General features: G+C 39.6%; 1 protein-coding gene across 2 annotated transcripts; it reads right to left on the bottom strand.

The window, feature by feature from the left end:
- Positions 1-1,231: 1,231 nt before the first annotated feature.
- ECI2 (enoyl-CoA delta isomerase 2) lies at positions 1,232-25,114 on the bottom strand. 2 transcript variants are annotated; one of them, XM_059470866.1, is made up of 11 exons: positions 25,041-25,091; positions 15,952-16,139; positions 12,061-12,223; positions 10,700-10,798; positions 8,832-9,023; positions 7,948-8,017; positions 6,499-6,601; positions 5,662-5,782; positions 3,518-3,607; positions 2,546-2,689; positions 1,232-1,771 (listed from the first exon to the last, which is right to left on the bottom strand). In XM_059470866.1, the coding sequence occupies exons 3-11, from the start codon at positions 12,181-12,183 to the stop codon at positions 1,616-1,618; spliced, it is 1,098 nt and encodes a 365-aa protein (XP_059326849.1). In that variant the 5' UTR covers positions 12,184-12,223; positions 15,952-16,139; positions 25,041-25,091; the 3' UTR covers positions 1,232-1,615. The 2 variants fall into 2 exon arrangements, with proteins under 2 accessions (XP_059326849.1, XP_059326840.1); XM_059470857.1 differs by lacking the exon at positions 15,952-16,139 and having other exon boundaries at positions 25,041-25,114.
- Positions 25,115-60,948: the final 35,834 nt, after the last annotated feature.

Below are 60,948 nucleotides of genomic sequence, written 5' to 3'. Positions count from 1 at the left end.
AAACCTTTTATGACCTTGTTCAGCTCAGAGATCTATGACATTTACCTTCATGGAAGTGCTCACATCCAGCTGGAACAATGGAGAGGCACTTCAACACAGCACACTTGTTATGGATATTCACTGTAAATTCAATGTTAGAAACACAAAAACTGGCTTCATAATGCAGCCTGAAGATACTGAGTGTATCACTTATAGGCAGAGTTTTATGGGTTCTGACAGACTTTGGATTTCTAATTGCTGGTCTCAAATGTGCTTTTAGTCAAACAGGTGATGTATTAGCATTAACTATAAAGAATATAATCAATGAATATTGCAGGTCTAATCAGTGTAATCTTAGAACACCCTATTTTCTGAAGCTTGGTGCTGGTATCTTGCCTCTGGTATTCATGTGGTCCATTTGATTATTTACCTGTGATTCTATACAAACATAGAGGCAGATAATAGGTGTGTGTATCACTGTGCCAAGCAGGACCCAAATCCTATTGTATATTGCAATTTTCCTAATTTCCCCAAATGGGAAAATGGGCACCATTCAACAGTAATGTCTTAGAATTATATAAATGTTCCTGAATGTTCCCTTCCAACAGTCTAATTATAATAGATATAATTAATACGTGACTGCATTTCAGAAGAAATTATCCCAAGTTGCTGCTTTGTTGTATGGAGTAAATAAAGAGATTCATCAGACTTCATTGTTCTTAATACCAGACACCCATAAAATGTGTATAAATTACTAAAGATGCTAATTTGAAACAAACATTTTGTGAACATAGAAGTTATGAACTTTCCAAGTGATCTGAGACACTAATTTAACTTTTCCAAAAGTTAACCAAAACCACACAGGAGTTCCATTCCCTAGAAGTAATGTTGATTTATTCTTATTACTCACAGAGAACAGTGGTTTATCTTCCATTGCTGTAAGAGGTATGCTGGCATCTACTGATCAAGGCATCCCTGTTTCTGCTGTTTCATCCAACAACAGGTTATCACAGGCTGCATTTTCCCATGAGGAAAGCAAACACATCACACTTTTCCACAGAAAAGGAGTTAAATGAAGCAAGTAATGGAAAAATATATTGGGGATTAGACCCACAAAGCTCAAAACAAACATCTTTTGAGTTGAATGTAAAGTCAAGTGAATTTTTGTAAGATTATTACATTAACAGGGCTCCCAGGAACTAGTTACCCTCTCACTCAGGATGTTTCACAGAAAGAATAAGAATCACCACAATGGTAATTAAATATTTCTATTTATTTTTTCATTAATACAGTATTTCCTTTGCCCCAGACAAATAAAAAGAATCATTCATAAGATATTTATTGAAGAGCTATCAAAACAGAGTGCTACAGAATCTCTTGCTTCCTTTAGAAGACAACCTGCTTTAGTATTATTCAGAAACATCACTGATGCCTACAGAATAATGAACTTTTTTCCCCAACCTAAACATCCATCATGGATCCAAGGCACATAACAGTGTATTAATTTTGGGAACCAGGTTTGACCTGGTACTCAGAACAGATATACCACATGGAAAGGTATAAGAATTACTATTTGAAGAGGAAGTTTATCAATGATGAGGTGATGCCAGATGGTGAATTACTCTACTGGTGAAGGTCAGAGTTTTGATTTCTTCTGGAAGAAGCTGACAATAGCATTTACACATTCATCAGACAACCACCTCTCTGTCAGCACTTCACACTCTCTACTGTTGACTGCATGGAGCTTCTCCTTTTCCAAACTTCGTAACAGCTGCTTGGACACTGCCAAGGACTGGAGGAGAAAGAGAGGAACATTGGGAAGGTAAGTTTTCTTTTTATACTTTAATGCTTCAGCAAATACAAAACCCACACTGGAATCCTAACCCAAATGCATTAACATCAGATCTCTTAGCTTTTAGTCAACCTTTTTGCTGGAAATATTTGCTGTTTTTAATTCCCCAGACTGCTAATAAGGTGGAGAAGGCTCATGGGAAGCAAACTAGCAGTTTGTTCACAAGTGCTCATAATCAGGGTAGATGGGCCAAAGAAACAAAACCCACTGAACTGTCTGCAGTGCCAAATGCCACTCACATTACCAGTCTCCTCCTGTCCAAGGAAACACAAGAACTAGGGAGCAGGAACACTGAGTTCAGCAAAAAATTAAAGCCACTCAGTGTCATCTTGAGTACCCAGAGTGCACACTCTATAATAATATTGCAGAACCAGTGGTAAGATTCTTAAATATAAAATACTGCCAAAATAAAAACCTAAAAGAAGCCACCTAAGGCACTCACAGAGGCACTGCACAGGTGGATTAATCAGTACATTTTTAAAGTTTTTCAGCCACTGCATCTCTGTGGACAGTGCACTGTGTTAGATGCCGACAGAGTAGAAGAGAAGGATCTGATTCTCAGCAGCAGAGGGACCAATCTGTGCTTGAAGGAAAATATATTGAGGCTCATTATTTCCATTAAGGATGAAGTGAAACCAAGCGACAAGATAGGTTTGGCAGAAGAAATGGGAATGCTACAGGCTTACAAGGTGGAGAAAAATTAAAAATACTGACATTTTTGGGGAGGCTTGCAAAATCTTCTAATCTTGCCCAAACTTCCTTCTGAAAACTGCTGTCAGGGAAGACTTCAGTCACAAGTCCCTGGGCACAGGCTTCTGCTGCAGTCAGCTTTTTGTTGAAAAGCAACATCTCACTTGCCTATACAAAAAAAATAAAGTGTGATTCAACAAGACACAAGGCTTGAGTTATCTGACAGAGAAGCTGCATGCTTCCACATCACATTCATTTTACTCTCTTGCCTGTTAATATCTGCCCTCTGAAAAGAACATAGAATAGGTGGTTATTATTATTATTGTAATTATTAAGGAACCTCCAGACACTGTCTACTTCAAAGGCCCTGCTTGAGCAGGGTACTCAGTCCCATCCTCCAGGCCATAAGGAAGAGGTTATGCAAGTTTCACACACAGAATCAACCCCTGGGCTCCATCACTAGGGACTGGCCTACAGCTTCTACTGTTCACTAGGACTGTGCATGTCTTTTTGAGCAGAGCTCCAAGGTTGCAATCTGAAATTACCTCATCATAAATGTGTTTGTTCACTTTTGCAGTGATTCCAAAATTTCTAGAACATGTACTGGCAGGCTGTGTCTCACTGAACAGACTATTCTTGGTACTTGGATGTCTATGAAGCACTTGCTCTGCTCTTTAGAGATTTAAACCCTGCTCAAAAAAATAAATTATATTAATGCATTAAATATAAGTATTTAAAACTACCCAGATTTTTTTCTGTTGGATATCAAAAGAAGCAAAAAGGATTTATGCTGTTCTGAGGAAAAAAAAAAGATTCTGCTGTCTCTTCTTTTTTCAGGGTTTTTTCCCTTTTTTTTTTAAATTTTTTTTTCTTTTTACTATAAATTAGTTTCCTTATTTCTAGAATAGACAGAGAAATTAGGAGTATGGACAGAAGACCACAAGATACCAACACACAAAGGTCAGATGATCCCACAGGCTGTGCAGACATTCTTACCTTGGCTGAGCCCATAATTTTTGGAAACAGGTAAGAGGAACATCCTTCTGGGCTCTGCCCAAGTTGGCTAAATGGGGTGTGAAATGTAGCCTGGAGAAAAAAACAGAAGAAAATAAAGGAAACCTTAGATCAAAGCATGGAATTGACATACTAGGACTTCATTTTCATTTTAAATCTTCTACTGAGACAGAGTTCACCAAACACAGCTGAACTATTGCCATAATAGCCTTCAAATACCATCTGGTAACATTGCTTCATCCTCTCAGTGCACCCCAGAGGCAACTTTGTGTAACTCCATTTCCACATCCAACAACCCAATTGATGGAGCTACATTAATTCAATACAGCACTTAGAGAAACTAATGTGTAGGTGCAAAATCTTTACAGAAAGGATGTTCATGCACATTTGCCTTAAATGTTATTAAATACATATTCCAAATAATTTATGAGGCAAAAAGCATTTTTGCCTTTCTGAAGCACACCAAGTTTATTCTTCTGAAAAATTCTAGTCATTGAATCTTCCTCACCAAATGTTAAGCAAATCTACAAAGAGCCTGTGCCAGAAATGCAGCAAGGAGTCATACAAAATAATACCATAATTGCAAGTCAGAACTGAACAGTGAACAATCTGTTAGAACAGACAACAATCAACTTTGAGAAGGCTTCAATAAATTTGAAGGCAATAGGAAAACTGTCATGAAAGATAATCTAAGTGAAAGGCTAGGTTAGATCTTACAGAAATCCTCCAAGAACTGTTACCAAGGGTTCAAGCAAAAGCTGTCCCAGTGCTGGTAGGAAGGTACCAGCAGACTCTAAATAATGAGCTTGCCATGGACTTTAAACACAAATATACAGAAAGTGAAAACTATGTCAGATAAGTATGCAACTAATATAATTAGCTTTAAAACTAATTAGAGATTTTAGAAAAATACAAAGGAAAAATAAGATGCATTTATCAATGATTATGTACACAAAGTAAAAGGAAGTTCAAGTATGAACTTCAAGCCATTCAAGAAAGAAGGACAATACATTTCATGTGTATTTGGATTAAACTTCAACTAAATCCATACTAACTTATGGCTATAAGGAGATGATATGTTCAGGGCAAGTGACTAGACTTCCAAATAGTGTTGATAAAATTGAGAGGTATGAGTAAGAAGATACTACTGATGGACAAATTATAGTTTGTTGGGAACAACTTGGTATGTAGCATGTGATACACAATAGGGAAACCTGCTTTACTGGCAACTTTGCAATAAGGGATCTAGGTGTTTGATCAGATCACAAGTATGTAAATCAAGTAACACAGTGGGATGTCAAATCAGAAATACAGCCTGCAGAATGTGGAGAAGTTCTTCTGCTCCATTTCACGTCAGTAAGACACAAGTTGGAGTGATGTGTCCAGCTTGTACCACTATGTTTAAAGAGACTCAGAGCAATTGGAAAGAGTCCTGAGGAACATGACTGCAGGCCACATGAGGAAAAGCTGAACAACTGGCAACTGTTCAGCTCAAAAAAAGGAAAGGACTGAGAAGAGAAGGTAAACCTGAGATATATTTAATAGGCTAAGTATACTGATGGCTAAGGCCATCCAAGGGAGACTTCTTTAAACTGAGAAACAGGGAAAAATAGGTTCACCCTGTAGAAAAAAAAGATCAGATGAGAGGGCTGAAAGAGGAAGAAGCCAACATTGCTCTAGTAAAAAAAGAGATCTATGGGCTATAACTGACTGAATAAATCATGCACATTATACAAGCATATGTCAGGAGTGACACAGTCATCAGTGATCTGTAATTAATTACTTCAGCCAGTTACTGAACTTCCATTACAGAATAAACTTTTGCTCCCCCTTTCAAACATCATTTCACACCATCTTAGAAGAGGGGCTCTTAGAAAAGAATCTCTGAACTGGAGTTGTTAACTTGATAAGCATAACTATAGCATGGGAGATTCCATGTATGTAATCAGTGGCTGATACACCCCTGTGCTGTTTATTAATACAGGTAGGTGCTCCTTGATGTGATACACAAAGCCTTTAGACTTTTCTGAAGTGTTCTTTTCTTTCAGATTACCCAAAATCAAGTAGTATTTAATAGAGAAAGAAGCTTTAAGACTGTCTTGTGATAGGCCATGCCATGTACTTACCCTGTCAGAAGCATAGACAAGGTCACACAAACCAAGGACTGTTACACAGATTCCAATGGCTGGGCCATTTACCACTGCAATCAGTGGTTTAGGGAAATCGATAAAATGACCCACAAAGTCTCTAGAGAGAAGGGAAAACAGAAGATGAAAGATGTATGAGACACACCTCAAGTGTTTTTCATCCAATATAAACAAACTGCAAAACACGTAATTAGACACTGCATAACAAACCCCATGAGCTAGACAGAAACTGTGTAATGTATGGGTTTTGAGCCTTTCAGAAATTAATTCTGACAAAATAAGAACTATTTGAAACAGCTGCATTTCCTTAGCAATTAAGAATCAAACATGTACATGTCAGCAGAGCTTTTCTAGCTCCTGTGATCAAGTTATGGAAGTGTTTTCCTCTTCAGCTACAGCTGCTGAATACAGCACACTGACAAGAGCCCTCTGCCTATGCATCCATCCCAACTCCACCCATGGGACAGCAATTCCCTTCACAGACTCTGTTTGCAGTGAAGCCCCAACAGGCACAAACACTGTAATGCTACCTCAGCACACAATTCCCTAGAGCTCTTCTGCACACGTTTGAGAAACAGCATTTTGTTTCATCTGACAGCTGCTTCTCCATCCAAGAGGTGCAAAATGCATTCTCAAAATAAAACATGTTCCAAAAGAGGACAGTGTTGTAAGAACTCCATTTCTCAAGCTTCTCTGTGCATTGGGTGTAGAGAACACTGCCTATGTAAGAGTTTTCTGCTGTTTTCTAACAATGCCTGCAAATTATATTTTTCCCATTACAATAACTTATGTACATATGAAACTGAGATGTTCTACTTGAGTAATACTGCTCCATCTTTTGCCATCTTCTCCATTTCACCAGGCTGGACATTAGCAAAATTGTTCAGATCATTTCCACTACTGTAGTAGTCTCCATTTCCTGCAGAGAACACATAGAAGTAAATGCACCAATGGTTTCTGAATAGGAAAGAGAAGAGAAGCTTTCATTTATCTCATTTACATAAAAATTTTATCCCAAGTGTCTAATAACATTAACAAATTAGAGGGATTTTTTCAAAATATACACAATACCTTAAAGGACATCTAGGGTTTAAATGTATGTTTTGACTGTCAATTTGTTGAACAAAATAATCAGTAAAAACCAAAGAACGCTAGCTGTGAAATATTTCATGGGGAAAATTAATTTTCTTTTTTTTTCTGTAACTGTCAGATGGAAAAAATATTTTATTTCTTCCTCTGCACACTTTCTTGGGTTTTTTTTTCTGTCAATTTGCAACTATTCAAACAATTAGATGTGATAAACTTTTTTTTTTGAACAGGACAATGAAAATGTAAGTTGGTTCATCTCCCTTCACCTACCTTCAAACCGATGAAGAAATCAAAAGGAGACAGAATAACCTATTTAATATATGGTAGAGTTCTACATTTTTAGGATCTATTTAGAAAAAGGCACAGTAGTCTAAGGATAAGACTGACAGCACTGCACTGAAATCACAGTAAGAAACAGATAAGTTGGTATTCAATGTATAAGTCAATTTGAGGCACCACCAAAAAAGCAAGAAGCATTTAAAAGCTGACTCCTGCATGACTCAATGGCCTAAATCACCCTATGTTCCATGAGGATGTTCACAGGATGGGACCTACTTTACACTGCAGTGCTCTTATTCACTGTGTGAAAAGGAACAGAAAGGTTTTGCAGAGGTGTTTGCTGTTGACTCACAGCTATATAATGTGTTAGACTTTCCAGCTTCAGTTGTGTGAATCGCCTTTCTTATCTTGTAAGGGCTGTGGTGCACAGCCACTGCTACAGAAAGGAAATCCAGCATCCTGGGAATGGGAACCAGGTGTTGGTAAAGCAGACAGTGGAGAGGAATTTGCAAGCAATTACCTCAGAGTAAACAGGTTCAAGCCCAAATTCACCTTGAATTCACACTACTTAGCTACCGGCCAAAACTCGAGTTTTGGCTAATTTCCTAAAAAGACACTTTTCTGCAATGAGGATGGGCCAGATAGGCAGCAACTCAAAAGTAATAAAGCCTTTAGGAGTGTTCCATATCCATCTTCTCAGGTGAGAAAGATGTTTTAATGTAACAGCAAGCTTGTTTGAAAATTTAAAACACCAGCTTAATGAAAATTTGCCAAAACACTTTGGAAAACCTTTGGTTGTTAATAGAGGAAAGGATTTCCTCACTTAATTTTACCTTAGTCTAAACACAGGTAGGTATTTCATGTCAGTACTATACCTTGGTATAATATAAAACATACCAGTAATAACTGCTATGGTAGAATCGTTTTTTCCAGCTTCTTCAAGTGCTTTGATAATTTCTCTGTACATCTGCATAAAAGGAAAATCAACAAAGTACAAATGTGATGCTGCAAAAGAACCTAAAAATGAGATTGACACTGACAACAAGGAACTCAAGAGACAGATTAGCTATCATCCCTTTAACTGCTGAAAAATTTGTCATGCACAGAAAGTTTGGTATTACATGTGAAGTACTTCAGACCATAAAGACACACACTTGCAATACTGAAAACTTACAGTGCAAATCTAAAGGACAAAATAAAGTCCTTTGGAAGAACAAGCACTGACATGAAAGAGCTAATTTCAATACAGCAGTTTAAGTGGACAAAATAACATACTAAAGAATCAGCAGCAGTGGGGTGAAGACCCTGCTCTTGTATTTCTGCAGTTGTGAACCAGGATGATTGTGATGCTTCCAACAGGATGGACTTACTCATGCAGATAACTGTGGGAAACAGAAGATCACCTACACATAGGTCCAGCAGGACTGAGCCAAAGGCTGCACAAATGCTTTGTTATACTCAACATGGCAGTCATATCTTGCATCCAAAACACAAGCCAGTCTTCCTGCAGTTTGCTATTTTAATTTACTCTAGACCATAATCCTATACTAAGTTTGAAAGAAATCAAGAGACACAGAAAAGCCTAATTTGTAAAATTTTAGCTGAATGATTTCATTTTTTACTGGATATTTATTCCTTAGGTTGTTGTTGGATCCCTCACAAAGGTTGGACCACCATGCTTCAGACAGTTCTGTTGAACCCGTAGTAAGGACCCTTTAAAGACTAAAGTAGCTTCTTCAGAAAGAACAAAATAATTAATCCTCCCAAGTTCATTGTTTTACCTGATGGTTGATGGCATTTTTCCTATCAGGTCGGTTAAACATTATCTTTGTGATATTGTTTTTGGTAGTAACTATTAATGTTTCATAGCCATCGTGTCTGCCCTCCTCTGGAGAAGCCTCTTTCTTCTGGCGAGCAGATTCTGCAGACACCAGACTTGAGACAAGGTCAGCATACTTCTGTCTGGCATCATCCTGTAACAAAAGACAAGAAATTTAAAAATAAGGCAGAAAAAAAGAGATAAAATATTTTAAAAAGTAAGAAGAAAATAACACAGACAAGATTATGAAAAGGGACAATTGAAATCAGGTACAGTACTAATAAAATGGGTACCTGGGAGGAGGGGAAGGTGACTGCTTTAGGGAAAAGAAAATTAAAATCTTCATTATAACATATTCCAGTTAGCGGGGAGAGGAGGGGAACATGTTGTATTTGAGCACTGCAGAACATGCTTTAAATCACCTTAAAGGCAGCAGCAATAGATTCACAAAATGAAAGTGCATAGATGCTGGGATGATGACATTTATTTTGCTGGAAGAGTGCTCCCACCCATGATTAAGATTACCAGAGAGACCTTTGTCATACTCCCAGCATTTACACATTTCTATGGATCCTTTGTTTCTGCTTTCCAGTCAGACATTTCTCCAACAAAAGTTTTTATTTTAGAATATGTATTGCTGAAAATAAGATCACTGAAATAGATCTTATGGCATTTTAAAATTGCTTGAAGACAATAGTTTTCATTTAGCCCTAACATGACACACAGAAGCCTAAAGAATTCTGTCTCCCTATTTGTAAAAAAAGCAGTAATTTAGAAGAATTTTAAGTACTTGGTGGTTACAACTTATTGGCTTGAAAGGATAACATATTTTGAACAGTTCTATAATCCATAATGAGTAGCACATGAAATTGTCTATCCACTCTCCACTCTAAATGGAGGAGCCAATTCTTTACCTCAAGTATTTCTTGACTATTCCTAAAAGCTGCAGGGCCATCTCAAAAATAACCCTAAAACCCCAAACTAAACAAAAGATCAAAATGCACCCCAAAAAATCCAAAGCAAAACAATATCTTATACTCATGAGATTATGCAACCATATTTTCTTCTTAAAAAAAAATATATGAAACCCCTCCTCTATATTAAAGAATCTTTTTGAGACTGAGCTCGGCAACTACTACTGAGCAGCAGGCCTAATGCAGCACTGATACAGATGATTTGAAAAGCTTGTTTCCTTCATTTAATAGCAGCTGAGGAAACCATGGCAGCTCTGTGCAGACATACTAAAGACTGCATGAAAAAGGAATGCTTATGTATCTCTGCATCTTTATTCTCCCTGCTTGCTTCACTTGACTTCTCTAAAGGTTATGAAAGATACTAAAAATATCAAGATATATTGAGAAAGAAAGAATGAAGAGAGGTTCTCAATATACCAATTTTTTCTAGTCTTTTAGTCAACAGCATAAGAGACTGAATTTTTAAAATGGCAAAGCTATGAATATGCTAAATTCAGAGATTTGTGTTTTGTTATAAGAACTGAGAAGTTCAATCCATCTTTCTTAAAGAGAAGAGCAGAATGGACCATAATGCAAAAAACCACTATTCTCATTGGAAGTCAGCACCTCAGATTTCTTACACAGATACAAGCTGGCAGTAATAATGTAGAACTAGGCTTACACACAAAAAAAAAACCTCCAAAGAGTGAAGCAGTGAAGTGATAGAGGAATACAGCAGGAAACATTTTGATGGCTGAAGCAGAGATGCTCAACTAGCATGTAATATTTTTAGTCATCAGCCACTCACTTAAAGACCAGGATACTTCAAGGAAGAGTAATCTACAAAGTATCTAAGTGAAAATATGCGTTTTGTCACCTGAGACAAATTGCCAAGAGAGTTCCATGCATCCCATTTGGCTTTCTTGACAAAGTCCAGCATACCTGGTTTTGGAGCATTGCAGGGACCTTCAGTAGCCTGAAAAGAGAGAGAAACAGACTTATTTAAACCTTTGATTAAAGTTCAGATGACATGGTAGAAAATCTGATGTCTGTTCCGAATACCTATCTGATCAGGATTCAGAATTCAGCTCTGAGAGAGAAGAAATACTGGTTGGACAATTTTCTGACAGTTCACACACTGTGAGGTTTTCAGTGTCTGCTATTTCTAATATTGTATTGGGCTTCCAGAATCACCTAGCCAATATGAGACTGGTTTCCAAAACCCCCATGCATGTAAAGTTCTGCCACAAAAACTGTGAAAATTTTATACATATAGAGAATGTTAAAGACTAATTACCTGTGTGAAGATACCTTTGAATAGGAACTATTAATTTGGATCTTCAAAGTCTGCCCTGCTATGGCAAGGGCATTGGACCAGCTGAACTGCAAGAGTTTGAGCTACCCTGAAGTATTCTATCATCACTTTTCCTGAAGAAAAATAAACTATTGGACAGAAATATTTCAAGTGTGAGGCAGGAAAAAGAGAGAAAGAGGAAAGAGGAAAGGAAGACATTTATGAGCTCACCATTATTAATCAATAGAGCTGTCTTTAAGGTTTTTTAAATGACTTACTGACTGCCTTCCTCAACATAACAAGCCACAGCCTGTACTGATGCTGCAGTCAGTCCTGATCCACAAATACTTAATGAAATACCAATACAAGCCCTGCTATGGGCATAAAGTTATTTCTGCAAAGGTCTCCTTTCATGCTGTGGTAAAGAATAACCTTCACTTGAACTGCGGAGGAACAGTTCCTTGAATTAAAAATAAACAAACAAAAAGCCCCAAACAAAGCCTACAATGACCATACTAAAAAATAGAGGAAAAAACCCCAGAAATCAACTTTCAAATGTCAACACCATTATATTACAGGCCCAGATGACTGCAGATAGAAGAAATTTAAGAGGAAGCATTCAGCCTACTCTTTTTTTCCTAGGCATAAGCCATTTTCCAAAGCTGAATCAATATTACTACATGGAAAGTATCACACAATAGATGCAATTTTGCTCTATTTCTTTGAATAAAGGTTCTACTGAAAGCATGAAAAAAACAGGTGTGGTATCCCTCAGAATTTAGGTTTTAAGGGGCTGGCATTTCAGGAACACAATTTGAGCACATAAAATGAGGAGCCTGTTAACACACAATACATACAGCCAGTATTTCAAACAAATTTTACAGGCCCATCCCCTCAGGTTAAAAATACTCCTTGCCAAACTAAATAAATCAAGTTATGCCTACCTGTTTAAACAGGGCATAGAGTTTCAACTTCACTTCATTCCCAGGATCCTTTTTCAAAAGCTTCAGCTGTTCTTGAGCCTTCTGGAAGTCCTTCTGGCTGACCTGCATGGTAGCTGCAGTCATGTGCAGGTGAATTGCTGGAACCCAAACAGCTTGAGTTGGCCTGGGAGTAAGTGGGGAAAAAAAGATCCCATTACTTCTTTTTTGTGAAAGACTAGAGGAGACACAAACACACTGCTTTTCAAGACATTTAAAGTAAATGCGAAACATTACATACAACATTGATCAGAACAACAACAAGAAGAAAGGTATTAAAAGTCACAAGAAAGTTGCTTTAGAAGTTTGCTTTTGCTGTGATATAATTAACCTCTGGAAATTATTAATTTTTATTAATTATTTAAATCTCATTCCCTTGCGCTCAGCACCTTGAATAATGCATTCAGTTCTGGGCCCTTCACTACAAGGCAGACATTTTGGTGCTGGAATGTGTCCAAAGAAGGGAACAAAGCTGGCAAAGGGTCTGGGGCACAAATCCTATGAGGAGCAACTGAGGGAGCTGAGGTTTTTTAGCCTGGAGAAAAGGATGCCCAGAGGGAACTTGGCACTCTCTACAACTGCCTGAAAGGAGGCTGAAGCTGGGTGGGGGGTCAATCTCTTCTCACAAGTAACAGGATGAGAGGGAACAGCTTCAAGTTGCACCAGTGGAAGTTTAGATTGGCAAAGAAAATCCTCCTAATATCCAGATGGGTGGTCAGGCATTGGAAGAGTCTGCCCAGGGAAGTGGTGGAGCCACCATGCCAGGAGGTATTTAAAAGATGTGTCTATGTGGCATCTGGTGACATGGTTTAGGGGTGGACTTAGCAGTACTGGACTTGATGATCTCAAAGGCCTTTTCCAGCCTAAATGGTTCTATGATTAGCAGCTTGATACATCCATTAATTAAGATGAGCATGCAGCCTGGCTGCTCTTCGTGATCTTTTCAAGTGGGTGTGCTTCTAGCTAGAAACGTTTGAATTTGAAAGTCTGGTTCTCCTTTCAGGGCAGCACAAGTGAAGACTAATTTCAATATGTACTTTGGAAAAGGACTGTAAGTAAACCAGCTTAAGAAAAAGAAAGGCAGTCAAAATATTCTGGGAGAATAACTTCCCACCAGAAAAAGGTAGTTCCATCAAAACCTCCCCCAAGAGTAGCAAACCTAACCCAATTCTATAATATTTCATAAAAACAGGTTTACTTCTGTAAAGTTTGGACTCAAAAGCTAAGAAGTCTTAAAATTTTCATTTATTTCAAGAGGGCAAAAGCATGCTGTCACAGCTTTTTTTTTTTTTTTGTTAAATTGCAATATACATTAAGCATTTTTACTATTTTTAAAATGTTTGCAGTTTATGTCTGAACCTTTCTTCTCTATTCTAGTAAAAAGATAAAAGGCCCAACTTTCCCTATTCTAACTTACAGACACACCTGTCATGCTAGAACATCATATATGATAGATTTTATAATCAGTCTCATTTAAAAATTAATGAGTATCTTCAACGGAGACTGACAGAATGCTTAATCAATTTAATGTTAATATTTCAGTTACAGGACAATCATTTAAACATCATGGAAATCCTGCCTTTTTATACACACCTAATGAGAATTTAAAAGATGTTCTACTGGCTACCTCAAAAATGTCCTCATTGCTCTTATTTCTTAAAGAAAATTTATTTTCTGCTGAACGCCTAGAAGTTGCAGGCAGGAAGTGTGAAGAATGTGAACTGTTCCTCATTAATTTTATTCCTCTCTAATTTTATGTAGCTAGATGATGTCTTATAAAAAGATTTGTAAGACCTACTGTTTTTATGTTCTATTACCCAAAGCCCTTCTTTGTTAATAAAATCAAAGTTCTGATATTTTGGAGAAACCAAGTTTGAATGACAGACACAGAAAGAATATTTTTTGTTATACACAGAATTTTTTTCAAAGCGAAAGGATTTCAGAATTTGCTTCAAAACCTTATGCCTACTGGCATAAGTAGCAAGAAGCCTATCTGAACAATACAAAATGGAACAGGCTATCAGAAAAGGCTGCAAGAACAGAAAGTTCTGTTACTTAAGCTGATCAGCTGTAAGCTTTTATTAAGATAGCAGTGCACCCAGACACACATGGGATAAACAACTCTCACTGTAACCAGCATTCAAGCTGGTGTGTTCAGAAGACTCTGTCAGAGTTTAACAAGTTCATCCCTTAAATAGCCAGGAGGTTATTTAGCCAACTTGTGGACTCAGTTTCCAGCACCAAAAAAATACCTTCAACAGGAAGAAGTGCACCTAAATGGATACAGATACAGGATTTTTAACACTGCATATCTTTCATCAGTCTGTCCTAGAGTCCCAGAATATGACATTTCAGTTCTTATTCCCAAATGTGTTTTTAAAGCCACATTAACAGGAAGAAGAAATGAGCGTGCTAGAAGAGCAGTTGTTTGTTTTGGTTTGGCTTTCTTTTCCTTCAATTTTGCTATCCACCTTTGGAATTACTGGAATGCTACTGTACCCAAGATGATCTGTCTATCTGCCACAAATCTTCTTGTCAGTCTAGGAAGAACTGAGGTAGAGCCCGTGTTTAAAAATGGAGATTTGGGTTTACACCATGTTTGACAATCTGAATTTCACTCCAGCCTGGCTATGGTCAGTATCATAAAAAGGCTTTAAGAATCTCTTTTATATACAATTTGATAATGATCATAAATTAACAAAAGTTGAGCAAGCTAGGGAGAGGAGGATGCCATAGCAGCTGGTCTGAAGGTATGAACACACATATTTATGATTAAGGCTGGTTTGGTTTGAGTTTCTTTGCATTCAGCAGGTTACAGTTACTTACTCCTTATTAAGGATGCAAAACAGAGAAGTTAGATGATAAGAAAACAATTAGGTGAATCAAAAAAGTTGAATGATTTTTCAGTAAGTCCAGGCTCAGAGGAACTTTGCTGTTTGGTTATATTCACTTTTTGCTTCTTAGTTAAATGTTTGGGTACAATTGTTATCTATCCGCTTCAAATACTTCATCTTTCATTCTTCTTTTCCTCCTTACCTACTGTTTTGTAATAGGAAATTGTGCAACCTAGGTGTTTAATAAAGTCTGTTTACAAGAAAAGGCCTTTTATCTTTCATTCTTCCTTGCCGCTTGTAGCTCAATTCTCTGCAGGACATTGATGATTCACCCCATTCCTTCTGCCTTCTGATCTCTACAGACATTTCCTACACATCACAGATGCTCATCAATTCTCAACACGCTAAGGCTAAGCTGATTACTATGACTTCTCTATTAAAATAACAACAAAGGATGAAAACACAAAGGAAAAATTAATTTATCTCACAATTAATTCATCTTGGGCAGGACTTAATTCTTCAGAGGCACACACAAACAGCAGTAAGAAAGCCCCTCAATCCCAATTAGATCCACAGCGTGAGGAGATGACTCCTCTCAGCTGGCACAGCAGCACTGCCACCTCTGGCACTGCACAGTGGTGCCATGCCACAGTCCCAAGGACAGAGAATGAGGAGAGGCTGCTGCAGTACAGCGTGCCACAGCTGGTTCTCTCCATCTGCTGCTCCCTTGCTGTGACATTGAGTCCTTCCTGCTCACTCACTGGGCAAATCCATGCCCCACTTCAGCAGCCACACAAGACTTTGTGGAAACCAGGCAGGCACAGAGCCTGGAACCTGGCATACAGGCTTTTAATCCAAGCAGAAAAAGAAGCCTACAAAAGACAACCAAAAACCCCTCTGTATTTCTCTTTCTCACCTACTCACTGCAACAAAGTGAAATCATTTCCTTCACAAAGTTTCCTGTTTATTGCCCTGCACCAAGTGCCTAGTTAGCTGCCACTGCCCCACTGCTACAAATTACCTTCACTGTAGGCAGCCACAGAAGAGTGGTGAGGGCTGGGCAACCTCCCCCAGCTGGGTAAAAAGCCAGCTCCCACCAGAGAGACAGAAGCAAGATGAGTCACAACTTGGCAGCGCAGTCAGAGTCCATGACAAATGCCTGTGCTCTCCTGCAAGACCAGTCACTGGGGACTTCGCAAGTTGTACACTCTGGAAAAAGAAATAAATCCTGGGCATCACTGTCTGAACCTGAAACATGCAGGTTGACAACCATTCTGTATTTATTCCCTTGGTTCAGACATCTCTTTGCTGCCATTCAGTCATTCAGGATTCCTTGGAGGCTCCTCATTCACCCTATTCACTCCACCTGCTCACTTAAATGTCCCTTATCGCAATAAACATTCAAATGTCTCTTAAATTTAGGACTGCAATCACACTGAAAGTAATTTCTCACTGTTTATATTATTCACAAAAGACTGCAGAGCCTGTTAACAGCAGGCCTCTCACTTCTGTGTAGTTCTGTCCCTTGCATAAGGACTTTAGAAGAGTTAAAAATGCCAACTCTTTGTAAAATAGTGACTGCTCACTTTCTAACTTTTAAAGCGTCACAATACTCTCCTCAAAGATTAAATAGAAGTCAAAAGATCTCTTTGCACAGGAAATATCAGACACACTCAGCAAAAGAAAGGGAGGGATATACCTGAAATCTATCTTCCATTTACTTAGTACAAGTTTCCTTTTAAACATTAGTAGATCCTGGGGAAATAGAGCACATAGAAAAGCAGTTAAAAATCCTACTAGGATTAAAAGCAGCGGGTGGTGCTAGATACACATGGGTTTAAAACTCCTGGCAGAAATGGAAAACACTCATTTTACATTATTTTAAGTAGCTTTAGGGAGACAAGCAAGAAAAAGAACAGGAAGTGGTGTTAGAAGCAAGAAGCACATTAAACTGTCACTTGGAAGAACTCTGCAACATCTTTTGTCCATTATGTATAAAACTTCACACCATGTGTACAACATCCCTTCTTTGCCATGATCTCAAGGTGCTGTCATTTTTTCCATTGCTCTTTCCACACTATCCTCATGCAGAACAGTGAAGGGCATGGCAACCACCCCTTGCCATTTCCCACACACAGTTTTGCAGCATCACAAAGCAGCATTATTTCTGCTCATGTTCTTTCCATCTCAAGAGAAAATTACATGAAACCCTGGTTTGCTGGCACTGTTTGAAGAGTTATATGGGTATTTTTGTTTTTTTAGTTATGACACAAAGCAATCAATTCCCACCAACCTCACGGTGCTCAGTGCTTGGTTATAACCTAAAACAAGCTTCTGATTGCATGCCTCTCCTGAACCCCTGCAAAGAAGACACAGCACATGTTTCCCAGCCCAACCCACACCTGATTTGCAGGTGCCAGCCAGACCTCCAATTTTTATATAAGGTTCAGGAGCCTAAAAGCTATCCCAAGAGCTTCACCTGCCCCAGCACCAGCAAGTGCTGCTCCTAGAGACTGCTGTGAAGTCACACAGGAGGAGAGCACCCAAATCAGACCTCCTTGCTCCCTGTCCTGCTGTGGGGACATCCATCCACAGCGAGGAACCACACGTGCCCCCTGCCAAGGTCACTGGGGCAGTCCTTGCCTGCTGGTGCCTGGACAGCACCACTCCAACCAGCTTCAGGCTTCATTCCCCTTCCTTCAGTAGCACTTCTCTCACTTTGAGCCTCCCTTAAAATTTTCCTGATTTTTCTCCCTGGAGGGTAAAAAGGATCTGGAGATGGAATAGCAACTTTGGATCATCAGTTCAGCTACATCAGGGAGCACAGGTGGTGGAAAAGCTTGTCACCACTGGCAATTGTAGCAACTGTTAGGAAATGAGGAGTGTAAGGGGAATAGAAACCTGTGTTTAAACTGTAACCATGAGAAAGCGAGTGAACCTTCTGAAAATAATGACTCAAGTCTGACCTGACACCCCAACTTCTCTCATTCCCCCACCAAGTCTTCATATCAGAATCTCTAACAAGAATTTAAAGAAGAAAGTTTAATTACCAAACAATCATGACAGTGAGCAAAGCATTAGCAGTACCACGCTTCCTTGATAACCAGGAAAATATTTATCATTTTCCATATTCACTTGCAGCATTCTCTGCACACAGTAAATTTGTTCGACTTCACTTTATTTTGCTGACAAGAGGAAGCTATTGTCTATGTTGTTAACATAAAAATGATTAGAAAATTTTAATCTGCAGGTTCCCCAAGTTATCATTCATCATGCCATTGATTATATTCTACTGAAACCAAACAGATAATAATGTAACATTAAGGACTCATAAATTTTTTACATAGCTCAAGCACTTATACAGCAATATAAGAGCTTTTCCTATACTGCTTAAAGTGAGAGGGCTCATTTCTGCCATATCTCTCCAGTTACTCTCCCCCTATAAGCTACCTATACCAGAGCTGGGAAAAAGAAGAGGCACCTGAAAATGCTAAAGCAAAATGAGCATCCTGTGGCATGTCTGGAACACTCATTGCTCCTTTAATGTTGGAAAAATAAAGGAGAGCTATGGAGAGTGTAGATGGTGTATCTACAGATAAATTCTGGATAGTCTCTTCTGGCTGTAGAAGAAAGGTAAATCTTTCTTTCTTTATGCCATCTTATTACAGGCTGTTCCCAAAGAAATTCATATCAACTATACACACTTTTCACCATATACTCTTTTCAGATTGTTTTTTTCTTTTCTTGCTATTGAATTACTTTATCATGTGTGCCTATCAAATCAACAATGCCTGCTGCTGCTGTTAGATTTGCAGCTGCAAAGCACCCTTCCTTTAAGTTGTATAGACAGATTTTCTTACAAACAGGAGCTGTGTATAATGTTAAAAGCAACCTCAGCTTGACAATTTTTATGTTAATAAAGGCAAATTGCTTTAGGCTTTTAGTTTTAGGTCTGTCCTTTCAAGTTTCTTCTCTTATACTGGGAAATGTGGAGTAAACACTAGGAGAAGGGAGGTGGTGAGCAAGTGGCTGCAGGGTACTCCACCTGGGGTTAAACCACAACAATCCTTTTTGATGCCTTGTGTGGGGCACAAAGGGTTGAGATAACAGATCTGACCATGGCACGTTAGAACAAATTTGTTAAAAGCATTTAATAAACCAGCTTAATCAGCTGGTTACAATGCTCAGAGTTACATTTGCTCAGAGTTCTTGCATGTGTGCTCACAGTCCTTGTTCCATCCACGGGGTCTTATCAGCATCAAAGTTATTCTCTAGAAATCAATGTATTTGGTTCATTTGGGGAAATACCTAGTTTTATTAACCATGGCAACCCCATGAAGCAGTTGATGACTCAGTAGACAGAACTCCAGCCTTCCTAAAAAATCCCCAAGATGTATCCCTTCCTGTTCCACCAGCATAATCCCTGGAAGTACTCCACTATCCTGCAGCATGGAGTAACTAAAATTTACTGCTATTAGGCAATAAGAATGTTTCTAATGTTCTCATATTTCCAAGGTATCTTACTAGTAGAAAACATCAGTTCAAATACTCTATAAACAATTTACTTACTGCTACTTTAACAAACAGAAAGAAATTAAAGCCAAATTATTTTCCCCTTTACATTAGAATGTTTCAAGCATTGTTCTAAAGACAAGTTTAGTGTATAAATCCTTATCAGCTTTTACTATTTTATACTCCTACACTGTTTTGACATATAAAAACTAGATGATAATTATGTGTCTGTTGGCAAATTGAAGTGCTGAATCACTGTTGTTTAGTGCAAGTGGCTCAGCTGTGCTTGATAGTTTCTTTTTCAATATTAAAGAATAGCTAAGAATGAAGGCTCTAGATTACCATTCCCTGAGATATGAAGTGATCTTTGTGCTCTATACAGACACAGTTTTGTTTTATTTTATTTATGCTCTCATCACAGCTGCTGGGAGGGTCACTAGGGTCATCTCCTGAAATCTCCACAGGAACTCTCTCTTTCCAGCAGACGACTGGACATGATGAATGACTAAATCATGAGAGAACCTCCTGTATGTGCTAGTCTGTGTAAGACATCTCTAAAAGCAGGATGGTTTACAGACAGAAACACACTTTAAAGTTAAAAATAAGAATTTCAGCAGAAAAAATATAGAGCTGCAATACTCATACATGTGACATTTGCTGAGAACCACTCAGTTTACTGCAGCATTTGGAGAGCAGCAAACTCAAATACATTCCTTACACATCATTATCCAAGGTGACTTAACAAAAAGTTATGAATAAATACTCAAAACCCGTGGAGAAAGGAAAATGCCATTTTGATTTGGCTTGCAGGGACAAATCATGTTGGCTGTATGGAGAGCAAGAACATGTATACTTTAATATTAATGGCTTATGGCTTCTTGACAAGGATACAACCAGCTCCTGCAGCTTCCACCCACATCAGAACACCCACTGACACTCCTCACAGTGCAGCTGAATCAGTGAAAGGAAACAAAAATTTTGTCTGAGGCTTACTTTCTCTCCTGAACCCATGACACCCAGATACAATAAGGGTGGGCAAAAAGCATACTGAACAAAACAGTAACAAAGCAGTATTTGTCAGTGGCTTATTCTGCACAAATCCAGATCTCTTTCAGACAGCTTAGAATTAACACTTTAGGTCTAAACACAAAGTAGCACACTGCTCTTGGTTTGGTCAGTATTTCCAGCACCTACAATCAAACAGACCAACAGGTTGTCTTTAAAGACCTGGGGCAATTTATTCAACAAAAATCTGGTAATCTGCAATGGAAATTACACACATACCCAGGGACTTCATGGCATGTCTTACTAAGGCAGTGTAAAAAGCTTAAATTATAGCATTTAGAAGGCTGCACCTAAAGCAGCATCTCCTAAGAAAGAGGTCAGAGGATTGTGTTGAATTGTGCCAGCTCTAAGTGGGTATGCAACACAGGCAGAGTCAAACTGGCCTCTGCTATCATTGTAGAGATCATGAAGAATTATTGATCTGGGAAAGAGGCAGACAACCCATATAACTTGGAAGTTCTTCCTCTGAATATAAAGGTGCTTCATCTGGCTTTCTACAGGCAATTAAGAAAATCAACACAAAACCACACAGATTCTTTTGTTTCAGAAACAAGCTGACTATACTGACATGTTTGAAGCCATAGGAATTTTACAAGCATGTGTATCATGGTATGAAATGACAGCATATTTAAAATTTAAAATTTGCCCTGTTTAATGCTTAGCTCACAAGGACCAAATCATTCAAGAATTGTTGGCCATTCTATAAGCTAAATTCCTCCTACACCAGACCTTATGCCAGAAAAAATATTATCAGAACACCATACCAGAAAAACAGTAGCTGCTCTTTTGGAGGGCCAAAGAATCATCAAAGAATCCATACAACACAATATTTCTAATCCTCAAAAAACAATTTTTATTCATAATTAAGAACGGAATCTCTTCTACTCAACACTGGTGAGGCCAGACCTGGATTACTGCATCCAGCCCCGAGTTCCATAGTACAAGAACCATGGTCATACTGGAAAGAGACCAGAAAAGAACCACAAAGATGGAGCATCCCACATATAAAGACAGTCCTAGAGAACTGGGATTGTTCAGAAAGCTGTGTTCCACAACAATCCATCCTCAGGATTTCCAGACACCTTGGCTTGATATTAGCTATGGACTGTGAAATCCAGCTCAACTACACACAGCTTGCTGCTCTGGATTACATTTTGTTGATTTTAACTGCTGTGTGTATTTCCATTCAAAACAGCTTAAGAGTGTGCTTACATAAGGACAGAAGTTTACAAGACACTTTTCTGAAAAACTATCCAATCATCTCACCACTACCTTTTGTCTTTTAAGTTGTTTTGGTAAAGCAGCATAAGCAAACAAGATCTAGTAATCCCTGCAATTAATACAAGTATTTTCACAGAAAGCCTCCCATTAAGAGATTTAGTTGTTAATTTTGTTATTCATTCCTTTGACTAGTTAAGCCCAATATTCAAAACACAGCAGATTAGTTTATTCCAGTGGCTATGTTTCAGAATTCTGGCCCTTAAAGAGAAATTCAAGATCCACTGGTGGATCTTGAATGAAGAACCTTTCTTAAAGACTCTGAAAGTTACCTTAAAATGCTATGGGAAGCTAATTTTACCTGTATTTTGCAAAAACCTACTGCAAAAGTCAAATGGCACAAGGTTTCAAAAAAGGAAAGAAAGTGGTTTCTTTAATATATAAAACAAAAAAAAAATTGCTACTTGAAAGGTAAGAAAAGTATGATGAGCTCTCTAAACTTCCTACTGACTTGCACCGAGACAGAAAAGACAAAGCTTAGGGAAAAAATAGGTTTAAAATCTATTAAATCTATTTTAAAATTCAAAACAGGAGTGTGTCCTGCTTGCTTTTCTGGTGGCCAGGCAAGGGTCTGTGACCCACATAACTTAGATCACAAACACCAACTGTAACTACAGACCTGACCTACCAAAAGGAAGTTTGCAAAGATAAGCATGGTTATCTTGAGCAGGAGGAGCAGAGTACCTGAGCACTACAGAATCCAGCACAAGCCAAGGAGGCTGATAAATGGAAATCTGTCACAGAAAAAGATGTTGGTTGATAGGGAATATCAAAGAACTGAGCAAGGCACACCAGTGCAGCCTGAAATACAGCACCAAGAGGCACAACTTCAGAGAGTCAGAAACCAAAATGACTATGTTACTGTCTGGGTTTGACCAGGAGAGCGCTCTTGGAGAAAGTCTTGGCACTGCTGCCAACTCACTCCCCCAGGTTTGCTGGCACATACAAGTCAGATCCCTGCTAAACTACATTAAACTGGGAGATGTCCCCCAGCCACTGACAGACAGTCAGTGCTGGGATCACACACAAAGGAAACCCCCAAAACAAGGACAGCACAGATGGAGGTTTCCCAGCAGCAAGCATTTGGTGCCCACTGGTCTGTCTGACCTGCCCTGAGCGCAGATAAGGCTTCACAGCAGTGGTGTTGTGGAGTCCCCACCTCAAAGATCTGAGAGCAAAGACTGTCAAATGCAGACAGCCCCAGCAAGACTCTTCTGAATGTGCATTTGTGTCAGCATTCCCCCTCCTCAGATGAATTCAAACTTGAAATATTATATACTGCAACAGTTATTATATACTGCAGCACAAGAAGAGCTTGTGGAACCCCCAGTTCCATGTCTGAATGTCTTGCTCAGAAAAACAAAATAAAGCAAGAGCAATTCTTGTGGTTTGCCTTTATACTTGTACAAGTCTTCCTCTTTCAATGTTTCAAAGATAAGAGTCTTTTTTTCCAAGTTTAGACTGCAAAAAATGCTTCCTAAATTCACCAGCACACCAATGTTGCCAGTGTCTTTGATAAAATTCTTCTTGCATACTGCTAAGACAGAAAATAAGGCTCACTTTTCTGGTGCTCCAGCATTACAAAAATTGTACTATTTTTCTTTATTATAGCTGATTAAATACTAAAAACATGAACCCATGTTCAGGATGTATTAATAAATACTGTTTTATGAACTGCTGTCTCATATAGAATCTTGTCTTTTCAAATACATCTGACTCCACCAGCCTAATGATGATCAGCAGCCAGTCTTTTACGTGTTTTCCCAATTTAGAACTGCTTTCCCTCACTTTCATTGTAACAACTTAGCTACATTAAATTAATATCATTTAGCTGGGAAAGCTTGCATAGAGAGGTCTTTTTTTTAAATGAGCACAGAAGTCGCACAATTCTCTTTGTTTCTCCCTCTGTCTTAGAATGTTCATGTACTTACTTCAAATAAGTTCTTACAAAGCTTTGGGTGAAAAATATTACAATTTAATGCATAAATGTCTTACAGTTTTCTGGCTAAGATGTGCTCATGCCTAACAGACATACTTGGATACTTGAGTAAAACCATTTCATTTATGAAAGTGTGCATTATAACAGTCAAATCTGAATGTTGTTGCCAATCAGAGTATCACACATCTTTAAATCTATTGGTATGACAATGTCTGCTTCACTATTCTATTTTGGACTTGTTTACTTATTTATTATTATTACAAGTATATATAGTATTAGTATTACAAGTGTATATATATACTTGCTTACTTTAAAGTACACTTAACACATCTTGCTTTTTCTTGAGTATTAAGCTATTTTTGATTGGAGGAGGAAAATCTATGAATTGGCATACTTTGTGGTTCTAATTCATATACAAGCAACTTCACAGTGGAATTTCCAATATAGCCATTTTCAATAAAAATGTATATCACACAATTCCAAGTGTAATTGCAACTCAAGCCACCCCTTCTGCTTTCCACTGCCCAGCTAACTCTGAAGGTGCACAGCTGCTGCAGTGCACAGTCCTGCATGTGGCACTTTATTTGGAAACAGCTTAAAGGCAATATGTAATAAATAAAGGTAGAAAAGATACTGTGTGATTGTCTGGAAAGCCAAAACAGTCTTACAAGGAGCCCTAATTAGCTGGACACACAATTAAGCTTGGTTTTGTCAAAGCCAGGCTGGATGAGGGTCTGAGTAACGGGTCCAGTGGAAGGTGTCCCTGTCCCTGGCAGGAGAGCTGGAATTAGATTAACTTTAAGGTCCCTTCTAACCCAAACCATTAATGGGATCATTACATGATCTATGGGACTGACAAAATAAAATATAGAAAACAATAAAAGGCCCGAACACACACACTCTTTTAAACATTTCAGTACATGGATACCTCACCCCCAGCCTAACCAAGAAGTTTTCTGACGGCGAAATATTCGCCTCAGGAAGGCATCAAACACAGGTTTCCCACTCCCACGCTGTGTTCAAACACTTAAAGGTGCTTGGCACGGCTGGAGGAGTCCCCCAAGTTTAGCAGAAAGCGATTTTCCCCGTTTTTGGGATGAGAGCGGCGCCCGGCCCGGTGCAGTAACGCCGCGGCCATGCAGCCCGGTGCATGCAGCGGCACGGCAGCACGGGCGGCTCCGCACGCCGAGCCCCGGCGGGAGGCGGCGGGAACTGCCCAGCCCCGGCACGGCACCAGCACCGGCACCCCCGGGCCCGCCGCTGCCGCCGCCCCGTGAGGGGCCCCGCCGGGCAGCCCCACAGCGATCGGCACCCACCTTGTCCCGCAGGGCAGCCGCCAGCACAGCCTCCGGACAAAGGTCAGGGCCGCGGACGCCATAACCAGGGGAAATGAAGGCGGGAGGGGAGGAGACGGCAAACCCCGCCCCGGGCATGGATCGCCGCCTCCACGGCCGCGGAGAGGGCGGCCTGAGGGCGGGGCCGGGACCGAGCTCCGCCCTGTCGCTAAACGCGGGTGGGATCTGCTGTGTGTGGTAGAGCTCTAAAGATGTGCCCGGGAATTGCGGAATCATGTAGGTCGGAAAAGACCCCTGAGTCCAACCTATGACCGAACACCACCTTGTCAGCTAAACCATGGCACCAAGTGAACTAGCTGAACCTCGTGCACTTGAACGCCTCCAGGGATGGTGATGGCACCACCTCCCTGGACAGCCCATTCCAATGTCTTCACTTTTTCCGTGAAGAAATTCTTTGTAATGTTCAGCCTGAAGCCTTTCTGGTGCAGGTTGAGGCTATGTCTTCTCATTCTGTCGCTGGTTGCCTGGGAGAAAAGGCCGATCCCACCTGGCTTCAGCCTCCTTTCAGGCAATTGTAGAGTGATAAGGTCACCCTTGAGTCTCCTCCTCTCCAGCTCCTCCTCTCTAACTCCCAAACTACTGATAATAAATGATGGAGAGCAGCTTAGTGCCCCAGCTCCCTCAGCACCCTTGCATAAAATCCCATTTAGTGCCCTAAACTTGTGAGTCTAAAGGTGCTTTAGGAGCTGCTCAGACCCTAAACTCACCCACAGCAAGGGTATCAAGAAGACCAGGCAGCTCCACATGCTGCAAATTCTGCAGGGTCAGAAATGGAACCAGCTTTGGCGCAAACCTGGTGGTCGGCCAAGATCACCAGAGCAGTCAATGGAAAACAAAATGACAGGAAACTGGAGCCCTTTCAGGGGGAAAAGTCATAAGCTTGTCCCAGTCCCTCCAATAGCAACTTGTAGTGGGCATTGCATCATTAATTACAGCCACTTGTTGTACTAAGTTTCTATTTAGAAAGCTCCTAAAATGTTTGTGTTCTTGTTTGTACACAAAAATCATCTGGCAGGCTGGTTGACTTGGTGTCTGTACGTCAGTGGCACTGGCACTGTGTGAGGGCAGAATAAACACTGTGTCTGCCCCATCTCATTTGAAAGATATCACTGTCTATTGCTTAGCTTTTGCTCTTTCATCTTCAGCTCCAGCATGAAGGTATATTTAATTTTCCCTTGCTAGTGTTACTTGCTCTGTGAAAGATGTTTCTGAAGATCCTCACAATTCAGGTACTCAGCTCTGTTCGTTTCCTTTCAAAAGACATCTAATAAAATCACCTTTTAGTCCAGGGGCTTTCCCCCCTTTCTCCGCAAAAGTAAATGTGTTTAAGACTCTCCTCAAGGATAAATGTTCTGAAGCTGCTAATGATCTGCAGAGTTCTCCTTTCTTAAGTGTTTGATTAGAGTTTTCCAAATAGTACATAACTGATAGAGATCAGCAATCAGGATGGCACATTTTTTCCCTTATACTGTGGAAGTCATGATGTGTGACCCGAGCCAAATCACAGGTAGCTGGCTTTTTCTAATGTAGACTTGGGTTTCAAGTATGGGTGTTCTTTGAACTTGATATATGACTTTTACTCATGATTACAGATCTAAAAGCCTAGCATTTCTCAATTTCAGAAACAACCTTTATTGGTTTACAGTTCTAGCAGACCTACTTAAAGCAGGTATTTATTTGTGTTTTAGCCTCTCAGTAACAATTTCCATCTCTGCTACACTAGACTGTGATGTGAAATTATTTCACATTTGCAGAAGGCTTTAAGAGCACTCTCCTGAAGATGCTGTAGTAAATACTTCTGTTGATCTATATCCTTATTTTCCCCTAATCAAGCAAAACTCATGGCTTAAAAGTATGTAACTTGTTAGAGACTGTATTTTGAACATATAAAGACAAACTGAGCTGAGTTTTGCTCTGAGATACAGCATCAAAGCTTATGCTGTGAATAAGAGGAGAATTTGGCTCTAAAATGCTAGCATTTGTTTTGTTAAGTTATAGGAACACTTTTTTATAAACTGAAACCTTATGAGCAAAAAATTTAGTGTTGTTATTTGTAAAGGCCAGAAAAATCACTACAGAAATGCAATGTAATGAATATCAATTGAAAGTTTACTGTAGTAGTATTGCTAGCACTAAAGAAATGAATCTAGAGAGGGCTCCCTAGAGGACTCATTTAGTTGTTTGCTTTAGATTTATTGTTTGACAAACAAGTCCCTCATGGCAATTCCCTCTCTAGCATTTTATTATTAATGGTAAGATGAAGATTTTTTTTTTCCTGGCTGCACTTTTATCCTTGGGGTAAAATTCTCATGTTCTTTCCTTTAGCTTATCTTCATATTTTCTGCTACTGCCTAGAAGTTTAATTTTGCTTAATTTCTTTATGCTGAATGTATGTCAGTTTTAATAGACCAGGCTTTTTAATAAAGTCACATTGGAGCTTCTGAAAATGCATGAACATTTTCCAGTTTTGCCTGAAGACTGCAAGAAGGCATCTTTGCATTCCAAGATGGATTGCATACTATAGGATTAAATATAGACTCCAGCAGTATTTTGTGCTTACAGAGAGTGGCATAGAGAAATTGTAACCTCAGTGACTTATGTTTCTCATCACCTCTCTAAGATACAGATCACAAATCCTGTATTGTGTCTACAAGAGTGCAGTTTTCTCTGTCTGTCTCTAGAAACCTATACCTCCAGGTGTCCTCCTTCCTTTTTTCTTTTCTCTTTTTCCTTCTCTAGTTTTTCTCTCAAATTCCTAGCATTCATCTCAGTACTCAGGTGAGCTAAGACATAAACACTCCCCCCTTTTATGAACAGCCCATCACACAAACCTCTCTCTGTTCTATAGGTGGTGTTATCTTTTCCTTACATGTGCACTATGGTTTATTTTCTTACCATGTTTTTAACTGTTTCTTCTTTGCGATAGATTCTTATTCCTGGAATTGTGATCTTGGGGGATCAAGGTCACAAACCTTACAGCTTTCAGTGTGGCTCAATGTTATGCACTTTTCTTCTGTCCCTTTATATATGGGCACATTTATGTGCTAGAAAAAACACTGGGCCCTTCTTATGAAATACCAATTCATGCACTAAGTTTTCAGACCACCAGATCCTGATGTTTTGCTTGCAGAATGATTGCCTGTTGTAATCTGTGCTTGCGTGCTGTGTGTTTCAGCATAATTGCAGGTTCTCTGGTGTGTTGATACAAGCCCGAACAGTGTTTTGCGTAACTTCGTGGTGGAAGGGAGGAATGGTGTTGACACAATCAAAGCTGATTTTGATATACTGAGGTGATCACTCTATCATTTGTATCACCAGTTTCTTCACGAAATTTGCATCACCAGTTTCTTCTTCTTCAGTTGTGCAACATTCTACAATCTGACCAGCACAATCATCTTTATTTTCTTTTTCTGTAATGATCATTCTTGCATCTTTGCAATAATTTCTGTACTCATTGTTTTGGGTGTTTGATTGTTTTTCCTATAGATTTTCTAAAATAAGCTTTTTGTAATGTTACTGGACGGAACTCATTACTAAGGAGTTGAATATTTGCAGTTCTTTACCATGACAAGGCAGCTGTTCTCTCTTTGATGGAAATGTTTATCCAGAAAGCGGATGTGTTGTGTACTATATTATTCAGAAATTGATTTCCATGACAAATGGTTTTCCCCTTGAAAACAAGTCCAATAAATCCTGCAAGACTTACTTTGTGATGATTTTAGAATGGTTTTTGCATTGATGATGGCAACCTGTTTTAGACATGTGAGAGAGGGATTTTCATAGCTTTGCTGCTACAGTGTAGAAAACTACAATATTAGCAAAGGGCATTAATCACTGATGTCTTTGGAATCTCCTGTTTACATGGGACCTATTTTTTTCTCAGCATGAAAGGTATGCTCAGTTCCTGACACTCAAGGAGGAATTAGACTTGGACCTATTTACTTTAGCAGAGTTTTTTACCAACAGAGAAATATAAACATGAGACTTAATTGGGAGCTAACAAATTATACTCCACTTTTCTTGGCTGGATTGCTGGTTCATTTTCATGCAATCATACTTCTGGAGGAATAGCCTTTTTGCAGCATTGTGCTTACTTTGGATCTAAAATACCAAGTTTTTGGTTCACAATCTTCTTACACTTTGCCCTAATGTTCCATTCAAAAACATCCCTGTTACTTCAAACCACTGCAGTTCTTTGACCATGAATGTAAATTAATGTATCCCATTTAGCTGCAGATTATCCTCATCTAATAAAAATATAATCTCTTCTATCCTGAATTATGAATCTTTCCAGAACTCTCAGCATTCAGAAAGGTTGGACAATGCATACAATTTTTATCAAGCCCCTATATACTGGACTATATGTTTAGGCCTAACTCACTGAAATATTTTCACAAAGGAATATCTGAGGGGCTGAGTCTCCTGTCTGGAAACTGCTGTAATTAGTTAGGCACTATACTGCTATTGAAGGACTTACCTCAAGTGTACCATAAAGTTAGCTGTCACATTGTAATTTATTGCTTAGTTCTTCTCCCTGTGTGCTGTAATGTCTCTCAATATTTTCTTCCAGAATTTCACTGTGCAGTCTTTCTGATCCCTCTACAATACAGTTGCAGGAGGTGCCTGTGTTGTGCAGGGTCTAGTACAATTTTCTGTAGGTAGAATGTGGGTAGATTCCTATTTACTTTGGTCATCCACTATTTACTTACAGCATTCAGACACCGGAGAAGGCTGTTTACACTGTAGTCATCATCATCATAACTTTTGTACTTCTTATCACCAGCACTTAGCTACTCTTACAAGTCACAATTTCAGGTTTAAACAAACTACTTGGCAATCTTGTTTTGAGGCCTCTCTCTCTAACCAGTGTATTGGTGTTCAGAAATTGCTACACTTTCCCCATCTTGCTTGGTTAATTGAATGAACATTTAAACTGCATAGGAATGTTATTCTAAAGATGTTTAACCAGAACAGAAACAAAAGTGCAATTGGAAATAACTTTTTTTAAGGAAATATCATGGAAAGCAATCTCAAAGATATTTTCTGGAGCTTTACATAGTAACCAGCAAATCTATGTATTTAGCTTTTGCAAGATCTGTATGTTTTCAAATATATTATTCAAATAGTAGATTTGCAACCCCTATTAACAATCTGTGGAATGTGTACATTCTCATCTTCCTGTTCTGAAATGCTACAAGTATTTGTGGAGGGTTACATATCATATGCCATTTGTCAGTACTTTGGCAAGATACCCATTGAAATTAATCTGAAAATGCAGGAAATGAGAAAATCCTGTTTGAATGCCTCTAAAATGATAGGTTGGGTTCCACTGGTTTTTCACACTAGAAGCACTTGGTAAAGAAACATTATTGCCTGGAATTCAATAAGGAGATGTAGTTACAGGATCCTTATTTTACATGTGAACCAAACAATGGCAGAATTGTTGTTAATTAAAGGAATTGAAATCTTCTTAGGCTGGAGTCCCTCTTAGTTTCCTGAACCCTTAAGTGATGCAGGTGTTCATTGTGGGCTCATCAGACCCTTTTGCCAAATAACTGGGATTCCTCTTTTTGTGCTTTCACTTGAAATTAAAAAAAAATGTGTTTTGAGCTATAATTTTAGAGTTGAAACTTTCAGCCAGAATAAGCAAACACACTACTGAAAGGAGCAGTGTTTCTGTTTTCCTCAGTCCCTCCCAGTTCACTCCCAAGCCTTGTTTTCTGCTGACAGGGCTGTTTTCATGGCCGTGCTTTAACCCAGCTCAGGGAATCAATCTGAGTTACAATTAACCAGGTAAAACCCAGTAAGTAAATGAATAATGCTTAATTGTGACCCAGATCAAACAACTTATCCTTTTTGTCACACACATGAATGCAAGCTCATGCTGGTGCCAAGGAGGGGCCTGACAGGCTGTGGGATTGCTTCTTTCAGCAGCAGTTACATCAGCTTATGATATTAAAGCATTAATGCACTGCCTCTGGGGGATTTGTTTCAGTTTCTGTCATAGCCTTGAGGGAATTGGTATGCTTTCTGTCTTGGGCTGTTTATATAATGTTTGATTTTGCAGGAAGCACTCTACCTATAAGTAGGTACAAATGTGACCGTTACCTGGCTCCTCTAGAGGAAGCATGTTATAAAGTGACAGCAATCTGCATCAATTAGCATGTTAAAATGAAACTTGACAGAGAGCTAGGGGAAGACATTAAATCCCTACACATTTTTTTTGTTGACAGAAGAAAGTGAAACTATTAATGGTTCCAGTAAGCAAAGACTGCATCACAAGCTTTGTACTCCATCAAACAATTGTTGTAGTACAGATTTTTCTCATGTGTGAGATTTTCTGGGCCTTGAGGTGTTGTAAGTAGCAGCATTCTCTGCTTCTGCTTGTTTGTGATCACCCTTGCACAGCCCACTGTGCAGTGCTGACACCGATATTTGTGTGGGCATTCAGTGAACCAGACCAGAGAACTGGTGCACTTAAAAAATAACCCACACAAGAAAACCCATTAGCTGCACCAGTTTCCCATTTTGATTTACCCTCTCTACAAAAATAGTGGAGCTGACACAGCTTGGAGCACAGTCACGCTTTGAGATGGCATGATTGCTGAAATATTTACATTTGGACTGCATCACTGTGTTAAGTAACACTTAGTTCCTTCATTATTTCACCTTTCCATGTGGTGCCCAGTGTCAGCAAAGGAGTTTTAGCAGTAAATCATAGCTGGGTTGGAGTTAAGTACAGCAGGGCATTCTGCTTGTACCCAGTCTAATTTGAAGACTGGCTCCTGCTAATTCATTTCCTCCAACAGCTCGGGGCTTGGATGATCTAGCAGACTCCAGTCCACCATAAATCTGTTGACAAGGGTATGGTGTAGGTCCATCTCAGAGCTTTGCTTGAACTGCTTGCACAAGTCAGGTGTCAGAGACTGGTGATTCTTCTTTAAATTTGAGCTAGTGATTTTGTGGGGTGTTGACGATGTTCTTGGAAGCTACCCTAATACATAACATTTTTCCTTTGTAATTCTTATTTGCATTATTTCTGCTTTTAGGCAAGTTTAGTTTTGAAACTGTTGTCAATTTTATTCAGTATGTATGTCTTGCTTTAACCCCAGCTGGCAACTAGGTAACACGCAGCCTCTGACTCAGCACACACACAGAGAAATGGATGGGCTGAGGTAAAAACAGTCTAATAACTGAAGCTAATAATAATGATGATGATGATGATGATGATGATGATGATGATGATGATGATGATGATGATGATGATGATGATGATGATGATGAGGGAGAAAACAAAACGAGAGGTAAAACCCATGAACCAGAACAGAGGCATTTTCTCAATGACCAATACCCGCCACTGACCAATACCCAGCCCCAAGCAGCGATTGGCTTCTCCAGGACAATTTCCCCCAGTTTATATACTCAGCAGGATTCTGTAGTATGGAATGTCCCTTTGGTCACCTCAGGTCAGCTGTCCTGGCCATGCTTCCTCCCAGTTTCTTGTGCACCTCCTCCCTAGCAGAGCATGGGAAACTGAAAAGTCCTTAACTTAGGGTAAGCACTACTTAACAACAAACATCACTGTGTTATAAAAATTTGTCTCAACTTCAATCCAAACCACAGCATTGTGCCAGTTCCAAGGAAGAAAATCAACTCTATCCCAGTTGAAACCAGGGCAAAGTATTTAATGCACTGCTCTTTCTTCTTCCACTGGCCTAACAAGTCTTGATGGACTAGGAACAGTAGGAACACAGAAGGAGTGATCCATGCCAATGGCAAAGGTGTGCATAAGGACATCATGATATTGAGTGACTGGATGATAAAAAGTCAGTTTAATTCGGTCTAGAAAATTTTATATGATATCCATTCTATTTTTAATGATCTGCTGAGGTATTGAGCTATAATAATTCTGTGATAATATCAGTTTTGTGCTCAATAGCAATTAAAACAGAGCTGAATCTATCTTTGTTCACATCTGTATAAATTGGATCACAATGCCTCTATATCATATAAATCTTATAAGGTTAAGGAAGTAAACCTGCTACGTAGATGCTTTGATACTAGAGGTATAATCCTTTGAAATGGTGTGAACTAACCTGATTTATTTAATTTGTTTGAAAGTTATAATTTTGGTTTCAAATTGGATTGATAAGCAGGTGATATAAAGGAATCTATTAATCATTAGAATAATAGGAGTACTTTCCTGAGGGAAATGACCCCCACACATATCCCCACACATCCCTTAAGGAGTCTTGTAACTTGAGATTCAATTTAAGTAAAAACTTATTTATTATATTTAGTCAAATTTTTGAAATCTTTATACTTAAAATCTAGTGTCCCTCGTTTTTTCTTAAGTAAATTATCTCTTTTCTTCCTGTAAGATTTTCTTATCTACCTCTTATTTCCTTTTCTCAAATTACTCCCTCGGTCTCTATTCTCCTGCCTCTTCCGTGCTCCCCACCAACCCAGCCTCAGATTTCCTCCTGTGTTACTGGTTTCTTTAAATAATTTCATTCAATATTTATCTAAGGCAGGTTAATCCACATAGTTGATCTGCATCTATTACAGGAGAGTGTTTATAAAAATGCCTTTTCCCAATTAGATTTTAGAATGTTTTTTTTTTTCATACAAGTCTCTAGCTGTTAAACCCACAAAGAAAATACTTAAATTATGTCGCTGTAATGGAGACCATGGCATTTTCCAATTCTGTTGCATGGAATCACCACTAAGGAAATCAGGAATCTTATGACTATGAATGAATTGAGAACTTGGGCTCTGGCTTGGTTACAGAATGAACTGGGGCAGTCCTGGGGCCCTATAATGCCCTGCGGAAGCATGATCTCCCTTTGGAGAGAACCTGAGCATAACCAGTAAATGGCCTTAAATTGTAGCTGAAATGAAACTCAGGACTGTTTCTGCTCAAAAAAGAAACCCAAGCTGCTTAAAAATGGAATTGGCATGGCCAAGGTAGAAGTTGTTATCATCCTTCAGTCCAACAGCACCCATTTTGTACCAATAAGTAAAATTGTTTCTTGAACAAGGTAAAGTTTGTTGTAAAACATGAGGTCTCCTTCCTGCACATATGCGCTTAATCTGTGCATCCCAACAGTGCTATAAGCCCTGTGAGCCACAAGTGTTGCCTCATGCTTAAAGGGGCAAATTGTGCCTGACAAAGAATTTTGTGCAGCTGCAGTAAGCCCATAGAATTTTATTCTCTCTGTCGTGGTGGAACTGCTTGGTTGAGGAGGGGATAATGGTTCCTCTTCCTTCAGTATGCAATGAATACCCTTTAACTGTCCAGTGCTTTTAGTCATGTGTGAAGAATGCTTTGCAGATATTTCCCCTAACATTAAAATATCAATTACTTGGAAGGTGTAGAGCTGTAGTTATCCTCTCAGAAGATTTAAACTGGTTCACCTTTGAAGACTCTAAATATGTCTTTTGTTGATTTTGGATCTGTTTTGACATTACACAAAGATGATAGAGAGTTATTTTATGGAGAGAGTACCTGATATATGCAGTTATGGCCATGACAGCAGCTTTTTATGTATGACTCCAATTCCTACGATGGCCTAGAGACCCTCAGCAATGACAGTGATTCATTGCTTTCAGTTATGAAAGCTGTTAGTAGAACACCTCAGTGCTCCAAATTATCCTAATTATTAAATCACTGAAAGCAAAATTGTGAAGTTCTTGCAATTAAAATAAAACTTTAGCTTTGACTGAATATGCTGGGATGATATTTTTGAACATGTCAAGTTGGGAAATAGGAGTTGCTTTTGCAAAGTTAAATGCAATCCTAAAGAGGCATGCAAGGAAATTGTACCAAGTTCATTTTTAATTCCTAGCAAGATGTCCAGATCATACTAGTCACTGGCACCAGTTGTTATGCTGGTAGACAGCAGCAGGCAGCAGAGAAGCAAAGGGATGAACAGACATGAAGAGTGAGCTGATTTCTACTGCTCATATACTGGAAAAAGAGAATGATAGAAAAGGTAGGGAGAAATGAGAGATAAGGCAATTACTGAAGTATCTTCTCCTTCTATGAAAGAGAAGGCTAAATGATGAAACACAGAAATAAAATTTAAATAAGAAGGATATCATGGCATTATATATATATATACACATATATATATATATCCTGCTAACAAGTGAAAAAATTGTGGTAATTTCTCAAACATTTCTGCTTCATAAAAAAATGTGCCATTTGTATGGGTTAGAAATAAAAGTTAAAACATCTCAGAGCATGTTTGACTTGTAAAATATTTGTCATGACTATTGCTTTGAAGAGCATGCTCACAGTATGCTGTTGGTGTTTTACATCTCTATAACTAAATAGTAAAGCTGCTGTAAAACTGAGCAGGAAATAACATAAAATTCTATAGCCTTCAAATTAGATTCTTTACTAATTTCTCCATAGGGACTTACAAATTATGTGTACACTAAATTTTTAGAGGACACTGGAGTGTGTAATACATGCTAATTCATTTTTTCCCTCTTCTCTGGAGAGAACTCAGCCAGTTCAAATATAGATTTCAGCTTCTGGTAGACTTTCCTACTTGGAAAAAAATCTCACCTCCCACACAGAAGGGACCATTGCATGCATACACATGTGACTATGCATGAATCCCAGCAACAGCAATTAGTTTCATTCATCCTGCGTTTGGGAGAAAGAGTAAAAGCTAAGAAAAATAACTAAATATATTTATTAGTGACTTTAAATGGTTGGATTTTTTTAAAATGAAATCATACTGGATAATTTCAGAGGACAAGAGTCTAGTGCAGCTTTTATCCTGATCATAAGAGTTGTTGTAAGCAGTTGTCTGAAATACTTGTACCAGTAATGGTCAAGTCTGGAGCAAATGCTTGCTGAGGTTGTGTTCAAAGGTAAATTTTCCAGGGGTTTTCTGTCTCGTTACAAGGCTCCCTGCAGCTCCTCCTCGTGGTAAAGCACTGGAAAACGAGGGCAAAGTAGACGTTAAGGCGGCATCCTTTGTATTGGACCATCACAGATAATCAAATATAACATAAAACCCAAATAAAACAAACCTAATCAAAGGATTCACTCTCTGTCGAATAATTAAGCTGAGTACAGATAAATGAGAGTGTTGTAGATGCCTGCTTTCCTATGGAATAGTTTTCAGATTGCAAGGTGCAGTGCAATCAGAGTAAGTAAATGAAGCAGGATCAGAAACGTTAGAAATTGGTCACATTTGAAGCATAAATTCTAATGGTGTTTAACTCTACATCCAGGGTTTAGTAATCTTTGGTAACCTGGAGCATAACAACATTGTGTATTTGTAATGTCATTCCCTTTATCCCTACTGACAAACACAAGCTGTAATGCTTAATCCACCTTCTTTAGTAACCAAAGACTCTTAACACAATTTAAGAAATATAACACATGCCTATTGTTTTATAAATAAACATGGTTGCTGTCTTCTTGGAGTAAGGCCATTAGGTGTACACTAAGTTAATTATAAGGAATTAAATGTAAACTTGAGACAACCTACTAATTTCCACTAGTCAAGCTTAAAATTATTTTTAGCACCCTTTACTTCACTGTTTATTTGAACAATGTAAATTTATGGCTAATATAGCTCTGTATTCTGGGTAATTTACTGCAACCCAGCCAGTTGCCTAAGACTGTTACCATGGGCCAAACCTGCAGAAATGTCACAAGTCCAGCTTTGCTTTTGCATAGGTACAAGCTGATATATACGGCTTTTGCAGAGCAGGAGCTGTCTGGATTGAACTGGAAAATGTCTGGAGCAGAAGAATTGCTAATGGCTTTCAGTTATATCAGTTGTTGCACTTGTAGTGAAATGGGTTCAGATTGAAAAGGCTTCATTGACATTACACTTTAGGAAGAAATTCTTTACTATGAGGGTGTGAGGCCCTGGAACATGTTGCTCAGAGAAGTTGTGGATGCCTCATTCCTGGAAGTGCTCAATGCCAGGTTGGAGGGCTCTGAGCAACCTGGCCTAGTGGGAGGTGTCCCTGCCCATAGCGGGAGTTGTGGAAGTAGATGATCTCCAAGGCCCCTTCCAACCTACACTATTCTACGACCCAACAATATAGATGCTATGACAATTCCTGCAAATTTTGAGACAAAACTGAGGAAGCTCCAGATTTGCTTAAACCCAGAAGAGGTCTGCTTAAAAATTCACATGCTTGCCAAGAGTGGAGTGTTTTCATTTTTCCCTTGCACTACTGACGCAATTTGCAAACAAGAATGCTGCATAGGCTGGTCTCTGCTTTGCAAGTATCGATTACAAGCAAGCACACTTTCTGGTTGAACTTGGGTTTAGTTTTTCCCTTGCTCCATTTTTTTTCTGGTATTCTATGCAGGATTTTATTCCTACACTCCTCTTGATGGAGTGTCTTCAGAAATTATTGATTTTTTATACCTACTGAGAGCAATTTATCTGGCATACATGTCCCTTCCACAGAAAATTAGAGGAGTTAGGCTTCCTCACAGTGTTCTTTGGCTACTATAAAGCACAGGGACTGCTTTAAGTATTATAGAAGGGTTACAGATACCTTTGCTATGCTTATACTTGTAGTATCTTTTAATTATCCTTTTTGGTCAAGCATTTAATGAAATGCAATTTATTGATGAAGCTCTGCAAAAATGTATTTATCTATCATATTGTGATCTGCAGATGTGTTCTTAAACACTTTTGTAAGTCTCTGTTGTACCTGTCAGCACATTTTAATGCTGTGTCCCAGCAAGTATGGATTACCACATCAATTCTGTTTTTGCACTGTTTTGATTTGCTAATGACCTCTCTACAAACTCTGCAATTTACTATTAACAATATTTGTTCTTTGGCTCAAACTTAGGCCAGCGATAATACCAACCTGGCCAGGGGCTGGGTTTAGCACAACTTGCATTCTTTGCTGCTCCTTTTCCTGAGGCTGCTTCATTCTGGGTCTTTGATCACAGTCCGTAGAAATTGAGCCTACTATGGGAGGAGGAGAGCAGTTCTTGAAGCAATGAAAAGGACATTAGAGCAACACTTAACATGGTCCAAACAAATCTGTCTTGTTTGAGGATAACACTATTTCCTGACAGTCCCTTTTCATTTAGATGAAGTCCAAACCCTTGTAAAGTTCTAGCAGGTGTTTTACTACGACATTTTTCTTTTCTTTCCAGACAGATCTGGAAGCTGTCTTCTCCTTGCTCCAAATAAAAATGACAGGACTAGTATCACAGGCTGTCAACTGCCTGATCACTTCTTGCTGGATCCATCCAGTTGTTCTTGAATATTTTGAGGAAGGTGCCCAAATCCTCTTGATGTCTTTGAATCCCAAACTTCTGTCATCTTCAAGAGCTCAGAATAATTATCCAGTTGCCTTGTGTTTATCCAAATGTCTAATATACAAATACTCTGGTGTCAGCAATTCTGTGATGCTTATCATCTTATAAAACGAAACCCTTTCAAAACCCCTAAAGTCTGAGAAACCTTATTTACCACCTGGACTGAAGGAGTACTTTCAAAAGGGCTTTGAAATACAGTCTGAACCAAAATCTTTTATTTCAATGCATGTAGGCAATGGATTGTCAAGCTGACAAAGTTATTATATGCACATTGTAGACAAACAGATATCCTGGGTTCAGCTTGTCTGGCCCTCTCAGTAATTACACTTGAAGCACCCAGTTCCTTTTATTAAATGCCTCTACTCGTACGGTCATGATGGGCATTATAGCAAGAAGAAACATTAAAAATGTTAGATTTCCTAGCCACAATCTCTTGAGCAAACAAAGAGTGCTTCAGTAAACATGGTCTGTGAAAATGAATAATTCTGAAAGGTGCTATTACATTTTTCTTGGTAGACGTCATCATAAGTACTGCCGATTCACTAAGTACCCACTTCGGGAAGACAGTATCAGTGAAGTAATTAATCCTTCATGATTCCTTTGTGCCTTGAAGCTTTTGTTTCTTGTCTGACAAAAGAAACATTCTGTCTCTGTGTTGTTGTTTCACATGAAATTTGTCACTTCCTAGAAATTTATTCTTAGCTGGAATTGTAGCTGCCTTGCTCTTTTTGAGACAATGATATTTGAACCTCTTTTCACTGAGAACAGGGGTGCAGCATTTTATTGGATCTGTTTTATTTAAGTCTAGTTCAGAAGTTCAGACTACATATGAATTTGCAATGTGATTAAAGCTCTGTGAGCTCTTCGGAGGCTGTCCCATAAATTAATGCTTTGGAGGAACACTAGGTGGACACCTGGATCTTCTGAAGCTGTGGGAATTTTATGTTGCATGTTCTCATTTAGAACAGCATGCACTAGGTCTTCCTTTGTTTCTATTTCCATAACTTTGGCACTTACCCTACAAACCTGCATTGAGTACTACTGTAAACATCAATTACTTGTTAGTGTTATGGGCATAATTGCAGTACTAGTAGGTTCAGGAAAAACACTGACTTTGCCAATTTTGGTGACCATCTCACAGAAGCTGCTCATATGGAAAAGTCACTCTCTGCAGTGTAAGTCTCTGATCACCCTTATAAATAGACTTGTCACCACTGGTGATTTTTATCACTCTAAGGGACTTGATCTTGGCTGTGAAAAGGCAGCCCAGTCTTCTGTCTCACATGATGTCCTGGTACAGCCAGGACTGATGGGGTGAGGAAGAAAATTGTTGGTCCATTAGTCTCTTTCACTTTGTGAGTCCTCAGCTGCAATAGCTAGAGTACTGCCAGCTAGTAGAGAAGTGAGGGACTCTATTTGCAGTGCAAAGCAAACACAAAAAGCCAGCCTTGTTAGATGGTCCACAAGAATCCTTTGCTGTTTGCAGAATCTTCTAAAAATGAACTCAAATTATCTAGCTTCTTCCTTTTCACATGCATTTTGAAGAAGGTCATGTTTTGAAGTGTTTCTATGAGCATCTCAGTAAAACTAGCAGACCTGGGAACAAAATACTAAATTATGTAAATAAATTCTGAGAGGCACACTTTAAATATTTTGCATGTGCAAGCTACAATAATTTTATAGCTGCTTTTCAGATATAATACCTGTTTTTTAGTTCTTAGATCTTTGATAGAATGTCATGGTGTAAAGTAAATGTGGTGGATTTTCCTCTGGAGTTTATTACACACATATTTAATATAGGACTAAACTGTTTAAATTTTGATAGAGTCATGTGGAACATATCCAGGTTTCAAAGCATTAGAGATTCTCTCAAGAGAAATACACATGAAGTACAAAATATTATGCCAGTCAGACTTCATGAAAGGTCGTTTTTCTTATTATTTATTTGCAGATGCTTAAAAGTGTTGGCAAATTTATTCACACAGGTGAAAGGAGAGACTAATTTATTCCAATCTTGCTCAGAATACTGCTGGAACAAAAAGATGTTCCATTCAGTGTACCTCCACAACAAAATGGGTCTGACATATAGAAACAAATGAGAACATAGAGTCATTCATCAGTGTTCTTGTAATCCTGGACTATTTTTATTATGCTTGAATATATTACAAACTGTAGACCATTTTCTTAAACACTGAAGCATTTGGGATGAGAGGGACTGTCAGTGCTGTTGGACCACCTCTCTGGCGACCTGAGTAGTCTCATCTCCATCACAATAATTATTTTGTTGCTTCTCTCTTTAATGTAACAGCATTTTAAGTAGCACTTGCCAAGCTCTGGAAGGGACTCAACATACCGAATAATTGTAAAAGAAACAGTTTGTAAAAACCTGTGAAAAGAGGAACTGATACTTTTAGAGACAAACTGGTTTTACTTTCTTCATCATCCATGAAATTGTGCACCTATGCTTGTAGAGAGTGTGTAATTTTTTTAAAGGTGAGGTTTGTTCTGCATTACTATGTACCACTGAAGGCATAATGAAACACTGGTATTCTGGTGTTCCCAAGTTTTCAAAAAGGAAAAGTAACCTTTATCTGGGTCCAAGCACCTGCTGTAAAAACTGAAATATGTCGATTCTTCAGTGGAGATTAATAAGAACCATCTTCCCCTATCATGAAGAACAACATCATGCTCTTTCTCATTTGTTTTTCTGTTATTTTTGAACAAAACCACTCAGTATAACAAAGATCAGTTTACTTTCTCTGGCAAAAGCAGCCTGTAACATGGTCATGTTTTTGTGCTTCTGTGTCTCTTCAGAAAGGTGATTATATCTGTAAATGACATTATTGGGCATTATTTGCATCACACATATTTGAAGAAGATTATTTGGATCATTCTTCTGCTTAGTGCAGCTGAAACCACTATCTTTGTGAAGATGTGAATGGAGCAGCTTCTGGAGTCTAGCTGAGCAGAGTAAAAAAGTTCTAAAATGTCACCTATAAAGATATAAAAATAGAAAAAATTATCAACATGCATTGCTTAGTATTATGGCAAAGCTTAGGAACCTCATTCTTTGTTGTTCTGGGTGCTGTCCAGGAAAATCCACCCCAAAACAATGAACAAAGAGCTTTCCTGCCACAAAGAGCTTACAATTTAAGAGACAACAGGGTGGAGAAAGACAGTGAGGCATAAAGAAATAAACAGCTGCCAGTGAATTCATGGGAGACTGGTACAGTTGTCATTGCTGGGTATTTAAAGGGAAGTGGATAAGAGCATGGCTTCAAATCCTCCAGTGCCCTGTTCTATGAAGAATAAATATATTTATGTGACATGCCAAAATTGATAATTCTTTCTTGCAAGAGCTGATATAAATTCCCCTAAATAATGAAATCCATATAAACATGCTGTACAGCCTTTGCTATTTCTTCCATTTTTTTAGGAAGAAAAAGAAAATGAAAACATTTTTTAGGAAGAAAAAGAAAATGAAAACATTTTCTGCCGCATTGTGAACCCAGGGCTCCGCAAGTATTCTGAACCCTGGGACTTCAGCCTTACAGGAGCAATCTTTACTACCAGTGTTGTAGGACCGAGTATCTCAGCTCTTGGAATACTATGACCTGAGATGATGTACTTTCTTGATGGGGTCAGCAGTAGCTTTGTCTCCAGTGACCATAGAGCAACAATGTTCAAGATCCTGAGTGGGGAGAGATAGGCAAAGAGCAAGGGAGAGATTTAACTTCAAAGTGAGGTTGGCCTATTCATGGGGAGCTCATGGGTGTGATCCTGTAGAAGGCATCACTGAAGAGAAAGGAGCTCAAGTTATTACTCATAAGAAGCAAAATGTTGTCCATGCCAGGACTCAGAAAAATGAGTAAATGTATCATGGCTTCACAAAATAGACAACATGCAGCTCAGTTCCAAGGCAAAGAGAATGTATGTAAGGGGCAGAAGCAGACTACAAAGAAAGAATATAGACGTTGCCCACATGGCATGGGTGGCAGCAGGGAGGAAAAAGTTCAGCTAGAGCTGAAGCAGACAATACACATCAAGGCCATGCTTACTCCTAGTTTAGCAGCAAAAAGAATAAATGATGAAAATGGCCCATGGCTGAAAGTGCTGGTAAATTAGTGGCAGAAGATTTAAAAATGCCTCTGTCTTTATCAACATTTCCCAAGCTTTGTGCCCAGAGACATGTTCAAATAGGAGAGATAGTGTTGAATGGCCAATTGAGAGCTCACTTGAGAAATCTCAACCAGTAAAAATACAGGGCACCCGATGGGTTAACCTTGTTTCCATTTTTTGGAAATTATGGCTCAAGTCCCCTTGGTAACCAGTCCTCACCACATGAAGGAGAAGAAGGTCACTGAGAGGAGACAGTGTGGATTTGTCAAGGGTTATATGCTTGACCAACCCAATTCATGTTATAATGAAATGACTAGATCTATGAATGAGGAAGGAGCAATGGATGTTGTCAGCTTTGACTTCAGCAGGATGACAAAGCCTTGCACAGCACTTTTCTGTCCAGGTCACAGTGTTACAGGTGGCAGAAAAACCAGAAAATTCTAATGGTTTCAGTTCATTCATCAGTCAGTTTGGGTGTTTCCAGTAGTACACCTTCTGCAAACGGCCTTTATACTGTCCCATATTCCAGTTATTCCTACCTCTACAATTAACATCAGGATTTTTTTTTTCTCTAAAAGTTCCATTTCAGATGAAATGATTCAAAGTAGCCTACTCTGCCCTGGCAAGTCATCTCTCCTCTCTCCTTGTCTCCCTTACTATAAATAGCTACGGGGGTTTTGTTGGGTTTTTGAGTTTTGTTTTTTTTTTTTTTGTTTTTTTTGTTTTTTTTTTTTTTTAACCCCTGTTGCCTTCTTTCTGAGTTAATTGTCATTCTTATATACTCTGGTTCCACCCCATATTGATTCGTGCAACCCATTGGTAGCATGCTCTTCTGTGAACTGCTGTGTTGCTTAAGCCGTAATTAAACTCTTACCCCCTGAGGTTAATTTTCCCCTACACCAGTTTTTCCATTGGTATCATCCTGAGGTACACACCTTGATCTTGTCAAATGCAAGTTTCTGTCATCTGTACTGGGAGAAAGAACTATTAGAAAAGAAGCTGCAGTTTCTCAAAGCCCTCTCTGAAAAGAAGTACTGACCAAATATTTTGGAGTATGCAACATTCATATCACAAAAAGATGATTTCTGTAAGTCAGCTTGGAGGGGAGCTTCAAGAGCATGGTCTTAGAGGCTGGCCATGAAGGTCACCACAGTTTGTAACACAGTACTTCAAATACCTATAAGGGCTTAAGCTTAGGTTTGTATTTATTACAAATCCTTGCATATTCAAGATTTGGTGCAATGGTAGATCTTTTTCCTTTTATCTACTTAATAAATGCCTCTAAAAATTCCTTTAAGTTTGCAGTTTTTCTTGATCTTAATTCACACAGAATAAAGGAACAAAGTATTCATTAATATCTTATTAAACCTGATTATAAATTAAGATTAACTTACTTAAATTGTAGTGTACTGTGGACCCTTGTAATCATTTATGCATTATGTAACATGATTTTTTTTTTAAGAAAACAGTTCTCTTCTGATGGCCCTTCACTGTAAAGAAAACACAATATTCATATAGCTCAGAAATGCCTCTTTAGATGCTTCACCTTTAAAGAGTTTTCACAATTCATTTTCAGGCTGAACTGTAGCAGCATCCCTGTTTATTAATGTCAGCACAAATTGTCTCCTAAATTAATTTAATTATCTAAATATCAAAAGTAATTTCACACCTGCAACTCTTACCTAATTCGCAAAAGGCAACATAACTATCCTGGCCACAGTCTTCCAAACAAACTGTGGCTCTTGGATCCAGTATTATGGACCTAGGTATTAAGCATTATTTCCTTTTCTTCTCTTAGCAGATTTGGTGGCAATATAACAATGTTACTTTAACATCCAAAAAATGTGTTTAAAAAATACCCATATCACAACATCTAAAGGAAAGAATACTTTAGCATCTCAAATTATATGAGCACCCGATTTGAAAAATTGGTAGACAGACAGAACAAAAATTGCACTATTTCTTTTTCTGCTTCCTGAAAGACCAAATGCAGAGATGTATCACATCACTGTCACAATGGATCATTTTAATTGTGGTGCTCCACAGTGATGTGGTACTGTTATGATTGCACTATAAAAGGCTTTTCTGATACCTTCCTATTTTTAACTTTCAGTGACATTTGAAGGAAATTCTATTTTTTTTCAAATCAACATTTTTAACAAAATGAAAGTGAAAAGAAGGTCTTGACTACATTGGTTTTGTCTGAAGATTTTGGGGGAGGTAGGAAGGAAAGCAGATGAACTGGATTTAATTAGATTAAAGGGTTGCTTAGATAAGAATGAAACAGACATCTTTTTGCCTTTATTATCAGCAAGCAATCACTGAGTTTATATAAGAGAGAGGCAATGCATCTTCTCAGTCTTGCCAATGAACAAATGAGCATAAAATGGCCATCAATAGAATAACCTTGAGGTTAGCAGGAATGCCTTAGCAGGGCACTTGAACACATTAATTTATGATGTTCCATCTGGTCCTGTATTTCTCTGCTAAAGGAGATGAGAGTTTATAATCCTCCTCCCATCTCAAAAAACAGTGCTCCTCCCTCTTAATTTCTCTTAATTTCGACACTTCCTTCCTTCCTTCCTTCCTTCCTTCCTTCCTTCCTTCCTTCCTTCCTTCCTTCCTTCCTTCCTTCCTTCCTTCCTTCCTTCCTTCCTTCCTTCCTTCCTTCCTTCCGACACTTCCTTCCGACACTTCCTTCCGACACTTCCTTCCGACACTTCCTTCCGACACTTCCTTCCGACACTTCCTTCCGACACTTCCTTCCGACACTTCCTTCCGACACTTCCTTCCTTCCGACACTTCCTTCCGACACTTCCTTCCGACACTTCCTTCCTTCCTTCCGACACTTCCTTCCTTCCGACACTTCCTTCCTTCCTTCCGACACTTCCTTCCTTCCTTCCGACACTTCCTTCCGACACTTCCTTCCGACACTTCCTTCCGACACTTCCTTCCGACACTTCCTTCCTTCCGACACTTCCTTCCGACACTTCCTTCCTTCCTTCCTTCCGACACTTCCTTCCGACACTTCCTTCCTTCCTTCCTTCCTTCCTTCCTTCCTTCCTTCCTTCCTTCCTTCCTTCCTTCCTTCCTTCCTTCCTTCCTTCCTTCCTTCCTTCCTTCCTTCCGACGCTTCCTTCCTTCCTTCCTTCCTTCCTTCCTTCCTTCCTTCCTTCCTTCCTTCCTTCCTTCCTTCCTTCCTTCCTTCCTTCCTTCCTTCCGACACTTCCTTCCGACACTTCCTTCCGACACTTCCTTCCGACACTTCCTTCCGACACTTCCTTCCGACACTTCCTTCCGACACTTCCTTCCTTCCGACACTTCCTTCCGACACTTCCTTCCGACACTTCCTTCCTTCCGACACTTCCTTCCTTCCGACACTTCCTTCCTTCCTTCCGACACTTCCTTCCTTCCTTCCTTCCTTCCTTCCTTCCTTCCTTCCGACACTTCCTTCCTTCCGACACTTCCTTCCTTCCTTCCTTCCTTCCTTCCGACACTTCCTTCCGACACTTCCTTCCTTCCTTCCTTCCTTCCTTCCTTCCTTCCTTCCTTCCTTCCTTCCTTCCTTCCTTCCTTCCTTCCTTCCTTCCTTCCTTCCTTCCTTCCTTCCTTCCGACACTTCCTTCCGACACTTCCTTCTGACACTTCCTTCCGACACTTCCTTCCGACACTTCCTTCCGACACTTCCTTCCTTCCTTCCTTCCTTCCTTCCTTCCTTCCTTCCTTCCTTCCTTCCTTCCTTCCTTCCGACACTTCCTTCCGACACTTCCTTCCGACACTTCCTTCCGACACTTCCTTCCGACACTTCCTTCCTTCCGACACTTCCTTCCGACACTTCCTTCCGACACTTCCTTCCGACACTTCCTTCCTTCCGACACTTCCTTCCGACACTTCCTTCCGACACTTCCTTCCTTCCTTCCTTCCTTCCTTCCTTCCTTCCTTCCTTCCTTCCTTCCTTCCTTCCTTCCGACACTTCCTTCCGACACTTCCTTCCGACACTTCCTTCCTTCCTTCCTTCCTTCCTTCCTTCCTTCCTTCCTTCCTTCCGACACTTCCTTCCGACACTTCCTTCCTTCCGACACTTCCTTCCTTCCGACACTTCCTTCCGACACTTCCTTCCGACACTTCCTTCCTTCCGACACTTCCTTCCTTCCGACACTTCCTTCCTTCCTTCCTTCCGACACTTCCTTCCTTCCGACACTTCCTTCCGACACTTCCTTCCGACACTTCCTTCCTTCCTTCCTTCCTTCCTTCCGACACTTCCTTCCGACACTTCCTTCCTTCCTTCCGACACTTCCTTCCTTCCTTCCGACACTTCCTTCCTTCCTTCCGACACTTCCTTCCGACACTTCCTTCCTTCCGACACTTCCTTCCGACACTTCCTTCCTTCCTTCCTTCCGACACTTCCTTCCTTCCTTCCTTCCTTCCTTCCTTCCTTCCTTCCTTCCGACACTTCCTTCCGACACTTCCTTCCGACACTTCCTTCCTTCCGACACTTCCTTCCGACACTTCCTTCCGACACTTCCTTCCTTCCGACACTTCCTTCCTTCCTTCCGACACTTCCTTCCTTCCTTCCGACACTTCCTTCCTTCCTTCCTTCCTTCCTTCCTTCCTTCCTTCCTTCCTTCCTTCCTTCCTTCCTTCCTTCCTTCCGACACTTCCTTCCTTCCTTCCTTCCTTCCTTCCTTCCTTCCTTCCTTCCTTCCGACACTTCCTTCCGACACTTCCTTCCGACACTTCCTTCCGACACTTCCTTCCGACACTTCCTTCCTTCCTTCCTTCCTTCCTTCCTTCCTTCCTTCCGACACTTCCTTCCGACACTTCCTTCCGACACTTCCTTCCGACACTTCCTTCCGACACTTCCTTCCGACACTTCCTTCCTTCCGACACTTCCTTCCGACACTTCCTTCCGACACTTCCTTCCTTCCTTCCTTCCTTCCTTCCTTCCTTCCTTCCTTCCTTCCTTCCTTCCTTCCTTCCTTCCTTCCTTCCGACACTTCCTTCCTTCCTTCCTTCCTTCCTTCCTTCCTTCCTTCCTTCCGACACTTCCTTCCGACACTTCCTTCCGACACTTCCTTCCGACACTTCCTTCCTTCCTTCCGACACTTCCTTCCGACACTTCCTTCCTTCCGACACTTCCTTCCTTCCTTCCGACACTTCCTTCCTTCCTTCCTTCCTTCCTTCCTTCCTTCCTTCCTTCCTTCCTTCCTTCCTTCCTTCCGACACTTCCTTCCTTCCTTCCTTCCTTCCTTCCTTCCTTCCTTCCTTCCTTCCTTCCTTCCGACACTTCCTTCCTTCCTTCCTTCCGACACTTCCTTCCTTCCGACACTTCCTTCCGACACTTCCTTCCGACACTTCCTTCCGACACTTCCTTCCGACACTTCCTTCCGACACTTCCTTCCTTCCGACACTTCCTTCCGACACTTCCTTCCGACACTTCCTTCCGACACTTCCTTCCGACACTTCCTTCCTTCCGACACTTCCTTCCGACACTTCCTTCCTTCCTACCTTCCGACACTTCCTTCCTTCCGACACTTCCTTCCGACACTTCCTTCCGACACTTCCTTCCTTCCTTCCTTCCGACACTTCCTTCCGACACTTCCTTCCTTCCGACACTTCCTTCCTTCCTTCCGACACTTCCTTCCTTCCTTCCGACACTTCCTTCCTTCCTTCTGCCCTGAAGCCGCTCTGCTGCTCTAGCTGGTGCAGTAAGAACTTGCCCTTCCTGTCTCAATCTATCTCAACCATTGTGCAAAGGAGTAAATCATGGCAGAAGCTGACTACCTCTGAACTCATTGCGGGTGACTCAGTGTTTTATTTAAATAAAATTTGCAGGACTTGAAGTACTTTAAAAATCTTACTTCATGTGGGAAGGTCCTTGTGACCAAACCAAACCTTATTTTTCCTGAAAGCTGTTTTTAGAATGATGAAAGTTAAGAAGATGCAAAAGACTTTATAGGAATCTGAGCTGCAGTAAAGTGAGGCTGGATACATGAATAAGTAAGATCTATAGTGGGAGGAGATGCTAAAAGAGCTGTGGGACATGTGTTGCAAACAGATCAATGTAAGGACAGTCCTATTTTCTCCTGAATTCTTTTAAAGTTTCCTGGAAAAAGCTGCTGTTGTCAACTGACTACCACTGTGGTAGGAAAACACTGTCTCAAAATCCATCTGGATCTGTAGCTTGCTGATATCACAGATAACAACACAGCAATCTTCAAATGAGTCCCTTGAGCCACTCTTGTCTGCAGGCTGCATCTAGAGTACAGACATTAGCTGTGTAGCTGCAACAGCTGAGGTTCTGTGCCAGGTTTTCCGGCTGTCTTGGGTGGGTTTTGGCTCAGGTTTTTACAGACCAAAGTTAAAAATGTCCTTTCTTAATTTATTCACTCTCCTTTGACATTTTCTGTAAAATTGTTGAGATTGTTCTCATGAGAGTAGTAATTGCTGCTTCCTGGAATGACAAGGAGGTCTCCTTAACACACCAATGCAAACTGATGCTGTTCTTAAATGTGGGATTCATCCACTTTTACATCAGGTACATGATGGAGCTATGTCTGACAGGCACAAAAGAAACAATGTGGTAAGGGATCCAGTTCAGCTTTCTGAGTGGTGATGAGGCAAATGGCTGGGCTCAGATGGTTTGTATTTGATTATAATCAGTATTTCTCCAGACATTCTTGCTCACTTTACTGGTCAGTAACAGCATTACCAAGACTGAAGGTGCTCTGTGCTGTAATAGAGGTCACAGGCACTTTCCCTGTTTCCTTTGTTACTGACCGTGGTGCTCTGTTGTGCCTGCCTGGAATCCCAGCAGCCTGGCCTCTAATACACTCTTGTCCTCTTTGCAGGCCTATTGACTCCTGGGGGCTCTTGTTCTACTCTACAGCCTGTACATGAGAAGGCAGGAGGAAGAAACAAGGAGTCAGTCTGAGGGGTAGTAATCCAGTCAGTGCAAGTTTGGAAGTAAATCCCACAGAATCACTGCATGGTTAAGCATGGAAGGGACACCACCCACAGAGAGATCCAGGAGGAGCAAAAGATGTAAATATTCAGCTCCCTGTCTTGTTTTCTAAGATTTGAAACTCTTTCTGAGGGCTTTTGGTGAGTTTCAAGGCTGAAATATTTCCCAGAAGGTAAACTCTTTGCATTCACACCAGCTTCCTCCTGCTGTAGCTTTGACATGGTATATTGGTGTGTCCTTCGCTCGCACATGCCAAAGATCATTTGATCATTCCTGCCGTACATCCAGGCTGGTTAAGAAATGCATGAAATATGATGCTTGTTATGACACTTAGAGCTGAACTGTCCTTGGCAGCTTCTTCATGTGCTGTGTAATTTCCATATACCTCTGAAGAAGAAAAAAGTAAAAGAGAGAGAAAGAGAGACTGGTTTTCTGCCAGTATATCTAGGAAGAAAAGTGTAATATGGATCAAGAGGAAAAAACTTTGCTTCAAATAAAAGTGTGGAGAGGTTGATCCTGGACTCAAAAGACATGATTGTGGTCTCACCTGCTCATTTTACATTGCCTCCAGTTGAATTACACATCATTGCTGCTGGGAGAAATGTAATCAGGGCCAGGACTGTGAGAGCCAGAAGATTTTATAGTGGATTGTCCCATGGTTGCAATCAAATTATCGTTTAGTTTTCCAGGAGTGTTAATATTTTTGAAGCCAATTTAAAGTTGAATTCTTTGGCTTCTCCAGTTCTTTTACTTGCCCTCCAAAAAGATTATATAAATGCAACTAAATAGAACAGCTTGTACTCAGCTCAGCTATTGAAACCTCTAATAACTGTATTTTATATGAATAGTTTTATGAACAAATCATAAACCAATTTGTGCCCTTACATCCTTTTTGAGAAAGCAAGAAATGGAATATTGCAAATGTTAAGCATTTGTGCTTTTCCCTAAGTCAACTGCAACATGTTTAAAGTATGGTAAATTTCAAATGCATGTTGCTTTCTCTCCCCAGTCACTACTTGGCAGTGAATGCCTTTAAGAAAAGCAGTCACTAAAAGTCAAGTGTACTAATGTTTTGTAAACTGCAGGGCTAATTTCAGAGGGCATTCCTCTGAAAACAAACTTCAGAGGCTGAAAGAAATCTCCCACCTATAATTGCAAAGCCTGATGTTCATTAATAAGGTGGGGACTTCAGTCAGTCCATTGAGTATTTTGTAAAGATAAATCCACAGCCTTGTACAGGATCCACAATTTGATACTCTTCAGTTTTATTGTAAATTTTGCTCTGCCAGCTGAAGTCTAGGTGTTCTTTTTGAAGGAACCTCACTTAATTAGTAAGTTTTGTCATAAGATATTGTTTACATGGATAAAAATGTATCACTATATTTTGAGGAGAACTCTCAAAAATTGTTAATATATGTTGTTAATATATATTGTTGTTTAACCATTTGTGTTTCTACTTAATATTTACTGAGAAAAGAACAAAAAAGGAACAAATTATACTTTCTTTTCTTTCGATTAGAAGTTCAGTGCATTGTTTCTGGTCTAGATGTAGTCATGCTATTAAAAGACAATGTACACTTGCTTAGATATGCTTCTTTTTGTCCTGATTACACTTCTTCTGAAGTCAATGGATGTTAGTGGTATATTAGCAACTGCTTTTGGCAGTCTTTAGGAGGGATCTGGAAATTCATTGCACAAGCTTGGTAATCTGTAGTTTACAGTATATGCATTAATCAGTACACCACAAGGGTGGTATAATTGCTTTTTCTGGGCAGTTTACTTCTGCTTTGGCTTTTTGCTGTTAGTGGTAAATTGCAGGAATCCTTTATTTGCATTAACAATGATCAGACTCAATTCCTTCCTGAAAGAATGAATTCAAATGAAAACAAGATAGGAAATTTAAGAGGCTTGTTATTTTATAGTTTATGAGAGTTCCATTCCAGTAGAATCCAGCAGCAGATGCTTTATGGTTTGTGTCCAAGGTTTTCATGATATATTTTCATAGGTACACTATACATTCTTAGTCATACACTATACATTCTTATATACTATACATTCTTAGTCAAATGTGTTTGGTCATTTCAGAACAGAGAAGTTACAAAAACTAAATATGATTCCCTGACTTGCACAGCCCAGTGTCAGCTCATGTTTAGAAAACGTTCAGGAAACCTATAGTTACCCAAAAGACTGGAACAGAGAAAGGAAGACAAAACAAGTGATGATTTTCATCCAGCTTATTCAGGGTTTACTTCTGCAACAGAAACATGTCAAAACTGTGCATTAAATCCATGAAAATTAAATGGCATATTATAAATTTGAGAGATCTGAAACATTTTTGATGAGCCTGCCTAGCCATAAGAAAATCCCATCCTGGATTTCTAATCTTAAATCAAGGAGGCCATTTTATGAAAATGAGAAAGGATTCCTAATTTATGGCTGTAAGTACTTCAACGTTCTCCTGATGCTTCCCTGAGGTCTCAGTCACAACAGACACTGCTGCTGGTTTTCAAAAACCTAAAAAGTAGATTTGTTCCCTGCTCTGATGTATCTAGGCAGATGGAAAGAAAATAAATTGAGGTCAATATGAAGTAAGTTCTACATATAGGTCGTATGCTGTTATGTTTCTTTATGCAATTATTGTATATGCCTTCTAGTGGCACCTGTCAACAGCATTATACTCAGGTGGTGTCCATCCCCATGGAGCCTTGAGGCTCTGTGGCCAAGATTATTCCTAGTGCCAGAAGTGTGTTGGTAGCAGACAGTGACTGGTTGTACCTTGTTTCTTAAGGCAGATGTTAAGCAATACCAGTACCAAGATCAACACTTAGAAGCATGGCCAGTAACTGACTACCCTTTGATTTTGAGCTCTTTGAGGCTGGCAGTCCAACTAGTTTTCCATGCACATAAGCCATACCTTTCCAGATAGGATGAAAAGATCCTCTAGGAGACTGTGTCAAGAGCCTTACTAGAGGCAAGGCAAATGGCATCCACTTTCATACCCATATTTACTGAATGAGTAATCTCACAACCTTTGTCTTCCTCATTTTTCCAAAAATGATGTTTGGGAAGAATTGCTCCGTTTTCTTCTCAGGAACTGAGACAAGACTGGCAAGCCCGTAGCTTCCCAAATCTTTCTTCATCAAAGGGGAATGATATTTGCCAAAACAGCCTCCTGCCATGCCTACCCAGCTTAATGCACATTGGAAATGACTGCTGTGTGTGTTTTGAGTTTGTCCTGGGAGGCCAGTTATTCTTCTGTTCTCTGTCTTGTTAAAAGACATACAAGATACTGTTGAAATCAATAACACTGTTCACCTGTTTAAAAATGGAGTGGATATTAAATATGAGTTCAGTTGAGATGCTGAAGCACTCCTATTTTAAATAGCAACACAAAAGGTGTTAGCTAAAAGATATCATATTCAAAAATTTTGTATCTCATTTTCAGAAAACAAATCAGAAAAAGAAACTGAAATGTTTGCCATGTTTTCCTCAAATGTTTTGAGGAAAATTGATCTTTGGAGCCCAGCTTTGCTCCTTGGAACTGTCTCTAGTCAAAGCTGGGAATACTTCATTTCTGAAAGATATAGCAGAGGGAAAATTTGTTTTAGGCAGTTTCAGACAAATCACCAAGCTTTTCCTAACTGGATTATCTGCATAAGTGCAGGCTTTCTTGAAATCTGATCTGCAGATCTGATACAGAAATCATGATGCAGATCTGCATCAGGAGCCAGGCCTTCTTGAAATCATGCAGCTGATATTTCACCACAAGAAATTTCAGTGGGAATAGTATAAAGTTTTGTCTAATTTCAGATTTAATGCATTTTTCTTCTAATTGCTGATGATACTTCCTAATGTTGCTAAATGCTTAAAGAGCAAGTATTTGTAGCTACATGGATCTCTTGAATGTTCTTGAAAAGTATCAACAATACTCCTTAGCAAAGAAGAATAAATTTATTTAATTTTGTAAAATCTCATCCTTTCAAAACCTAGAGAATCAAAAGAAAATAGAAATGAAGGAGTTCCTAACTGATAAGGGATGCAGGTATACTATTAAGGATGAACACTGCATATTTTGCCTGCAGTTTATTTAAAGTATATACAGTTATTGGTCTTTTCCCTGGGAGCTGTCTAATGCATGTGGAATTAAAATGCCATCAGGAATTTTTATTTGTGTCTGGTTAGCTTTTTCCTTCTGCTTCCTATATTGATCACAGATTTCACACTTGGCTGCCTTTTAACTTCAAAGGCAGCATTCCCTGAGCCATATGTAAGGTATCATTGTTCTGGAGGTTTGCCATTTGCAAAATTGTTTCCGTCTTTCCTGGATTTGGTCAAAAACGATTTGGCAACGAGCATTTGATTTATGTACTTATCCCATTTATTTCAGCTTAGTAGGTCTTTCTCCTCTTTTTATCGCCCTTTTTGGTGTATTGCACAAGTTTCTGTTGCAATCCCTGGCGCTGTGATAGAGGCTGGCTGCGTGCTGCCCGAGAGGTCTTTCACAGTCCCACAGCCTCCTGATCCTGTTGCATGAGAGGTCACATTTGGGGACTTAACTGCAAAACAAAATGGCTTAAATTCATCATTTTCAATATACGGGCTAAAGATGCAGAGTTTTGTACATTCTGTATAGGGTCAAACCTGCCATAAATGATAGTTTTCATCGAAACCTCGATCTATTAAGTTTATCTGATTATATGGAATGCTGTAATGGACAAACAAATTGCATCAGCTATATTGAAGTCATTCCACATTGTGTTTATTTTTAAACTTAAAATAGGAGAACAATTTTATACCTAAGCATGCTATTATTTAGAAAGCACAGTTCTTGATAAGTCTTTCAAAAAGTCAGTTCTCCTTGAAAATTTTTGCCTAGTTATTGCTTTGACCAATTACAGTACAAAACCCTTGCTCCAAAATACGTACTTTTAGCTTTTATAGTTCTATTTTCAATTTTCTTCGGATATCTGTAATAGAATAGGAATAGTCTTGTGAAGTAGATGATTCCTTGTAAAGAAAGACAATTTTCTGTGAGAAAATATTAAGAAAGGAAAATTATATTTTAAATTTCTGTCTGTTCTAGTCTTGCGGTATTATTCATGCTCCTGCAGTAATGTTTTGTGGGTCTCTAATATCTAGTTACCACTTTAACTTTAGCCTGCATACCTCTCTTTCTTTCAAAGATATTTGAAAGAGTGGGAACCATTTTTCTACATCATATTACAGAAGATTTAGGTGATTTTTGTAACCAAAAAACCCCTGGATTTTTTGTTAAAATTAATGAGAAATTTTCCAGTGGAGCGGTTGTTTTCCTGTAGAAAATACCAATTCCATGACTCCAAACGTTTCATTTGGTAGAGACTGGTTTCAGACAGTGTTTTTAATGTTGCCCAAGCATCCTGGGCATAGGAACAAAGCAGAAAATCTCATGTGGAAGTCTACATGAATGGATGGCAGACTGTGTAGAACTCCCAAGGACCATTCAGTGGCACAAACTTTGTGTCCTCCCTACATGCATTTGCAGGAATCTATGTGATGATGATCCAAGCAAGTGGCCCCTCCAGCAGCAGATGGAGCTCTACGTTACACTTTCTGTGCATGGCCCAAAGCTGGTGCATGTCGACATCAGCAAGTCATTGCAGACACATGCTGAAGTGATTGGGAGCTTGGTATTTGACCCACAAACACGAATGTAAATACAGATGACACTTTCGCAAATCAGGAAGGTGTTTGTGGGGCCCTGATGAAGCAATTGTCTCTAGAAGAATGCTTAGAGGAAATGATGTTAGAAATTTGGTTGAAAGAAGAAACAGGAAGGAGTAATGAAATTGGTGAGATGTAACAAACAGAACTGAGAGAAATACTAACATTTATATCTGTATCTATATCTATATCTATATCTATATCTATATCTCAACACAGTTGCCAGTGTAATAGCTTGGTAAGCAAGGAGCTGCATAATTCTGTCGTGCTGGGGGAAGATTTTCATACTTCTCCCTCTGCACTGTTTGTTTGTATTCTTCTGCTTCAGAGGATTTGTATATTTTGCTTCCCATAAAGTAGTGCCATATTGAGTGCAGACAGACCTCTGCCATCCAAACCCACCAGCAGATCAAACACTTGTCTAGTATTCCTTTATTATTCCAAAGAGTAGCTGCTGTCAAACACATGCAACCAATCCAAACCATCTCTTTACTGTCCAGAAATACTTTCCAGAGGTATTTCTCATATTCCTTCCTTTTCTGGATCATCTGGGAGCTTTGTTGTCAGTATCTTAAGTTCCTTTCAATGAAGACATTCTGATTTTGGTTTGGTTTGTTTTAATTTCAGTTTTCATCCTGCCTCCAAACTTATATTATGCCCTTTTCTTCTTCCCAGACACACTAAGATGCATTTTACAGCAAAGAAAAACCCAGTGTGACACATGTCATACTCCATGACAATATGATTTTCTTCATGGTCGTGTGTATAGAAAACAGGAAAAAAATAGATAAAGAAGAAAGTTTTGATGTTAAGAATGCAAATCTCATTCTGAGAGGGGTGAATCTGTGCAGCTCCTCAAAAGTTAGTGGAGATTCACTGTCCATTTACTTTTGAATGAAGTCTGTTCCCTCTAGCATTGGGTGTTACAGACTGATGTATTTCATTGCCTTCACTATGTTATCAAGTTGTCTTCTTGATAAATTAATAATGTGGTTTTTAAAGAGCTAATTGATATTACTGTAAAAGACCCACAATTTAGTTATGGATACTATAATTGCTTCAAGGAAGATACTAGTTCATGTAATTAAAACATAAACTTAGGAACTATTGTACTTATAGTACTTAAATTTCAAGGTTATATATTTTTAATTCCATTTGAAAAGTGTATTGTTATTTTTTTCTTAAATACACTATTTCTTTTTCTGCAAAATCCATAGACCTATGGTTCTTTCTTCTTGCTCCTCCTCTCTTTTCCTTGAAGTATTTTTGGTTTTATACTGAAGCCTCCTCAAGTGGCCTGTGAGATGAAGGCTGATACTGTTGCCCTTCCATTCCTTAATATCTTTAAAAGACAGAATGGTTTTCACATTACAGCAGATCAAAAAACTTACTTTTGATTTTAAAGTCTTGATTGCAAAAATGTGTTGACTAACATATCTTAGAAGTTTGGTACAGATGAAGAACTCATGCTTAACATGCATTTAATTGCCCAGAGTGAGCTCTCGGGATCCATCTTTCACCCGTGTCTTGTGAGTCCCCCAGACAAAGACCTCTGTCTCTGCTTCCTAATTGTGACTTGCCCTGTTACATACAAGGTATTCCCTGATCTAATTGCAGAGAAGATAGCTCTTAAAATAGCTTAGTGTGCAGAAGGAATAATTTACTACAGTCACTTGCTGTAGTGTGTGTCAAGGGAGAGGGGAAACATCTTTTCTTTAATTTTGCATTGACATCCAAGGTGGCTGCACTAAGGAATCACAGCCCACTGTAGACTCCCCATCCATATCTAGCTGCAGTCCTTTTGGACATAACAATGGATTATAACAGAGCTTCTCAGCAGGCTCAACTGTCTGATTAAAATGTTACTGCTGTTGTCTGTGTTACAACATAAATCGGGGAACTCCCCCCTGGCCAGAGTGCCAGGAGCCTTTGCAAATTGTGCTTGACAACAGGCCCATTGGAATCGTTCAGCTCGAATAACCAGAAATGCCAACTTCTGTGCAACTTTGGAGCGCTTCTTACTGACCTCTTTTGGTTGGCCAAAATATACAATCAGTAGCTGTGCTATGCATGTACTGCAATATAGTTTGTTTGTAACAAAAATGTGCAGAGCCTTTTCTTACTTTTTTTTTTTAAGGAGGGACAGGATGAGCTTTGGTTTTCACTCGTTAGGAACAATGCTAACTAGACACAGTCAGAATTGCAATGTACTGGAACAATGCAACTTACACCCAGATCTATTCTTGGCTTCAGCACTTGTGACAAGACCTGGGCACTGAAACCGACTGCCTCAATATAACCACACATAAAATAAGCGTGCTTGAAACTGTGCTTTCAATAAGACAGTAGAATTAAAGTAATTAAATATTAATTTCCTTATTGTTGGAATGCTTCATGGATTAATGCATTTGGGTATTTAGGGAAAAGGTCTTATTTTTCAAATGGAAATGAAAGAAAAACAGAAGAATAGAAGAGTTTTGGATTTCAGATGGCCTATGACTAATTAGTACAGTGATGTTGTTCAACCAGCATTACCCAATATCATTTGTGTCATCTTCACCAGTAGTTTCAGATGAGGGACCAAAAAAAAAAAAAGAAAAGAAAACAAAACAAAACAAAAACAAAACAAAAAAAAACTGGCATGGGCAATGAGAACTGTGTTCTCATCCCTATAAGGAGGAAAGAGGAGACAATTTCTAAAAGAAGGGAAAGAGGGAGTAAGATGTTGAATGACAGACTTAAAAGGACCAGCTGATATGTAGACATTTAGGTGTTGAAAGAGGAAGCAAGAGAATAACGAACAAATATGCAATAATAAAGGTATCGGTTAAATCACATTACAGGTTCTGAAACCAAGCAGGTTCTAGGACTGACAGTAGGACAGTCTTGACTTTTCATGCTGGTTATCTGTAAGCCCATTATGGGTTGTAACAGAAAACAGACACTTTTTTCCTGATCATGAATTGCAGATTGTTATGGGTGCAGCCTGTAACAAAAGTCCATGATTTTTCTATTGCACTATGCAGAGCATAGGGGATGCAATGATTAACCTGTCTTAAGAGCAAAACAGCCTGTCCTGTCAAGGTCAAAAGTAGCTCAGGTTTGCTACAGGCAATAGTCCATCTTCCTGGTCCTTGCTCAGGTTGCCAGTAGAGTATTCCTGTAAGAAACTGTCATCACAGGGAGGTGTCTTAACCCCTGCAAAATGTAGACATAGCACTGCCAATCTGTGTTTGCTTGGGACTGCAAAAGTATTGCAATCAGAGGTGTGACTGCCATTAACTAGGAGGGATCATAATGGTACCCTTTAGTATCCACTAGCTTGGGAGGGCAACCATGACATGGTTGTGATGCAGAACTCTGCAGACCTGTCACACTCCCAAAGATGTATTTTGAGATTATTCTTAATCTCTGGGGGTTTCAGTTCGGCACGTCTCTTGGACACTACTTTTTTATTTTTTCAACACGGCAACCACTAGTTTGTGAAGTCTCCTCAGCAACCAAGCACAATACACTCGAATATTTGATATCTGCTGCCTCAGTCTAAATGACATTGCCCAGAACATGCCCATGCTATTTCCCTGTGTGGATGCACAAATAATTTATGCTAACTCTCTTCCTGAAGCAATAACCTTGAAGTTACTGCTGTTACCTCCTCACAATGTCTTGGCATGTCTTGTTTGTGTTTTTTCTTTCCATTTGCAAAACTGTGGAAGACAGTTTTGCGTTTTGTTACTGTTTTAAGGCAGGTAGAGCTGACTGTGCCACACCAGCAATAAGCACTGCACAAGTGTGTTGTTGGTCCTGTCTCTGGAGAGATGCTTTGCCTTCGGGTGCTGGGTGCCGTCGATGTTTGTCACCTGCCAGCTCATGCCATGGTCTGGCCGGCTGTGAGCCCCAAAGGGTTAACAGCAAGGCAGCGGTGATGCTGTAATCCTGCAGGGCTGCCAGCATTCTGCACTGTTGTTGTGCCGGATCAGGGGGGTTTGAAGGAGGCTCTGCTGGCTCCAGCAGCTGCCTCAGTCATTTTGGGTCTCTGCTCCTAAACAACATGGATGGCGTAGCAGGTAAAAAGAATGACTGAAACACACATGGGAAGGAATCCGTGTCCTTCCCCTCCCTGCTGCATCCAGAAAACGCACGGCCTCTGAGAAAGAGCCCTCATCTCCTCGGAAAACTAACACAATGTGTCAGAAACGTGTGCCCTTGGGGCTTGGGGGGAACAAAACCCCGTTTGACAAACAACCCTCGTCCTGACTGTAATGGTGAAAACAATGCAGGTAAACCCAACTGCCCTCTGCCCTACTTCTCGTCTGCTGTAAGCAAATAATTCTCCAGCAAAATAACCAGAGGGAGCACTTTTTCCACAACATTGCTATTTTCTAAAATCTGCATTGACTTTGTCCTTACATTGACATTGCAACCATCTGGTACGAATGGTTTGATACGAAGTGGGGCAAATCCACCCTCTAGCTTCTAAAGAAGTACTCTTAGTGAACCATGCTAGATTTCACTTTTATTTTTAAAAAGGCTATGTGCATTAAATTGGGGAGAGCAAAAGCCATTTGGAAATGTCAGAGCTGGACTTCAGCTCCATTAGTAGACATGTAGTATAAGTTCAGGTCTTTTTATGATTTTCATATCAAAACATCTGAAATATTTGGCCACATAAAACCTTTGCAGGATTAAAAAGCAAAAGGAAAGAAAAGAAACCAATAACAAAAAAACACCCACCCCACAATTATTGTTACTCTAGGTTGAAGACGTAGGCACAGAAGTGGGTGAATCCAAAGTAACAAAAACATCTGTGCCTAGATTATCAAACTAAATCTCTGTATTAGTCTTCCTCTTGGGAATCTCCCAAGATACTGACATCCATGATAGGAAATTTGTATTTCCTTGGTTACATAGGTGTGTTTATTCTTTTGTAAATCTCTGTTACACAAAATATATGAATTGTTGGGATAATCACTGCGTGAGGCAAGTAGCAAGCCAAGGGCAAAACTGAGACAGTGACCTACATATTCTGGGATTGATCATTTGCATGTCATGAGCCAGAGTGTTTGCTAGCATCTCACATCAGGGGCTCTGCTCCAAAGTGTCCCACTGGGAAAGAGGGAGGAAGGGAAGGAAGGAAGGAAGTGTCGGAAGGAAGGAAGTGTCGGAAGGAAGTGTCGGAAGGAAGTGTCGGAAGGAAGTGTCGGAAGGAAGGAAGGAAGTGTCGGAAGGAAGTGTCGGAAGGAAGTGTCGGAAGGAAGTGTCGGAAGGAAGGAAGTGTCGGAAGGACGGAAGGAAGGAAGGAAGTGTCGGAAGGAAGGAAGGAAGTGTCGGAAGGAAGGAAGGAAGGAAGTGTCGGAAGGAAGGAAGGAAGGAAGGAAGGAAGGAAGGAAGGAAGGAAGGAAGGAAGGAAGGAAGGAAGGAAGGAAGGAAGGAAGGAAGTGTCGGAAGGAAGTGTCGGAAGGAAGTGTCGGAAGGAAGGAAGGAAGGAAGGAAGGAAGGAAGGAAGGAAGGAAGGAAGGAAGGAAGGAAGGAAGGAAGGAAGTGTCGGAAGGAAGTGTCGGAAGGAAGTGTCGGAAGGAAGGAAGGAAGTGTCGGAAGGAAGGAAGTGTCGGAAGGACGGAAGGAAGGAAGGAAGTGTCGGAAGGAAGGAAGGAAGTGTCGGAAGGAAGTGTCGGAAGGAAGTGTCGGAAGGAAGTGTCGGAAGGAAGTGTCGGAAGGAAGGAAGGAAGGAAGGAAGGAAGGAAGTGTCGGAAGGAAGT

This window comes from Ammospiza nelsoni, chromosome 1, assembly GCF_027579445.1.
Source record: "Ammospiza nelsoni isolate bAmmNel1 chromosome 1, bAmmNel1.pri, whole genome shotgun sequence".
Classification (NCBI taxonomy): Eukaryota; Metazoa; Chordata; class Aves; order Passeriformes; family Passerellidae; genus Ammospiza; species Ammospiza nelsoni.
The sequence above is the reverse complement of the archived record's forward strand: the minus strand, read 5'-3'. Positions and strand labels throughout refer to the sequence as shown.

Coding starts and splice junctions, on each gene's coding strand:
- ECI2 (XM_059470857.1), bottom strand. CDS start 25,102: ATGGCGTCCGCGGCCCTGACCTTTGTCCGGAGGCTGTGCTGGCGGCTG. Junction 8,018..8,831: donor AAAATGCCATCAACCATCAG/GTAAAACAATGA, acceptor CCTTTTATGCAG/ATGTACAGAGAAATTATCAA. Junction 2,690..3,517: donor AAATTATGGGCTCAGCCAAG/GTAAGAATGTCT, acceptor TTTTTTGTATAG/GCAAGTGAGATGTTGCTTTT.